This window comes from Carettochelys insculpta, chromosome 1 (assembly GCF_033958435.1).
Source record: "Carettochelys insculpta isolate YL-2023 chromosome 1, ASM3395843v1, whole genome shotgun sequence".
NCBI classification, from domain to species: Eukaryota; Metazoa; Chordata; order Testudines; family Carettochelyidae; genus Carettochelys; species Carettochelys insculpta.
In genome coordinates this window covers 68,688,339-68,759,284 of record NC_134137.1, presented here as the reverse complement: position 1 = coordinate 68,759,284, position 70,946 = coordinate 68,688,339, and the positions used below count along the sequence as shown (strand labels likewise).

General features: G+C 48.3%; 2 protein-coding genes across 3 annotated transcripts; both read left to right on the top strand.

Moving 5' to 3' along the window:
- The first annotated feature begins 4,298 nt into the window (after positions 1 to 4,298).
- Positions 4,299 to 8,716, top strand: PCDH8 (protocadherin 8). 2 transcript variants are annotated; one of them, XR_012643089.1, is made up of 3 exons: positions 4,299 to 6,949; positions 7,122 to 7,303; positions 7,811 to 7,945. XR_012643089.1 is itself a non-coding variant. In XM_074982851.1 (3 exons), exons 1-3 carry the CDS (start codon positions 4,508 to 4,510, stop codon positions 8,182 to 8,184), a joined length of 3,024 nt encoding a protein of 1,007 aa, XP_074838952.1. In that variant the 5' UTR covers positions 4,299 to 4,507; the 3' UTR covers positions 8,185 to 8,716. The 2 variants fall into 2 exon arrangements, 1 of the variants encoding a protein (XP_074838952.1); XM_074982851.1 differs by having other exon boundaries at positions 7,096 to 7,303; positions 7,811 to 8,716.
- Positions 8,717 to 50,460: 41,744 nt separating this feature from the next.
- On the top strand, positions 50,461 to 69,268 carry CNMD (chondromodulin). The gene is made up of 7 exons (XM_074982850.1): positions 50,461 to 50,662; positions 50,860 to 51,000; positions 55,157 to 55,297; positions 58,815 to 58,928; positions 61,920 to 62,073; positions 64,718 to 64,926; positions 68,610 to 69,268. The coding sequence occupies exons 1-7, from the start codon at positions 50,591 to 50,593 to the stop codon at positions 68,823 to 68,825; spliced, it is 1,047 nt and encodes a 348-aa protein (XP_074838951.1). The 5' UTR covers positions 50,461 to 50,590; the 3' UTR covers positions 68,826 to 69,268.
- Positions 69,269 to 70,946: the final 1,678 nt, after the last annotated feature.

The window sequence follows — 70,946 nt, the reverse complement described above, 5'->3', positions numbered from 1 at the left end:
CGCCAGATTTCCACTTACATTGGGTGGAATCCAGGTCTGAAAGTTTTGTGGCATTGAAACCACCACCCCCAGCTGGCTTGATTTCCATATCAAAGCGGAGTGGAGAGGTTTGCAAGCAGAAAATGCAAGCCATCGGACGTGAAAAACCGCCTGCTTCTGGAGTGCACCGCGACTCCGCAGTGATGACTTTATGCGAGAAAGCTTGTAAATTATTAAAATCTCGCGCAGCTATGGAAAACCCTCCAGTCATGTCTGCTTCAGAGAAAGTATTCAGTGCGACACTCTGTTAGTAACAATGCAAACAATGTGCAAGCTCGCACCTCCTCACGCGAAGCAACCAACCGAGCTGGGCTGTTTAGCCATGCTATTTCAGAGATGGGGCTTTTAACAGTTTCCCTGTAGTGAATTCTCTGTACAGCTAAAGAATGATTCTTTAGTCTCTGAGAACCTGGTGAATGCGTTCTCTCCAAACTAGGATACCTTGTGTGGAGTGGCTTCAAAAAAGAAAAGACTTTGAGAGAGAGAGAGAGAGAGAGAGATTTACACAAAACCAAAACTGCTAGGAACCAACAAAAAGAAAGGAGATTCCGCCTCTTTCCACTTCTAAAGATTTAAGTGGAAAAACGATCAAGTCTGTTACACATCCACAGAATGCCTCTCACTGCCTCTTCTCAATTATTCTTGATCAGGCATTTAAAACAGCCTTCTTCCTCTTGTGCAGTGCGTGGGAGGCAAAACATGGCCCTGGTTTATTGACTGATTGCAAATAAATAAATCAAAGAATAAGAACGCCTCTCCTCCCCTCAGATACAGCGCTCCCTTCGCAGCCACGTCTAGTTTCCTTTCTGGGTAGAGCTAATCCTAATTAAAAATAAATTACATGCTGTATAGAACTTGAAATGGAAAAGATAATCCTATTACAGATGAGAATATATCCTGCTTCTCTCTCCCTCTCCACTGTGGGAGATATCAGATCAAGCTGAGCCACCCATTGTAAACTCTTTGAAAAACTTTCCTATGGATCTAATCCATCACGTGACGGCCGTGTCAATCTCGCTGTCTGCACGCGAGTTTCACAATGCCGGCATTAGGCGGAGGCAGAGCAATCCAGCGTGGCGGTGCCCATCCCATTTGCATTCCGGGAAAATGCCAACCATTGTGGCCATGTTTGTTCTCAGGCTCGCGAGACAGTTGGCTGCTAAGTTGCTGAGATAAGGAGACAGGAGCTCCTTTGAGCCAGCCAAAGCCTTTTGGTATGGTAACAAGGCGAGCCGGGGCGCTTTTGTTGCGCCAGATCAGCGCTGGGCGAATCCCAGACCTCCCCCGCCCCCCAGCCCCTTCTCGGTGGGGATTTGAGCGAGGCGCGGATGTGCTGTTTTAAATCCCATTTCCATAAGCTGGCTGGAGAGCGCCGGCCATCCGCAGGCGGGCAGCCCGCTCCGCTCGCGTGCCATCACACCGCTCGGGGTAATCACTCAACACGGCTCCCCGCCTTGCTCGCTCGCTCCGTCTCCCCTCGCGCTGGCGCCGGACTGAGCCGCGCGGCCCAAGCTAGGTCTTGGTAGTGGGCGCCGCTAATACCCCTGTGCGGCCAGATTAGAGGCCACAACAAGCGTCACTTACTGGCCGAGCACGCCCCGATTTCCGGCGCGACGTGCTTGGCACAGGTGCGGCCACATTACCCTCTCCCGGGCCCCGCTGCAGTCCGAGAGGCAAAGCGGGTTCTCGCCGGAGGCTGCCCCCTAATGACTCCGGCCTGGTGGTGTGTGATTGAAATCAGAGCCCGGCCGGGCCTTACACCCGTGTACGCCGAGGGGAGCAAAGGCCATCGGCAAGTCCCCTCCGCTAGGGGGAGCTAACCGGGCCACTGTCTTCAATGGCGAAAAGGCAGCCGGGTCTGTGCCGTTAACTTCTGCGCTCCAGGGAGGCCCTCTGTGTCCCCGGCGGAGTCCCTCCGCCGCGGAGAAGCCGGTAGCTCCTGTAGTCTGACTACCAGCTCTCCACGTGGGCAGAGGGCCTGGTGGCGCTCACTCCCCGGGCCCGATCCAACTGCCCCTGCATGGAGCGGGAGTCCGATCGGGCCCGGGCAGAGGCTCCTGCGCGCAGCCGGAGGAAACGGGCAGATGCTTCTAGTCACCGGAAAGCACTACTGCAAGGCAGCTCGGGCGGCGTTAGGCGCCAGCCCTTCCCAGCTCACAGGCCGTGAAAGTACCCGCCCGGGACAAGCTCGTTGTCCCGCAGGGATCCCATTAAGGCCCGATCAGCCTCGGCGGGACGCCCCGCTGGTAACAGAGGGATTAGGGAGGGCTCCAGCTACTCGAAGGAGGGAATCGATGTGTGGGAAAGGCGGGCGAGGGGGCAGAACTACTGCGATCACAGTGCGGGGGGGGGGCCGATGCCACGAGACCAGTGTGGTGCTGAGGTAGCCGCTTTGTGTTCCCCACACACAATGCCCGCTACAGCTGCTCCGGCAATTGCTCTTTTCGTCCCGGAAAGGGGGGACGAGGCCCAGGAGGCACAGCGCCCGCGTCTGCGGATGGCTATGCATGGGCGGGTATAGTCGACTAGAGCTAGCTTGCACATTGCAGGGAGCTGGGCGCGTGCCTCCCCGCATCCACCCCGCCCCCGCATCCACCCCCACGCACCCCTCTGCCCCGAGCCTTGCAGCCTGATTCTGCTCTTTCCTACCAACGGGTTTCACCGCGCCGAGCGCTCAGCGGAGCGGAGCGGAGCCGCCTCGCGCACACATTTCCACATCAAAGCAGCACCCGGGCCGATCCGCGGCGCACCGAGGCGTCTCCTTTCCCCATCGGGGGTGCGCACAACGACGGGGGACCAATTGCAGCGTGTTCCATAAGCCCTGGGATCCGCTGAAGGGGCGCTCCCTGGGCGGGGGGGCGCCACCGGTTTGTATCACTGGTCTCTCACCCCAGCCCTCCTGGGGAGCAGCCCGCCCGCCCGTGCTGACAGGTTTGTTCAGGAGCCCGAACATGGCACACACACAAAGCACCCCAATGGCTGCACGTGCCCGCGCTGTCCCAGTCTCCCCAGTCTAGGGAAACGTGGCGACTCGCCGCGCTGGGGCTTCAGACTTTTCTAGGCAGATGGTTTAGTTCCCCGAGGTTCGTGCCAGGTTTCAACCTCATGCTGTTATTTTGTTCTTCTGGAACGAGGCTCGGGATGCTTCCCAGAGAGGCCCTATTAGGACAAAAAGAAAATCCTCTAAATAGGCGTAACAGGGCATCAGGAGGGAGAGGTCTTAAATGTATTTTAATATGAGCGGGGTATTGTGTGTAATTCAGCGCCCACCATCGTTTAGTCAAAGAGTTATGGCAGTGATTGGGAATGAATGGAGAGGCAGAATGGATACATGTGGCGTTTGCTCATTATATTCAACTTAGTCCAACTCCTCTGTGGAAACTGTGCAACTTTCTTTCCCTTCAGCTTGTCATAGTGAAATAATACAGACATTGGTGCCTCCAATGGGATAGCCTGCCATGCTATTATATTTCTGCAGCTAAGGAGAGGTTCATAAGCCTTTGATACAGGCTGATCTTTGAAACCTTTCCAAATCTCCTCGAGCTTATGCTAAATCCTATTTGGAACTTTTTTGCCTGCTAGTGCCCAAGGCTTAAGAAAGCCACTTGGGCGGTGACATGCATACTAAAGCATCCCAGGAATAGCTCGTGAAAGGCAAATCGCAGCTCTGATCACAGGCTCTCACGCGAATAAAACACAATTATGTGCACAAATTTGAATAAAATCCATGTTCAGTTAATCCTGCCCTCGCGTTCGGGATCAATACCGAAAGCATCGGAAAGGCAATCAGCCCCGCTATGTATGCATTGCGCAGCGCCTTAGTAATCTATATTCCGGGGCAGAGGCGCATTCACGTACGCACAGCCCAAGCAAACTATTTCTCTGGGTTTTTAAACGTCTAGCTCAGGAGAACAGATAGCTCCACACCAGGCACCTGTTCAGCAGCAGGGCGCTGGAGTGGTACAATTAACAAAACACCCCGCGCCTTTTACTCCCCGCTCCCTGTGCCAACTCATTTGCAGCTCGCCTTCAAAAAAAAGAGAGTTAAAGAAAACAAAGGCGCGATTCCCTAATTTCCCTTTCTTGTTTTCCTCTCTAAGCCTTTTCCACATTAAGGGGATTTTCTGGGGGGCAGGCAGGAGAGCACTGGGAAGAGCGCGCCTGCCATTGGCTGCTCGGCTCGAGGAAATTTGCATATCCGCGTCTATTAAAGGCCCAGGAGCGGCGCACTCCAATTCAGAAGCTGAGCCTGGCGCGCAGGTATCGCGGGCACCTCTCGGCTCGGGGCAACCGCGCGCAAGCGGCGCCGTAGCCTCGCGGAGCAGAGCATGCAGCAGCTGCACCCGGGAGCCAGAGAGCCCCCCTCCCCACTGCTCCTGCGTTAGGGGCTGGCTGGCTCGCTCGCTCCCGAGCCGCTGGGAAGCCGCTCCTCAGCCCCTTCCAAGGTGCGCAGCGCAGCGCAGGTGACATGGGTCCCGCTAGGGCAGAGAGCCGGCTCTGCTCTCCGCCGCGCCTGTTCTACCTCTGCGGGCTGCTCTGGGTCGCCCTCGGCAAGACGGTCAGGTACCGCACGTACGAGGAGGACCCGCCGGGCACGGTCATCGGCACCCTGGCCGAAGAGCTGCACGTGAAAGCGCCCGGCGAGATCAGCTTCCGTCTGATGGAGCAGTTCAGCAACAGCTCGCTGGTGCGGGTGCGGGAGGGCGACGGGCAGCTGAGCATCGGCGAGGGGGGGCTGGACCGGGAGCGGCTGTGCGGCCAGGCCCCGCAGTGCGTGCTGGCTTTCGACGTGGTGAGCCTGCGGCAGGAGCAGTACCGGCTGGTGCACGTGGAGCTGGAGGTGCGGGACATCAACGACAACGCGCCGCGCTTCCCCCAGGCGCACATCCCGCTCGAGGTGTCCGAGAGCGCCGCGCCCGGCACCCGCCTCCCGCTGGAGCTCGCCCTGGACCCGGACGTGGGCTCCAACGGCGTCCAGAGCTTCCAGCTCTCGCGCAACAGCCACTTCGGCGTGGAGGCGCAGGCGCGGGCGGACGGCGGGAAGAGCGCCGCGCTGGTGCTGCTGCAGGAGCTGGACCGCGAGCGCCAGGCCGCCTACACGCTGGAGCTGGTGGCCCAGGACGGTGGCAGCCCGGCCCGCGCGGGCACGGCCACGGTGAGCGTGCGCGTGCTGGACGCCAACGACAACAGCCCGGCCTTCCCGCAGGGCGCGCTCACGGTGGAGCTGGCCGAGGACGCGCCGCGCGGCTCGCTGCTGCTGGACCTGGACGCGGCCGACCCCGACGAGGGGCCCAACGGCGAGATCGTCTACGGCTTCGGCAGCCAGGTGCCGGCCGAGGCGCGGCGGCTCTTCCGGCTGGACCCGCTCTCGGGCCGCCTCACGCTGGAGGGCCCGGTGGACTACGAGCGGCAGCGGACCTACGAGCTGGACGTGCAGGCGCAGGACCGCGGCGCCAGCCCGCTGGCGGCCACGTGCCGAGTCATCGTGCGCCTCGCCGACGTGAATGACAACGCGCCGGGCATCAGCATCCGCCCGCTGAGCGGCGCGCCCGCCGGCGCCGGGGTGGCCTACGTCAGCGAGGCGGCGGCGCGCGACAGCTTCGTGGCGCTGGTCAGCACCTCGGACAGGGACTCGGGCCCCAACGGGCAGGTGCGCTGCGCCCTCTACGGGCACGAGCACTTCGCGCTGCAGCGCGCCTACGCCGACAGCTACGTGCTCGTCACCGCCGCGCCGCTGGACCGCGAGCGCCTGGCCGAGTACAACCTGACGCTGGTGGCCGAGGACCTGGGCTCGCCGCCCTTCCGCACCATCCGGCAGTACACGGTGCGCGTGAGCGACGAGAACGACAACGCGCCGCTCTTCGCCCAGCCCGCCTACGAGGTGGCGCTGCTGGAGAACAACCCGCCGGGCGCCTACGTCGCCACCGTGCTGGCCCGGGACCCCGACCTGGGCCGCAACGGGAAGGTCCTGTACCGCCTGCTGGAGAGCCAGGTCCTGGGCGCCCCCCTTTCCACCTACGTCTCCGTGGACCCGACCACCGGGGCCATCTACGCCCTCAGGACATTCAACTACGAGATCCTCAAGCAGCTGGACTTAAGGATCCAGGCGAGCGACGGGGGCACACCACAGCTGTCCAGCAGCACCCTGGTCAAAGTGAAGGTGGTGGACCAGAATGATAATGCCCCAGTTATCACCCACCCGGTGCTCACCAACGGGTCCACTGACATCGGGGTCTCCAGCAAGGCTCCCCCCGATTCTCTAGTGGCTCAGATCAAAGCCAGAGATGCGGACGATGGGGTCAATGCCGAGCTCACCTTCTCTTTCATGGAGGAGCCACAGCAGCAGCAGCCAGAGCTCTTTGCCATCAATAAGAAGACAGGTGAGATTGTCCTCAGGGGGGACCTGTCCGAAGAGCTGGGGCAGGTGTTCAAAGTCATCCTCACTATTACCGACAATGGCAGACCTCCCCTTGCTACCACAGCCACAATCAACTTCCTGGTGACTGCCACAGCACCCTCCAGCAGCTACGAGATAGCCAAGCCCAGCTCCTGGGAGGGGAAGGTTTTGGAGTGGGACATTCCACTGATTGTGATCATCATCCTAGCTGGGAGCTGCACCTTGCTGCTGGTGGCCATCATCACCATTGCAACCACCTGCAACAAGCACAAGAAGGAGTCCGAGATGAAAAACAGCAGGCCCCTGGCAGAACAGATCGACATCTCCCACTTAGAGAAAGGGAGGCAGGAAGATAGCAGCTCCAGAGGGAATGTGTTTGAAGTGCAATCCTTTCCCAGCAAAGCTGCTTTCACCAGCCCAGCCCCTTCTTCACCTGCAGAAGAGGTCTCTTCTTCTGAGACCAGTACGGTGAATGCCTGTCCCTATGAGGGTCAGAAACGACATAGGGCAGAGGTAAGAGCCCACTGTATTTGCTTAGGCTTTAGCTTGGTGGTCTGTGGGGAGGGATGGGGCAGTTTGCAAGAAGGGGATCTTGATGAGGTTGTGACATTGATATATGCTTCTTTATTTCTCCTACACTCCCTTCTGATTTTCTACAGCCCTATGCTTCTCCTCCAAATTATAGCAAAGAATCTGCTCCCCCTGTGGCCATCTGGAAGGGTCATTCTTTCGGCACCATATCAGCCCGAGAAGCGGAAAAGTTCAGTGGCAAAGACAGTGGCAAAGGCGACAGCGACTTTAATGACAGTGACTCTGACATCAGTGGGGATGCCCTGAAGAAGGATCTCATTACTCACATGCAGAATGGTAAGGGTTCCGTCCATTTCACAGCACAGATGGGCTGCAGTGAAAGTAAAAACTGGACCAGGAATAAAAGCATCTCTCTTCCTAAGGTACACTGAGCTGACTGGGCCAGTTTTATAGCAGTCACACTTCTTATATCTTTCCAAGGCATCTCTCACAGCAGGAATAGCCCTGCTGGCATTTTCACAGCATGCCGCTCAAGTATCTATGTGCATGTCAAGCACATAGTTCAGATTAGAAGCAGCCAACCGATTATAATGTTCATTTTCAAAAAGCTCTTCCTGCTGACATACATTAGGAGTGGGCTTGCTGGCTAAATGAAATAATGATAGCTTGCAGAGTGTACTTTGTAGCAGCGTCCTGAAGTATTACTCCTCCACCTTCCTTCCCCTCCTTCCACCGCAGTAGTTCTAAGCTTTAGATGATCTGGCCAGTTACTCTGTTGAGCTCTGAATTATGTGGCTGTTTTCTGCAGTGAGTACAGGTCTAAGGTTTTGTTTGTATTTTTAGGATTATGGGCTTGTACTGCTGAATGTAAAATCCTGGGCCATTCGGATCGCTGCTGGAGCCCCTCCTGTGGCCGATCCAACCCTCACTCATCTCCTCATCCATCAGCTCAGCTGTCCACCTTCTGCAAAAGCACATCCTTGCCCAGGGATCCCCTTCACAGGGACAACTACTACCAAGCTCAGCTGCCCAAGACAGTGGGACTGCAGAGTGTCTACGAGAAAGTGTTACACAGAGACTTTGACAGGACAATCACACTGCTATCCACTTCTCGCCCTGGGAGGCTTCCAGAGCTTCAGGAGATCAGCATTCCCCTCTATCAAGCCCCCTCAACTAAGTACCTGGCCCCACAAGCTGACACAGCTGAGAAGGTTTAATGCTGCATGCTCCCTATGTAATCACACATGAACACCTACACTACCAGGTCACACTCAAGAACCCTTAAGTTATTGACCAGATTCAGTGTTGTACATATTCAAAATGTGCCTTAAAAAGGAAGTTGTTGGGAAAGATTTCCAATCACATCGGTACTGTTTGGTATTTGCAAACAAAAATCTGTTTGTAGTTATTGTAATTTTTATGAAATGTTCGGTATTTAATTTTCCCCTATCCTGTTCTTTTGCTTTTAGTTCACCTATGGCCTGCTATTTTTGTAGTGTTTTTAACCTGTACATTGTATAATGTAATGTTTGTATATAAGGAAAATCTGTTATATTTTTATATAATAAGAGCTAAAAAGTGAAATTGTTGCCAAAGGAGTTGTCTGAAAGACACAAAAAATAATATCCTGAATACCTTAGAATCAAGTAAGGGAAATTCCTCCTTCACAATGTAATAATAACCTAAGCAACCCAGTGTATGAGAAGTTTGTTTTGCCAAGTGTGACTTGTGTTTCTTGAGACTGTGGTCAATTTCAAGTTAAATGTTAATTCCATTTGGTTTCTGTAATTCATGTCACCATAAACACACTAATAAAGGTTTTGTGATGTGTTTGAGAGGTCCGCTTGTGCATTTCATCTTTCAGAGATTACAGGTAAATAAAACTCATTTGTATAAAAATTATACCTCATGAGAATGATTGTTATATGTCTAGAGTTAACTTTAACTTTTTAACTCTTGTTGAGTGGCACTTCACTCCTCATTTAGCCCCATTGATTTCAGTAGCAGCACTGGTGGAAGAAGATGCTATTCAACAAGACGAAGAACTGTAGAATCTGGTGGTAACTTAATATTTGTGGAATCTGTGCCATTTCAGTGGTTGACAGCTGAGTATTTCCACTGAAACAAATGGAGACATGCTGCTTTACCACAGCTGAAGATCTAGCCCTTAGTCATCCTTGTCTCACAGTGGCTTAGGATTTGATCTTGCAAACACTTATACAAAAAAATAGTTTTACTTCAGTATTTAACTCCATTTACTCTGAGTACAGTGTGGGGTGGGGGCCCAGATCGTTGTTATAGAACATTAATGTGTACACACTAGATTCAGAAAGCAAAACAGCCCAGTATATATGTGATAATATGACACGATACCGATATAATAACACTTTTTTTTCAAGAGGAAGTTTAAAAGAAGTTATATTGCAGTTTGAATGTTCCTTCCCCCCATGATTTGCATTCTCAGATGAAGAAACATTCTTGAACATACATATTAGTCTCTCTGTCTGTGCTCTGTTTGTTCAGTAACTCCTCTTAAACTAGAACAAGAAGTCCTGTGGCACCTTATAGACTAACAGATATTTTGGAGCATAAGCTTTCGTGGGCCAAGACCCGCTTCCTCAGATGCATGACTCATGCATCTGAGGAAGCGGGTCTTGGCCCACGAAAGCTTATGCTCCAAAATATCTGTTAGTCTATAAGGTGCCACAGGACTTCTTGTTGTGTTTGAAGACACAGACCGACACAGCTACCTCTCTGATACTTGTCCTCTTAAACTATAAGAGCTGCAACCACAAAATTTGGTACACAGCTTTCTCTTACCCTAACTTTAACCAAAGTCAGGATTTGGTTGTTCCTAAAAACTGGGAAGTGCCTGAAATCCCATGGTTTTCTAAAACACAGAAAGGAAGGGGCACGAAGAGGAGGGAGGATGTACTTCAAACTCACCACTGGTGGCAGTGAGCGCAGAGAGCAGCGATCCTTCAGAGTGACCACTGGGGGCAGCTGCAGCAGGAAAACAGTGGCCAAGTGGAGACAGGGCTCTCCACCCTGTCAGTCTCCAGACAAGTCAGGATCCCCTCACCTGAAACACCACCACCCCAGTGCTTGGCCACCATGCCACACAGGGACAGCCCTGCTGCCCCTTTCCCCCAAACACCCCCCCTGCAATTAGCAACACCCCAGCGACGCTGGGTCCAGGAAACCCAGCGTTGCCCCCATCCCCAAGCTGGGGCCGGGGAAAGCAACCTCACTCTGCTCCCACACTTGCAAGTCTTGACAAGGCCCAGTAATGAAACCTGAGCCCCAGCCCTGCCCCATCTGCTACTGCCAGGGCTGGGAAAAGCACTGCACCCCATCCCTCCCCCCCGCCCCACATATCTCGCCAGGGCTGGGGAAAGCCACCTTAGCCCCAGCCCTCCTTCCGCCACTCCCCCACGCCTCTTGCTGGGGCAGGGGAAAGGCATCACAGTTCTGGACCCAGCCTCCCCTCGCCCTGAGTTCAGGCTGGGGTGAGGGAAAACACCACCCACCAGCAAGGAGCCAAACCCTACATTGCACCTTATGCTACTTAAAAACCCAAGCAATGCCAGGTAAATTTGCTAGTCTTAAATGCTATGACATTTAACAAATATCAGAGGTGCAGAAAAAACTGCTTTTTTTTTTCTTCCTGCACAGTAGTTCAAAATAACCTAATAGCCTTTAAGACCAATGTTAAAATTTGCAAAGGGCTATTGCATACTCTGAGTTAAGTTCTATATGTGCACACATTTTGCATCAAAACATTAACATTTGATATCAGCACATTTACAAAAGGCAAAACATATTGGTTTTATTTGGAGTTTTCAGTGGGAAAAGCATAATACCAAAAACCATATTCATACTGTGTTACACAGAGCACTTAATGACCTGTCAGATAAAAACTCTGAGACTGTATGGCCCATGAATGCAAGTGATAAGTCATAGCTCATCAAAATTTCAGTCCTCAGTTTCCCTTCTCAGGTGCACCGTTCCCTTCATTCCCACAGTGTATGTCCTTCCACCTGGATGCAGAAAAATGTGTTATAGGCTTGCCATACAAACACTGTGTTTTCAGACGTATTATAGGGTTCGCTAAATTGCACAGTATGTAGGTTTAACAAGGTCTATTGCTTGTGACATTGCAGCATGGTGTGTAGATGAGGTGCAGTATCAGAAGAGGTCTGTTATAAATGCTCATCAAGAGGTTTAGTGGCAAGACGGGGTTTGGGCTTGTATTGAGTGCTGTCATCTCTGGATTTCTACCTATACAAATAAAAACTACTGGTGAGAAGTGTATTTAGCCCAGGGACACGTGGCTCACAGTAAAAGGCGTTCAGCCACTCGACCCCAAATCTCTCTTCTGTGTTTTTCTGAGCCACCCCTCGAGCAGCAGGCATGCCCAGCCCTGCTAGGACCAGGCAGAAGGAAGTGAAGAATTGGGTAGGACACCAAGGAAGTGGGGTAAGGGCCCTCTGTGGGAGAGGATCTATGGGGACAGGGAATCCTGAGGTGATTTAAGGGCAGAAGTGGGGATCCCAGGGGAGGGAAGAACCTGAGGTGATGTGGGGAGAAAAGGGCCCAGGAGAAGGGTGTGTCCTGAGCTGAGATAAAGTGGGGATCCTGAGACAAAGGGGGAATCTTGAGGTAACTGAAGAGAGAGGAGTTCCCAGGGAAGAGGGAATTTGAGGTGAATGGGGATGAAGGAGAGTCTTGTGGGAAGAGGGATCCCAAGGCTTTTGGAGGGGAGAAGGCAGGTCCCAGTGGAGAGAGGATCCCAAGGGAATGGTGGTGTGGGAGAAGCAGGATCTTGCGGGAGTCAGGGAGGCAAGGGAGTCCTGCCATAAGGTAAGGATCCTGAGAATACTGGGGCAGAGAAGAAGTGTCAGGGGAAGGGGAAGCAGAGCCAGAAAGGCAAGTGGGACAGTGCAGGGCCTCCACATTGATCCACACATCAGTTGACACTGCGGCAGACTCTTCCAATCTGTGAGCAAAGACAGTCAATGGGCCAGAGCAGAGAGCTGGGCCTACCCCTGCAGGACAGGAATCCCACTGTGCATTTAGTCTGGGCAGTGGAGGATTAGCCATGGCCCCCTAAGACCTGTGCTAAGGTTTTCTGGCAATACAAGGGAGCCCTGGAAAAAATCTGATGCTGGTGGCAGAAGCCCAGAGCCCCAGCCACTAGGCAGATAAGATAAGATGGGGGATCCCCTATGCCCCAACCCCATCCACAGCAGATGAGCTGGGTGAGTGTAGACTCTCCCTCCGCCTGGATTCCAATCCCATCTCCAGCAGCAGCCATGCAGTGAGGGAAGCCCTTCCCTTCCCCAATGGCCTCTGAGTACACCCCCAACAGCAACCACAGGCAGGGAAAGTCCCAGCCCGCCCCAGTGGTGCCCAGCCCCAGCCCCGGATTGCCAGACATACAGTTTTTAACCAAGGGCCCTTGGTGGCTCCAGCAGGCACTGCTTACCCGGTCATTAATAGTCTGGTCAGCAGCACAGTGATGGCCTGGGGCTAGGGCACACTCCTTGCTTGCCTCGGCTCCACGCGGCTCCTGCAAGTGGCTGCCAGCTCCTGCAGCCCTTAGGGGCAGAGAGGTTCTAACCACTTCCCCTGTCCCTAGCGCCGGCTCAGCAGCTCCCATTGGCCAGGAACCACAAAAATGGGAGCTGCAGGGGCAGCACCCGTAGGTGTACGAGTAGCATATGGAGCCCCCGACCCTTGCATCTAAGAGCCACAGGAAATTGGGATCCTCTTCCTGGGAGCCCCAGTAAGTGCTGCAGAAACTCTGCACCACCCCACCCCCACCCCCAGCTTGGAGTCCTCTCCTGCACCCAAATTGCCTCCCAGAGCCTTCAACCCCCTCACACACACACACCTTGCATCTGCTCCAGCATCCCAAGTCCTTCATCCCCAGCCCCACTCCGGAGCCTGCATCCCCCGGCCCAGAGCCCGTACCTCTGCCCCCACCCCAATCCCTGACCCAGCCCTGAGCCCTTTCTGGGCCCAAAATCCTCCTCCTTGATGCCATCCCAGCACCTGCAGAGCCCGCCCACATGCCCAGCCCAGAGTTCATACGCCCTCCCACACTCCAGTTCCTGCCTCAGACTGGAGCCCCCACTGACACTCCAAACGCATCAGCCGCAGCCCAGACCTCCTTCCTGCACTCCAAACCATTCATCACCAGGCCCCCGCCACCCCACAGTCCAAGTCCCCAGCTGGAGTCCCCCCGCACTGCACTCCACTGCCCTGCCCAACCTGGTGAAAGTGAGGAGGGAACAACCAGCAAGGGATGGGGGGGATGGAGACAGCAAGGGGTGAGGCCTGACAGAAAGGACAGCATAGGGCCTCAGGGAAGGGGCTGGGCAGGGCAGGGCAGGGGTGTGTGGTCTGGGGCGATTAGAATGATGGCAACCCCTTGCAGGATGGAGGAAGCCCCCACCCTCTGTTGGGCCAGTTTGTCACTTTTGTTTTCGTGGTTGCTCTTTGCCCTCCATTTTGGTCCCCTGTTCTTGGTCTCGAGTTGGTGGCGAGGGAGGGGGTTGAGCCAAGGTGAGAAGAATAGTGGTGGGACAGAGGCACATGATAGGTGCAATCTATATTCAGCAACGGGGGGCTACAAAGGAACTTTGCGTCCCGCACCAGTGGCCGTCCACCCCACTGGCAGCCGTGTGTGTGGTATCACCGAGAGAGGAGAGGAAAAGACTTCACTTACCTGCCCCACTACCACCCTGGTCCTGCCTCTGTTCATGGTTCTATGTTGTATTCCATGGGGCCCTGGGTGCAGTTGTTTCCAAGCAGTTGTGTGTGTCCCGGATGCAGTCTGTGCTCTGTGGTGTTGCCCGTCCCAGTGTGTCTCTGCACAGATGGGGGTGTTCTTGGTTACTTGATTTTCTCTGTACCCACTTATTTCTTCTGGGGTTCTGGCATCATGCCAGTGTGAGGTGCCAACCACCAAGTGGTTTTCTATGTTTGGGGCTGGCTTAATAAAATACTCATTTGTTTATATTATACCTGCCTTTCCATTGCACTGCTGGGATAAAGGAATCATCCCTGGTGATAGACACGCTCAGGGAAAGACCTGTGGGAGGGAGGAGTCCTTTATGAGCATTGCCTCTGGGGATTTAGCTACAGCTCTTGCAGTTTTTTCCAGTTAATGGCTCCCCTGCCAGCAGTCCCCAACCCTGTCCTCAGTAGAAGCCCTCGACTTACAACCCCCTGCTGCCCCAGCAGCTCCCAACCTTGTCCCTGGCAGAAGCCTCTGGGCAGCATGGCAAGCCTCCAAGCCTGACCCACTCTCTGGCAGAAGTGCTGGGCAAGCAGGATGGGGAAAGTCCCAGTGCCCTAACCAAAGTCCCCTGCAGAAGCACAGGAGCACCCAGATCCCCGCTGCATCCCTGGGACTGGAGGAGCTCTCACGCTGCACTGAAGCCCCAGGGCCATGGCATGGGGGCAGAGCTGCTCCTGCCTTGGGGTTGCAGTGAGGGAGGGGGCAGAAAGGAGCAAAGGAGTTGCAGGATTTCAGAGGGCAGATGCAGGTGGCCTGGGGGGGAAACAGGCAGGCCCTGCAGAAGGGGCAGAAAGGGGTAAAGCTGTGGGCAGAGCTGCAGGGAGAATGAACAGAACAGGGGTGGGGCCACAAGCAGATGGCCTGGGGAGGGCCCCCCTCCTGTTCTGGTCTTGGGCCCCAGGAAACCTTAGTCCACTTCTGAGTGTGGGGTGGGCTCAGCATTCCCCAGAATATCTCCCCAGCCATCTATGGTTAAGGTGCTACAGGACTACTTGGTTTTTGTTTTTTGTGAAGCTAGAGACTAGCACGGCTACCCTCTGAGACTATTCCCTGGGAAAATGTGTGTGTGTAACATGGCATCTTTGTGAAGCAGATTCAAAACAGACCATTAATTCATAGCACGATGAGGGGAGCTTGTGGGTGGGGTCCCCATGCATGCTCTGAGTAATAACTCCCATTAGGAACACTCTGTAAGAAACCCATCTCTTTTAAGTGGGGCTCTCTGCATGGCATTTATGTAGGAAGAATATTGTCTATACATGTTGATTAGCAAAAGAGAGGGAGCCGTGCTAGTCTATATACTAGCAAAACATAAAAGCAGTCAAGTAGCACTTTAAAAGACTAACAAAATAATTTGTTAGGTGATGAGCTTTCATGGGACAGACCCACTTCTTCAGATCACAAAAGCCCACCTAATAAATTATTTTGTTAGTCTTTAAAGTGCCACTTGACAGCTTTTTTGTTTCTATAGTCTATACAGTATTTTAGAATAGAGGCCTGCAGTGCCTTTTAAGGAAAGGGTCGATGCTTTTAAACAAACTGTGGACTTTAATTCCACTGGCTTCAATGATGTACAATGGGTGGGATTTTCAAAAGAGCTCCTCATAGAACCAGTTCTGCTCCCTTGAAATCAGTGGTGAAGCTTCCCTTTACTTCGGGGGAGCAGAGCTAGGCTGCCACTGAGCACATCTGAGAATCATGCTGAGGTGATTGTTAGTAACTTCACTGAGGACCCTGAACTGAGTAAAACCGACAGTACAAGGCGTGCAAAAGTTTCTTGCCAAAAGCTAGTGCCCCACTAATCAAGAAAATATTCAACAGCACCCAGACAGGCCACTAGAAAGCAGGCAAACTCTCAAACTGATATGCATGCCAATAGATTGCAGAAGTAGGAAAAAAATACACTGAGGAATAAGGAAATCACAGTATGATGGAGGCATACACCAAGTAGTAGTTTATGTCTGGCTCTCTCATAGACTCTTCCACATGACTTTGAACAGGACACAGAGGGTGTATCCACCCTGCCATAAGGAACATGTGGCACTGAATCTCAGATCCTGGGTCACTTGACTCAGGCACATGGGGCTTGAGCTGCAAGATTAAAAATAGCAATGTGGATGTTCAGAGTCAGGCTGGGCCCTGAGCTCTGAGATCCTTGCAGGGTTTCAGATTGGCAAAATCAGTGAACTTTGGGGGGATATCTAGAAGGCAAAGAAGGCCTGCCTTCATCCTGCACAGATGAAGTTACCAGCTCATATGCATGCATGAAAATAGGATCTCAGTCAACCTTATCTGGAAACACTGAAGAGACAATGGCCACGTCTGCCCTACGAAGAAATTTTAAAAGGGGGAACATCAAAAATCAAAATTGAAATAAGGGATTTCGAAATAGCGCAGCTGCACACGCAAAGGGGATGGCCATACTGCTCTGCTATTTCAAAAGACACCCCTCCCGTGCTTCGAAAGGGAGCGTCCACGCAGGAACACAAGCCCTTTCAAAATAACCAGCCAGGAAACACCACGCTTGGCGTCACATGGCCAACAAGCCCTTCCAGGCTCCACAGCCGGTGTCTCCCTTAAAGGGCCCCTCCCAAACACACCCACCCTGAACACACACAGAGCACTGCAGAGCAGCACACAGCACTGTGTGGACCGTGCCCTGAGAACAGTAGGCGAGAATGGAGCAACATCAGCTGCCCGAGGCCGATGCCTCCAGCCACACTGAGACCCAGGTGGTGATTGCCATCTTGGGTGTGGTGGATGCCCTGGGGCCCACTTACCCCACCCACTGGGGTCCTGCAGGTCCTGGCAACAGGGCAACTGCCGCTCCCCATTTCCCATCCCCCGTGGGGCCTCTGGAGCCACCCCAGCAGCAGGGACTGGTGAGAGTGGCTGGTACTGGGCCAGTAGGACCATCCAGAACTTTAGGATGACAAAGCAGACATTCATGGAGCTGTGCCAGTGGCTCACACCCGCTCTGCAGCACATGGACACTCGCATGTGGCCCACACTACTGGTTGAGAAGTGCGTGGGGATCGCCCTCTGGAAGCTGGCCACCTCGGACAGCCACCGTTCAGTGGGGCACCAATTTGGGGCAGGCAAGGCCACCGTGGGAGCCGTCCTCCTGGAGGTAAAGTCAGACTAGGGTCCCACACCCACCCCAGGAAGGGGGGAGCAGGCCCCTGGGTAGGAGGCCCTGCAGAGGAAGGGGGCAGTGGGGGCCCTGGGTTGGAGGGTCCTGCAGGGGGACAGGGGCAGGAGGAACCCCTGGAAGGAGCCCTGTAGGGGAAGAGGGCTCCCCAGTGTGCAGGCACACATCAGTGCCCCCCTTCCAGAGGTGGTCCAGGCCATCAATCGCACCATCCTGCAGAGGGCTGTCCACCTCAGCGACTTGAATGACGCCATCGTGGGATTGGCAGCCATCGATTTCCCAAACTGCTTTAGCGCACTCGATGGCACCCAGATAGCTATCCACGCCCTGGACTACAGCACAGGATGCTACATAAACCCCAAGGGCTACCACTCGGTGGTGCTCCAAGCCCTCGTTGATTACCAGGGCCGGTTCAGTGACATTTGTGTGGGCTGGTCTGGGAGAGCCCACAACGCCCTGCTACTCCATAACTGCTGGCTGGGGTGGCATATGGAGGAGGGCACCTATGTCCCTGCCTGGGAGCTCCCGATGGTGGACATAATGATGCCACCATGTATTAGTGGCCAACGGGGCGTACCCTTTGCAGTCATGGCTGATGCGCCCCTACACAGGGCACACCACCGCCAGCCAGGATGCTTTTAACAACCACCTGAACCACGCCCGCAACACTGTAGAGTGGGCCTTCGGATGCCTCAAGGGGCATTTCCGATGCCTGCACTCACAGCTGGACGTCAGCCTGCCCAACGTCTCTGGGGTGGTCGCGGCCTGTTGTGCTCTGCGTAACATAGTGGAGGGCAAGCACAAGCGCTTCATGCCGGGGTGGGTTGCGGACCATGGCCCTGACTATGAGCAGCTGCCCATGTCTCCGTGCCACCAAGCACATCATGACACGGTTAGGGTCCCGGAGACCCTCTGGGAGGCCTTCAAATAGGAGCCACACTGACCTCTCCTGGCACCCTCCGGCCCACACTCACCCCGCATCATGGCCCCCCCAGCACAGGGGACACTGGGGTGCACAACAAAAGGGTTTAATAGACAGGATCTAATGATAAACATGTAAATAAACTGCAAAGGAAAACATAATGATGTGGTGTCTTCTTAACTGGGAGGTAAATATGGGGGAGAACGGGGGAGAACTATATACAAAGGGGCAGGAGCACGTCCCTGTAGAAGGGGCCACAGGCATGGGTGGGCCTAGTCCTCCACGGGGGGGGAGGGGGGGACTCATGGTGGGTAGGGGACCCCTGCTGCCCCTGGTGCGGGGGCCCCATCGGGACTGGGAAGGGGCTGGCAGAATGGGGAGGTAGGCCCAGGCAGGAGCTAGGGGACTAGGTGGGCTGGGTGAGGCGGGGGGAATGGGGTGCTGGGGGGGCCATGGGTGATGGGTTCCTGGCAGGGGGGCAGGAAAGAAGTCTCCCTCTGCCCTCACTGGTGATCAGCCAGTAGCCCAGGGCGAGCTGGGCGGTCGGGGAGAGGGTGGGTGGGATAAGGGCAGTGAGTTTGGGGGTGGCAGGAGCGGGGATGGGGTCGGCGGGGGGCTAGCAGAAGGAGCAGCAGCGGGCACTGGAAGGGGGACCAGCCATCTGGGGGCTGTGGCTGCCTCACCCCAGACCTCCATCCACCAGGCCTTGTCCTCCCACTCCATTTACAGCCCCTCCTGGAGCACAGCCGTCTGCTGCCGAATGGCTGCAGTGTGGGCCTATGCCGTTGGGCCCTCTGGGGTTGGGTGGGCAGCAGCCTGGGTGGCGGGGATGAGGGTTCCCCGGCTCCATCGGATGGCAGAGCGGGTGTGCTGGTGGCTGGCACTGGACTGGTCTGGCCCTCAGAGGATGATGCTGTGGAGACACAAAGGGGAGGGGGACACCCGTCAGTTCTGCCACCTGGGCCTGGGGGTTCCACCTGCACCCCCCCACCACCATCCCCCAAGATGGTGTCTCCTCTGCCAACCCCCCTTGGGGTTCCCGTGTGCCCACTGGGACCATATCCATGGGGTGACTGCTAGCTGTGGTCCGGCCCCCACATCCCTTCCTAGTCATAAGGGTCAGGGTGCTGTCCACGGATGCAGGTGCTGGATGGCACCAAGCCTGGGTCTGGGACACAGTGGGGGAATGCAGGATGGGGTGCCCCCACCCCGGGCTGCCCAAGCCACCCATTACCTACCTGGGGCTCCAGCAAACAGGTCCAATTTTGTCAGGTATGTGTCCATTGTTTCCAGCGTTCTTCATCACTATCTTCTGAATCGCCAGACTCTGATAATTAATTTATTCTCATGTTCGCTAAAAATACACCCCAGTTCTGTGACATTAAGCAAAGTGCTGGTCCTGAGCTGGATCTTACAAGTGTAGTACCCACAGGCACTGAGACCTCATCTGGGGTGAGTGAAGTCTCTGCTCTACAGCCTTAGCTGAGAGCCAGTTAACCTTTACCTCATGTGGTAGAGTGCAGGGCTTTAAACCCTACACTTGCAGGTCCTATCCCTGGGGCCAGCAACCCCGGTCTGTTGGCGTTACACAAGCTTGCATGTATGCTGCCCTTCTGGGAACAGCAAGCCTGGTATTTCTGTCAGTGTCCAGTGAATAAGGGGGCTGGACACTACAGGAAACATTCAGAGAGGACTGGGGCGTGGGGAGGTATCACTGAACAGCCTTACAGGGAGCAAGACCTGTAGAGACCTGGGCACAGTATATGTGCTGCAGAGGCTGGAGGTTTCAGGAGCTGAGTCAGACCAGGTGCAGACAAGACTTCTTCATGCAAAGGAGGTGGCAGGAGGGGGCGAGGTGCCTGAAAACCTGGGCAACATCACAGGAGATGTCAACAACAACAACAAAAAGACCAGGAATCACTAGTTGGCCTGTGGAACTCCTTTCCAGAGGAGGTTGTGAAGACCAGGACTTTAACAGGGTTCAGAAAAGACCTAGATAAATTCATGGAGGTTAGGTCCATCAATGGCCATTGGCCAGATGGGTAGGAATGGTGTCCCTAGCCTCAGTTGGTCAGAGGCTGGAAATGGATGACAAGAGAGGGATCACTTTGATGATTACCTGTTTGCTCCCTCTGGGACATCTGTCGTTGGCCTCTGTTGGAAGACAAAATACTGGGCTTGGTGGATATTTGATGTGACCCAGTATAACCGTTCTTATGTACTGGACTTAGAAAATGGAAGAAGAACCCACACGCAACATATAGCTCACCGGACAGACTTGAATTTATTTGTACAGATATATATTACCTGTCCCTGGCAAGCCTCCTTTAAGGTGCAATAAGAGGGATTGGTGATAATTCTGGCAACTTATTGCTGCTTACTCTAGACTCTATAGTTAAAAATTTAGACACAAAACCCCAAGAAAACGGCCTGACTTCACTAGAATATAGATAGTTCCCCTCCAGAAGCTGGTGGTGTAAAGACCCCCCAGACACCAATATTATTTTGCAGAACTGTTCTCTAAAATAACCCCTAAATGTTGTAAACTTCACATGAATACCAGCAAAGGCCAGATAGGCTCCCATTTCTGCTTAAACAAAGAGCCTTCTTCCTTTTTATTCAAACTGAGTCAGTTTTACCTGGAGTCCAGAGAATCCTCAACCTGACCCTTCCAAAAACCCTCTGGCAAACCATATCAGCAGCTTTGTTTGGCAACTAACTAAAAGACGGCATCAAAAGGCAGTAACAAACACCAGTGATCGTCAAGAAGCCTGGTCCCAAAATCTTTTTGTGAGTGAATCTCCCATCGCAGTTTCTATTCTGGAACAACTGCACAGTCAGCATTTGCTTCCAATCCAATTTCATTCACACCTAACATTTTTGATAGGCATAACTGTCCTGCAGCGAGATTGCCCAGGGACTCCAAAGATCCCTCCAAGCTGAGGCACATGAGCACAGGCCCATTTGAGCGAGGGATTTAAGTCTTGATTGTGCAGGGACAGCCAGCCTCAACAGAACCCACAGATCTATCAGGGAGGTCCCATCACTGGGAAAACTCTGGGGCCAGGTGACATGTGGGAAGCAGGATCCTGCTGGGCTTGATGCCAGCTACCTTCTGTTGACTTCTGTGTATGAATTCAATATGCCACCAAGTTATGTCTGATGAAATTGTATCTGTTACCTCCCCCACGTAGCACAGCATGGCAGCATGCTAAACTGAAACCAGTTAATAATGCATAGGTCTTACATAGATCTCAGACCATTACACAAAGGTAGCCTCACTTTACATGGGGTAATGCGAAGGCACAGGAAGATGAAGTGATTTGCCCAAGGCTCTGTGTTAGGCTCCTGACTAGAACCAAGGTCCCATCACTTATAGAGCAACGCAAAGTCCACAATGCAGCCACAACCAAGGACAGAGGCAGATGTGTCTGCAACAGAATTACAACAGGAAACAGTAGCAAAGGGGTTTCCATCCTCTTAATCTGAAGAAAGAAAAGACCATCTCCACAGCACGGTCCACCCCAACCCAAGATCACACTCAAAGGCCCTTCATCTCTGTTGATCCTCCTAGCCCTGGGCTTACCCATCTGACGCTAACAAACATCTTTAGCCTAGAGTAGGGGTCAGCAACCCCCAACACAGTGCCAAGAGCAGCATGCGAGCTGATTTTCATTTGCACAAGGCAGGAGCTCAGCCCTGCCCCTCCTCTCCCATGCATCTGGGAGCTTGCTCAAAGCCATGCCGCTTTCGGATTAACAAGAGACCAGCTAATGCTACCAACCAGCATCTAAACAGTAAAGCTCTGCTTCTTAATTTAGGTACTACTGAAGCTGCTGTAAGTAGAACTATTAGGGTGAATCTACACTTGGAACTAACTAGGAAGTGAATGTCTAAGTTAGGCATTACATGGAAGTAGGCAGCAGAGAGTCTACATACATTTTCCCTAACTTCAAAGTTAACTTGGAACTAGGGAGCCCAACTTTGAAGTCATCAGAGAGGTAGCCGTGTTAGTCTGTAGCTTCAAGAACAAAAAGTCTTGTGGCACCTTATAAACTAACACATATTTTGGAGCGTAAGCTTTCGTGGGCAAAGACCTGCTTCATCAGATGCTGGGAGTGGAGTAGTGTCCTACTTTGAAGTTAAACTTCAAAGTAGGGTGTGTGTAGACTCTCTACTTCAAAGCTGTTCTACTTCGAAGAAAGCATCTTCAAAGTTATTTTTGTGTGTAGACACAACCTCAGTAACTTTAAAAAGTATCACCGGCACTCAGACCATACATAGAGGTCAGAAGGCCAAATTTCAGCGTTCCACTTCAGCAAGGTTGCTGACTCTAGGCTAGACATTAAAACAGGCTTATAAATTCTGCTCTGGACTTCACTGCGGTTAAGGCTTTGTTAGATTTTATCACCTCCACATAACTTGATTTTTACTGGAAGTTGTTTATTCTTTTATTTATTTAACTGCAAATCTGATTATCCCTGTAACAACTTTAATCAATTATCTGTAGCAAAGAACTTCAATGCAACTTAATTAGCAACATTCTTCCCTGACCTAGCAAATTCTGATTGCATCATAGAAGAGCTTAACTTTGAAACAGCAACACACTTCATTAAAAATAACTAATAGCTTCAGGGTTTAAATATGTAAATGTTCATCTTCTTAATGAGACAAAAAGAAGTGGGGGGCGTGCAGACTCTACCTGTCTACATTCATTACACATGGGATGACTCACATTTGCAAAACTCAAGTTTAATTAACAGGCTTATTTTACAATGATATTTCCCATTACACTAAATTAAATGTTTAAACAGCCAGTGCAAACATTTTGATCCAAGACAAAAATGCTTGCATGGTGCTAGTTTAAGCATTTCATTTCTTATAATCCTTTTCATAGTAAATGCCTTAGAAGTTGGTTTTTGCACCATGAAAGGCCATTAGTATTATGTCCGCTGGTCATGTTTAATCTAAGACAATCAAAAATGCTAGGCGTGAATGAAATTGGACTGGAAGCAATGATGATAAATGTGATAGTAAAGGAAATTGCCTCTTTCACTGACTGCTCTGGAGCCGCAGCAGGTGCCAGTTCCGCAGCTAAGCTAAGCTCTGGCAAGCTGCACTGTCATGAAGAGCTCATGCAGACATGAATCAAAGAATGTGGGTGAGTCCAAAGCACGTTTTCATTCTGTGATCTCTTCCCTTCACCCCGTCCACCCTACTTCAGCTCCCACTGGGGACAATCTCTGCAGGAGAACTTGCACAATATGTTTGCTTTATTTTATATCTCTAGTACCAGCAAAATGCCTCCAGGGATAATTTGACAGATGTAATTCATAATGTGACAAAGAAGCACGAGATAGCTACATCCCGGTAGTGGGTGCCTAATGTGGCTTTTGGAAAGATGGCACCTGCCCGTATTAACTGCCCCACTCACTCTATCAAGAACAGGGAATCCACTAGGTGGCACTATAGTTCTTGCAATTTTTTACCTGTTTGATGTGGACAGCCCAGGACAAAATGGAAGCGAGTGGATTTTTAACTTGTAAAATTATAACTTATAATAACAACAGAAATTTAAAAATTAATAGAGGAGGCATCGTGACACTTCTGCAAATCCTGCTACCTGACAGCTGAAAGGCAAACCATCAGCTGTGCTGTCAGAAAGAAGCAAATTCATTTTACTTCTATTACATGTCGGCCCTTAACTGAATTTGTGTGAAATGATAAACTGACGGTAATGAAATCAGAACCCCACTTCAGGCCCAGAGAACAGATGTGGGTTTCTGTCAGTGCCCCACTCGGGCACCTTGAATCCTGGAGATATCAGCACGAGGTCAGTCCCTGTCAAGTCCTTGGTCTTTCCTTTGTGACTACAAATAGTAACAGAGAAATAGCCATGTTAGCCTGTATTCTACCAAAACAAAAAAGCAGTCATGTAGCACTTTAAAGACTAACAAAATAATGTATTAGGTGATGAGCTTTCATGGGACAGACCCACTTCTTCGGATCTATAGCCTTACCATAACAGATTCAATATATAATGCACAGAGGTCCAAAAATTGTTACCAAGGTTGACAAATCAGAAAAATTGTTATTAAGGTTGGCAAATCAGATAGAAGAGCAGAAAGAGAGGGGTGAAGGATGGGGGAAGTTAAGCGTTTGGTCAAACGTCAAAGTATGTGAAAGAGTCCTTATAATGGGTCAGGTAACCGCTGTCCCTGTTCAAACCAAGTATTAATGTGTCAAATTTGAATTATGAATGTTAGTTCCAAACATTCTCTCTGTAGACGGTTGTTAAAGTACCTTTTCTCCAGAACACAGACTCTCAGGTCTTAAGCAGAATGGCCCACTCCATTAAAGTGCTGGCTGACAGGTTTGTATATTTACAGATTTTTTTATGTCTGCTCTGTGTCCATTCATTCTTCGGCAAAGAGCGCTTGCAGGTTGCCCAATATACATAGTGTGTGGGCATTGCTGGCACATGATGGTATATATGATGTTAGTTGAGGAACAGGAGAATGTGCCCCTGATTCTGTAATTAACGTGGTTAAGTCCAGTGATGGTATCTCCAGAATAAATATGTGGACAAAGCTGGCAAAAGGGCTGGTGGCAAGGAAAAGTTCCAGGATTGGTATTATTGTGGTATAGCCTGTGGTTGTTAGTGAGAATCCTCATAAGGTTAGGAGGTTGTCTGTAAGAGAGAACAGGCCTGTCACCTAGGGCCTTCTCTGTGTGTGTGATTTGAACATCAGAGACCCCAGGCTGCTATTGAGTCCATTGACTGTTTTCACACTGACCACCAACCATCAGAGGGAAACAACCAGAGAGTGGCCAAGTCAGACCTTTGGTTAGATAAAACACAACCATATCTACACTGAAGCATGGCACCCTTAGCACAGCTATAATAGAAACTTCAAATTACTACCAACCCTGACCTGAAGTTGCCTCTTAGCCAGCCAATCCCCTATCAGCATTGTGATAGGTCACCCAGGCTACGTCTACACGTGCACCCAACTTCGAAATAGCTTATTTCGATGTTGCGACATCGAAATAGACTATTTCGATGAATAACATCTACACGTCCTCCAGGGCTGGCAACGTCGATGTTCAACTTCGACGTTGCTCAGCCCAACATCGAAATAGGCACAGCGAGGGAACGTCTACACGCCAAAGTAGCACACATTGAAATAAGGGAGCCAGGCACAGCTGCAGACAGGGTCACGGGGCGGACTCAACAGCAAGTCGCTCCCTTAAAGGGCCCCTCCCAGACACACTTTCATTAAACAATGCAAGATACACAGAGCCAACAACTAGTTGCAGACCCTGTATATGCAGCATGGACCCCCAGCTGCAGCAGCAGCAGCCAGAAGCCCTGGGCTAAGGGCTGCTGCCCACGGTGACCACAGAGCCCCGCAAGGGCTGGAGAGAGAGTATCTCTCAACCCCCCAGCTGATGGCCGCCATGGAGGACCCCGCTATTTCGATGTTGCGGGACGCGGATCGTCTACACGTCCCTACTTCGATGTTGAACGTCGAAGTAGGGCGCTATTCCCATCCCCTCATGGGGTTAGCGACTTCGACGTCTCGCCGCCTAATGTCGATTTCAACTTCGAAATAGCGCCCAACACGTGTAGACGTGACGGGCGCTATTTCGAAGTTACTGCCGCTACTTCGAAGTAGCGTGCACGTGTAGACGCAGCTCCAGAGTGTAAAATCCCTGGGCTACATACCTAGAGCCTAATTATAATTCATCCCTGGTGTCAAGCAACGATAATTCAACTGAAGCACAAAGAGTTGCCCTGGGGTAAAATCAGTGTAAGTGGGATGAATAGCAAGGGTCGAATACTCCAAAGGAGTTAGAGGCTCAACTAGGACTGAGGCATCTAACAACAATGGAGGTTTGGATCTCACACCTTTTGACCATTCCATCCCCAAACCCAATCCTTTGAAAGTCCTATACACCTCTGCAGCACCGTCCCTCTCCTCTGGGCTGACAAGTCCAGAGTACATGCTCAGGAAGAGACAGACATTGGACAGGAGCCAGTGGGCTGGCAAGGCACACACTGCCTTCCCCACAGAGATTCCCAAGGAAAGATCACATGGGCTGAGATTCTGCTGAGCCTCCCCATTCAGTCACAAAGGTGACCTGCAGAAGAAGGAGAGCAAGGAACCAGAGGTGATGTGTCTGGGTGCACAGGGGGTCACGTGCATCCCCAGCATTCACCCCCGCACTCACTGTCAGCCCCCTCTTGCTCCCAGTGAGTGTGGAGGCATTTCTGCCTCTCCCCCAAAGCTGCTCCAGGGGAGGGAGACCACGCCTGCATTCACTGAAAATGGTGCAGTGCTTCTTCAGGAAGAGGCAGGTGTGGGCAGAGCAGGGAGTGGAGGTGGAGGAGGGGCAGGCAGAGTGTGGGACATAGGTGGGAAGCAGTAGGGCAGAGTCTGGGCACAGGCAGGGAGGAGTGGGATATGGGCAGTGAGGGGGAGGGCACGTGGCTGCTGGCCCCCCTGGAATCCTGCACCAGTTGCCTCAGCAAGGAACCAGAGCTGAGCTGGGGGCTATGACCTCAAATGCACTATTAAGTGTGTGAGCAGGCTAGGCTCTATGTTTCATTTCATTGGAGCGGGAATCTCCTCTACCCACTAGCCTATCGAAGGAAGGCAAGCGCCCCTTCCTTGTGAAATTTCTGCAGGAAAGGGGGATCTGGACCTTACACTGCAGTGTCCTATTGGACCAACTTCAAGCCTTAGCAATGGCAAATAGAAAACAATAGCATCATGTCTCAAATATTTCCCACACAGGGAGGAGCAGACGTACAGACATGAGGAATCTAGTTAAAGCTTAATAGGGGTCTTACATGAGATTTATCAGACATCAGAGGAGTGTGAACATGCAACAGGATTACAGTGGCAGAAAGAGAGAGAGACATAGGAAAGAGAATTTGGGGTGCATGTTTGCTGCTGATCCAGTTTTCTGGTTTCCAATCCCATTTACTTTGTGCACACATAGACTATGCAGTCATGTTGGCAGAATGACAAAAAATGATCAAATCACCAACTATGAGATGCTATTGTTGCCAATAAATATTTAACTGAGCTAGTCAGACAAGTGGAAGCAAACAAACAATCTAAGAAGTTTTCTTGTATAGGAACAATAATAGTTTTAGCAGCTTCGTTTTCTTTCATAAGCCTGCTTCCTCCTCCAACATAAAGCCACAAATAAACTGGCACAGATGTAAATAGTCATAGTGTTTTGTGGCTGCATAAAACCTGCCAAATTTACCTGCATAGTCACTCCAGTTTAGTATATACTTAAATGCAGAATAATCAAAATTAGTAAGTAATGCCCTTTAGGGAATCGAATTACATTGCAAAGAGCACTATCAAAATTCAAGCTGTTGACCTATTTAGTCAGGTGACAATGAACTAGAAACTAGTCAGCAAAGTGACTAGTTCATACTAAATAGTCCTCAGGGAAGGAGAACTAAATAAATCTTACCTGGCTTTACCTTGGTTGGCTGATCACACACACCAGAGCTGCCAGGTTTATGTGTCTGTTTTAAACAGGCATCTTAAATATTCGTATACAAAACTACTGAAACTACCCAAACTGAAGACTTAAACTCAGGGTCTGTTTATGATCTGAGAAATATTCTGCCAGCAGGTCTCTATTTTTGGTTCCTTTCTGCTTCACAAAGCACTGCTTTTACAAAAACTAAGCAGATTAACAAGCTGATTCCTCTGCTTAACTAATTAGAAATTGGAAACAGCAGAAATTAATTCAAGTTGGTAAGACAGGCATTATAAAAATATCATTTGAGATTGTTGGAAATTGAGGATACAGATTTTTTTTTCTTAAGATACTCAAAGGGCAGCTTTATCTAGGCCACACAATGCCTTGGGTATTTCTTAGTGCATTCAGGTTTATTCGTCTATTGTTGCCTTAATGCAGCTATTCAGTATGTCTTTCCAGCAGGCAAAAACTAGGATTTCAGTGTACATGTTCCATCTGCTTAGATGGTGGGGGGAAGCCCTTTAGTTAATTCTGGTACAGTAGAAGCAAAGTGTGAAACACTTCAAATATGTAGATTTAAAAATAAAACACATAACTCTTTCTTCCTTGTAAGGGACCTGGGGAGATGAGTAGGCTGCAGAAGGTTTAGACTTTGATTGTTCAGATGTCTTTAAAGAAATGATGGCCTGGGGTCATATTAATCAGGTTGCATGTCAACTTGCAAAATCTCTAAATGAGCTACTGCTCCAGGAGACAAAGTTGTTCTGATTTCTTGAAGAATGCAAACAGATTGCTGTGACGTGTTCTCAGTCATTATGACAGATTAGATCCACTCTTTGTGCTGTGAGCCTGGAAAAAAATCAGCCACTCTGGTGATTCCTACTAAGATTTGGGTATCTTCTAATTTGTAAGGGACATTGATGGAGTTTATAAAAATCTTTCTGAAAGCGAAATTTATATCCAAAGACTCTGATAAAAGATTGACCTTAATTGGTAGCAAGCTTCTTTCACGTTTTTAATAACCTCCAGGCCTTTATAGCAGTCTGATGAAAGGGAAGTTGTGAAAAGAAACTATCTGTATTTATGCAAAAAAAAAAAAACTATTATATCTTGAGTTGTGCAGAAAATGACAAGAAACCAAGTTAGCCTTTAAAAAGAAGGATTAATTTACCATTTTCTTACTGACTGCAAAAACTAAATCTTGTGAGTGGATTTCAAGTAAGCCAGGACATTTTAGTTGGTAGATTAGCAACAGTCACAGAAATCATTAAGACCTGCATTTTTTTGTGGACCCTGCCTGGTGCCGTGTGTAGCCCTGATTTTATGTGCCCAATTTTCAGGCCTGACTGAAGAATCCTAGGCCTATACTTTCAAAAATGAACTTTGACTGGGGGTACCCAATTTGATATCTCAAGCTGAGCACCTAAAAACTGAGGCATCCATCTTTTTTAAACCGGCAGCCTGTGTCTCAGATTTTCCATGTAAAATGTGGATGATAATATTGACTTAACCAAACAAAGAGCTTCGAGATCTATGAATGAAAAGTCAACGAGAACACGCCAATCATTATCGTTTTATTACTGTGTATCTGATTTTATTTCTGTCACATGTTGTGCTCTTGTCCTCCACATATAGCTTCCCTACTATTAGGAGGTAAATACTCGGTTGTAGGGGAAAAAAAGCAAAATAACAGGTGTTTTAATTGCAAAGGGTAAGGCAAGAAGGAGAGTCAGGAATCGTAGAAGTGGCTATTTTCATATGTACCGCTAACAGACCACCAATCAAGAGTGTGAGTTCAGGAAAACAGATTACAACAGACTACCAAAAGGAAAAACACCATCTTCTTAAGGAACTCGCTGCCTCTCCGTGGAACCAAATTCACCCAGAGATGCCTTCAGAGCCCTGACCAGGATTGTTCCATTTGCTTCCCAAAATCCATAAATGTGGAAACCCTGGATGCCCTATCATTTCAGGAATTGGCACCCTTTCTACAGGACTATCTAGCTATGTAGACTCCCTCCTCAATTGCTACATTACTAGCATTCCTAGCTATCTCCAAGACACCACTGACTTCCTGAGGAAATTACAGAAAATCCAAAATCTTCCTGTAAATACCATCCTTGCCACCATGGACGTTGAAGCTCTTTACACTAATATTACACACGAAGATGGACTACAAGTGATTAGGAACACTATCCCAGATGTTCCCATAGCAAATCTGGTGACTGAGCTATGTAACTTTGTCCTCACTCACAGCTGTTTCTGATCTGGGGACAAGTTATACCTCTAGATCAGCGGCACTGCTATGGGCACTCACATGGCCCCACAATATGCTAACATTTTTGTGGCTGACTTAGAACAATGTTTCCTCAGCTCCTGTCCCCTATTGCACCCCCCCTTTACTTATGCTACATGGATAATATCTTTATCATTTGGGCCCATGGCAACAAGACTCTTGAAGAATCACACAGGGATTTCAATAATCTACACCATACCATCAGTCTCAGCCATGATTATTCTGCATGAGAGATCCATTTCCTAGACATCACAGTACTAATCACTGGTGGCCAAATCATTACCACTCTCTACCAGAAGCCCACTGAATGTTACTCTTACCTACATGCCTCCAGCTTCCATCCAGTACACATCACACAATCCATCGTTTATATTCTAGCCCTTAGATAAAACCACATCTGTTCCAATCCTACTAAAAGAGACCCAAAACCTCAAGATCTCTACCAGGCAGTCGTAAAACTAAATTACCAACTGGAAGAAGTAAAGAAACAGATTGACAAGGCCAGATGAATACCCAGAAACTAGCTACTTCTAGACAGGCCCAAAAAGGTCAATAACAGAACACCATTTGTCCTCGCCTATAGCCCCCAACTCAAACTGCTTCCATGCATTTTCAACAATCTACAACCTATACTGGAACACTCTCACAGGCCCTGGGTGGCAGACCTGTCCTTTCCTACGGACAGCCACCCAACCTCAGGAAAATTCTCACTAGCAACCACAGGCCATACCACAGAAATACTAATCCTGGAATTTTTTCCCTGAAACAAACCCCGTTGCCAATTCTGTCCACATAGGGTAAGGTCTCAGAGTACCAAGGGTTCTACACACCCTCGCAGAAACCCAGATTTCGCGTAAGTGGGGGTCCGGCTTTTTCCCCAGCAGAACATGTGTTCTGCAGCCGGGGAAGCAGCAGAAAGGTAAGTCCTGGTGTGAGGGGGGCAGCTGGGGAGGGTTATGCCTAGCGGTGGGTTGGGGCCATGGGAGGCAGGTAGGAGGGACTAAGCCTGGGGTGGGTTAGGGCTGCAGGGGGCTGTGCAGGTTGTGATCTGGAGCCCTGCTCAGGTGAGCCGTGTCTACACGTGCACGCTACTTCGAAGTAGCGGCACTAACTTCGAAATAGCGCCCATCACAGCTACATGCGCCGGGCGCTATTTCTAAGTTAACTTCGACGTTAGGCGGCGAGACGTCGAAGTCGCTAACCCCATGAGGGGATCGGAATAGCGCCCTACTTTGACGTTCATCATCGAAGTAGGGACCGTGTAGTTGTTGCGTGTCCCGCAACTTCGAAATAGCGGGGTCCGCCATGGCGACCATCAGCTGAGGGGTTGAGAGACACTCTCTCTCGAGCCCCTGCGGGGCTCTATGGTCACCGTGGGCAGCAGCCCTTAGCCCAGGGCTTCTGGCTGCTGCTGCGGCAGCTGGGGATCCATGCTGCAGGCACAGGGTCTGCAACCAGTTGTCAGCTCTGTGTATCTTGTGTTGTTTAGTGCAACTGTGTCTGGGAGGGGCCCTTTAAGGGAGCGGCTTGCTGTTGAGTCCACCCTGTGACCCTGTCTGCAGCTGTTCCTGGCACCCTTATTTCGATGCGTGCTACTTTGGCGTGTAGACGTTCCCTCGCAGCGCCTATTTCGATGTGGTGCCGCGCAACGTCGAAGTTGAACATCGACGTTGCCAGCCCTGGAGGACGTGTAGATGTTGCTACATCGAAATAAGCTATTTCAATGTAGGCTTCACGTGTAGACGTAGCCGTGGTGAGCCAGGCCACGGGGGCAGGGGGTTGAGCTGGAACCAGAGCTTGCACAGGTGGTGAGCTGCCAGGGGGGTTGAACCGGAGCCACGTGGGGCGGGGGAAGTGGGCAAGCGGCTTGAACCAGAGCCACGTGCAGATTGTGAGCCAACAGGGGGGTGGGGTGTTGAAATGGAGCTGCGCAGGTCGGATGGCTTAAACCGGGGCAGGGGGTGAGCCAGAGCCAGGCATGGGCATGCAGGGTGAGCTGGAGAGGTGCACAGGTGGTGAGCCGGCAGAGGGGTTGAACCAGAGCTGGGGAGGCTGAGCCGGAATCGTGCCTCAGGGGTGGTGAGCTAGAGCCAAAGGCGAGCTGGGGGTGAACCGGAGCTGTGCGCGGGCAGTGAGCGGAGCTGCGGGGGCTGAGCTGGGGCTATGCAGAACTAAGGGGGTTGAGCCAGGGCAGTGGGAGCAAGTTAAGCACACCTGGAAATCATGGTACAGGGTTTACTACAGGAATCAGGGTCAGTCGCGTAAGAGCAGGGCCACGTACTCTGAGTTCGCGTACTCCGGGACCTAACTGTGTTTACACTGGAGACACCATTGCTGGACCTAACCATGTCAGTTTCATGATCAGGGCTCATATTCCTGTATTTCCACCAATGTGATATATGCCATCAACTGGACAGTTACTTAGCCAAAGAATGAACGGACAGAAATCAGACTTTAGAAATCTGAATTCACCTAAACCTGTCAGTAAGCATTTCAAAGGAGTAGGCCATAGTACTCAAAAATTAAAGGTCTGCATTCTTAAACATAGAAACGTAAACACCTGAGTACAAAGGGAGACATCTGAATTGGAGTTCATTCTCAATTACAATACTTTACACCTCAGACTCAACAAAGATATCAATTACCTTACCCATTACAAGGACAGTTTCCCCATCTTTGATATTCATAGTGATCCCAGGCAGCCCGTTTAACTCACTAGACACTTACAGTATGTATTTTCTTCCCTTTCTTTCCCACCTTCTGTCCTACCTCGCTGATCAGGTTTTTTTTTCGATCTTTCTGTTAAATCTTCTTTGTCTCAGTCATCATTTATCAGAATTTCCAGACCTGAAGAAGTGGGTCTGTCCCACGAAAGCTCATCACCTAATAAATTATTTTGTTAGTCTTCAAAGTACTCCAGGACTGCTTGTTTGTTTTGTGAAGACTACAACTAGTTAATCAAGGGCTCTGTTCTGACTCCAACTATGTACCTGTGAAAATGAAGAACCTCTCTCTTTGGCTGTGTCTACACTTGCGAAAAACTTCAAAATGGCCATGCTCAGGGCCAAATCGAAGAATACTAATGAGGCTCTGAAATGAATATTCAGTGCCTCATTAGCATGCCACCAGCTGCGGCGCTTTGAAAGTGCCATGTTTCACTCGCATGCGGCTCATCTACACAGGGGTCGTTTTCTAAAGGAGCCTGCAAACGTCAAAATCCCCTTATCCCTATCAGCTGATGTAGCCTTTATGTCTCTATACAGGTGCTGGGGGTATTGCCATACTCTTTGTCTGGACGTGGTTTTCATTATATACAGGGTTTAAGACTTGGTTCAATCGCCACTATAAAAACTGTTCCTGCACTTATTGAATCTACCCAGAATCTGGGTTTAAGCATCATCAGCCCAGGCCTTTCCAGAGCACCTAGGTGGGGAGAGTCAGAAACAACTGGTGAATGGGCAAAGTTTTGGCTCCATCCTCTATCTTAGTGATGGGGAACCTATAGCCTTTGGGCTGGATCTGGCTTGTGGCTTGGCTTGATCCAGCCTGCAAGGCTTGGTGCCCCACATGTGGCTAGAGAACCAGCAATGGTGCCCCACTGCTGAGGGGAGAGCTCCAAGTCTTCTAGGCCAGATCAAAACAAGCCACAGGCCAGACAAGGCCTGCAGGCTCTGCCTGGGAGGCAGGAGGAGAAGGCTCTTCACGTTGCCATTCCTGCTCCCCGGCTGGGAGAACGGAAGTGCAGGGAGGCTAGGTCCCTTCATGGGCTTGCAGGCTCCAACCTGTTAGTTCCCATTGGCCATGATTCATGGCCAATGGGAGCAGTGGGAGGCCATATCTGCACGTGGAGGGGGATGCAGAGACACTTGTGCCCCCTGGGAGCTGTGCTAGTTAGGTGCCCCAATCCTCTGTCCCCTCCCACACTCCACTCCCATCCCCCCTTGCCCCTCAACTCCCACCCAGACCCCACACTCCTACCTCCAGCCCCTTCCTCACCCCCATCCACCCAGACCCCATACTGCCACTCCACTCAGCACCTACCTCTCCCTCCCAGCCGCCCCCCACCCTCAGCCCAGCCTGATCCTGCACCCAGCCATCCTCCTAGACCCTGAACCTCCATCCCCAGCCCACTCCCAGCAGGCCCCTCCCACACACTGAACTCATTTTTGGCCTCCCCCAGAGCCTGGGGACACAAATCTACTAGACCCTGGCCACCAGAAGATTTAATCCAGCCTTAGGAGGAAGCCCTGTGCCTGCAGTGGATGGGGAGCTGTGGCAGCCCCCAGTGGTTAACCATAATCAGTAAGTCTCATCAGTTTTGGGTTAGGCTTACCTGTTTACCAGTTAACCATTAACCTCCATAGTCCCAACCCACAGCTGGAGAGCTACTGATCTGGGAATCTACGGCCTGAGTATTCTTCCTGGGAGAAAGCAAGAAGGAGAGGGTTTGTGATGCAAAGTGTGTTTGAAGCACAGTGCATTCAGGGAGTAGTGAGCTTCTACACCATTCTTTGCACAGGGCTATGTGAGGCCACGCTCCAGTGCCAAGGAGACTGAGGAATTATTTAGAGTGCTGCCTGGAGGTACAGTTAGAAGTAACAAGATTAAATTAAGAAAAGAAAAACAGGATGCCGTGAAAAATCACATGACACTGAAATGTTTGTATTCAGTTACAAAGAAGTGGAGTAAGCATCATCTTCTTGGACTTTTAAAACTAGACTGGAGGAGGTGCCAGAAAATGTACTGCGGGGACAAAAGCCCATTGGCAGAAGGATGGGCTATCAGGTTGTTTGCAAGTTTTTTCCATTTTTCATTTCTATGATTCCACAAGTCAAAAAATCCGAGATTGTTTCCGCCAGCTGCAAACCACCACTTGCTGTCTCCCAAAGGCCCTGACAAAGACAGCAGAAAATCCTCATCTTCCACATTACAAGAGCTTTAGGATTTTTCTTTGGCTTTCTGCCATTGTCTCTTGTGGGAACCCAGAGCAATGAGGCAGTGCCACAACCCAGATGTCATTAATTCATTAATTCCAAGAGACAGTCCCCTGGGGTCAGACTCCTGCTGAAAGTTCTCCAATTAGGAAGCTTACCTTATACTTTTGCCTCTGCAAATCCATTTGGGAAGGTGAACCTAAAACATTTTAGTCATTGTGCCTTCTAGTTAAATTGCTGGAAAGCCTGGGATGTGGGGAGTGATTCCTAGTTATATAACAGAGTCCAGCACTTGGACTGATCAAGTTTTACTGATCAAGTTTCCAGATAAATTTTCTGGCTCTTTGCATTCTTCTTTCCGCAGCATTAGCCCCAGGAAGCGCTCTGCTATCAAAGTCCGGTTATTAATCAGCAACAATTTTAAGCTAAGTCTGTAGTGACCCTGAGACAACATCATTCAAATGCCTGTTTCTGCCATTTCAGTGACAGTCTGGGATGGTGTCCTGTTTCAATATCAAATGAAATTAAGTGATATCAGCGAAAGCTGGAGAAGAGAAAATATCATCATAAAACTGCACAGACAAAGCCCCGCTGGATCCTGCGCTTGAGCCCTCTGGTTCCTGAGCATTTCAGCACAAGCAAAGCTCAGGTCCACTGTAGCCAGACAGAACCCCCTGCCTTTTTCTCTACTCCATCTTGTCTCTCCTGGGTGCTTCAGAGCACCAAAGGGTTAAAAGAAACAGCTCAGCCCTCGAATACCCAAGAGCGCAGAGGTGCTTATCTCAGCCATAGTCTTTTGAATGCTCCAGCTCAAGAGACAATGGGCTAATAAACAGCCAAGCCTCGGACTGCCCTTGGTTAATTACCATCAGTTGATTCACCTACACAAATGTCCCAGACAGAGGAAAAGTCTCCAGCCCGTAAAGAAAGAATGCCCTAAAATTATCTCCACCCCACAGGTGTGAACCAGCCCTGTGAGAACTAGTGTCTCAGATGAGTTAATTCAATTGACACTGTTTTGGATAAGGAAGAAGCATACGTGACCCAATGGGTATAAAGAAGTGCCTGGCAGACCCCCTAATTGAGCTCCAATTACCCCTACTTGCCGGTCAGGAGGGTCGTTGCCTCCCGAGGTCCTAGTTATTTATTGCTTCTTCCCGAGGGATTGAGTGAAACTCTGGCCACGCCACGTTGGTAATGCAGGGGTGAGAATAAGACCTGTGAAGTGTATTGCTTTCCTTTTGTTTTCTTTGTGCACATTCAATAATAGATCTATGAATTGTTACATGCTAGCTATAGACAACTAAAGAACAAAGTGTAAACCTTGTAATCTTTGTAACAAAGTATAAAATCTTGTAAGCTTGCAACAAAGTATCTATCTATCTATCTATCTATCTATCTATCTATCGATCTATCTTGTAATCTTGTAACCATAAGAGCTTAACTCTTTTAGTTAAATAAACAAGTAATTGGTTAAGTGGTAACTAACTCTTCCTGTTACTGTGCAAACTGAACACAAAACAAAGAACCCAGCTGCTTTTCAGCTGTAATAGCCTGGTCACTGGTGGGGCGTATTGAGAGCTGAGCGCTGAGTCGTGGTGCCTTCACGGAGCACACTCTTGGGGCACTTGTCAGCGTCCCTGGCTGCCCGCTGCGAAGGGACCTCGTCCTAGCAGTTGAAGACATGGGTGTAGGGGCTCTCAGTACAACCTGTGGGGCACCCGTCAGCCTTCTTGGCTGCCTGCTGAGAAGGGACTCCATCCTAGCAGTTGACGACTCGGGTGTTAGGACCCTGGGGCACTCATCAGCCTGCCTGGGCTACCCGCTGCAAAGGGGCTGTCTGTCCTAGCAGTTAAAGACTCGGATGAAAATAAGGGCATAGGTGGTATCTCACCTGACCATCGGCTAACATCCACCCTTACCAATGCAGACACAAGGAGCAAAGATGGTACAAATTCTGACAGAGAGAGTCTGGGATACAAGCTCAGGAGCCCACTTTGCTGCCCTGCTTCTGTATTCTTGCCAGCCTCCTCTGATCTACATTCAACCCTTGTTCCCAGTTACCACTCTGCTGCTGATCCTTGCCTCATCTCCAGCTCCCGCGCCATGCTCCTCTCTGACCATTGGCTACCAGGCCTGGCTCTGATCCTGGCACATCTTCTGGTTACCAGAACCAACTTAGACTCCCAACCATTTAGCCCAGCCCTTCCTATAGGGACAGATTGCCTGTGCCCAGTTCCTAGCAGTAACCTGCTGCCATGAGAGGATCTGACTTTATCACTTGCAGATGAATTTCCCTGCAATGCTATACAACAGCCTTTGCTGAGGGAAAGACTCCTTCAGGATTCAAGGGGAGGTCCCGGGGGCCACACTTATGAGTTAGGGGAGCCCAAGCAAGTATGAGAACCTACCCTCCCAAAGATTTGAACCAAGCCATGTGTTGACTCCAGATCTGCTTCAGCTGCCAGAGCTGGGTCAGACAATTCTCATGCCTTCTCCCACCCCTCCAGAGATAATGATTGGGTATCAGATGTGGGTCCTGCTAGTGCCCAGCTACTCTGCTTATGCTTAAGTTATCCCTAAGTTAGGTACCTGGAAGATGGAGAAAGTCTCTGACTTTGAGTAGTCATAGCTCCTTTCTGATCAGCATCTGCAGCATCAGTGGTGGTGAATAGCCAGATTCTGACTTCTCCTGGAGGTGGGTAGCAGCCTCAGCAGCAGTGGAAGCAGGAGAGAGGCGTTCCCTCCACCGCAGCCCATCCTTTCAGCCCTGTATCAAACCAAAGCAGTGAAGAAGTGGACCCCATGTTGATTGCACAACATCTCAATGCAGAACTGATTAATACTATAATTGTTAAACCTCTCTAGGGTCCCCTTTGCAGTCTGCTTAGACCACTGCCATATAATGGGCAACCTGTTAGACAGCCGTCCGGGCTACGTGTGCTTAAAGAACACATCTGTTTCGAGAACAGTAATCATTCTCTTTCAGGACCTAGGGCATATTTATTAAACACAGTCAGCAGTCTGTGCCCCTGGTTAGCATGTGTTACTCGGGAACAGGTATGAACAGGCAGCTGGTCCTCTGGCACAGCTTGCTCCCTATTTAACACCTTCTAGGTTTACTGGCTGAAAAAGTGAAGTAGCCATTAGGTGAGACACATCCAGCATCTGCCCATTCCAGACTCCAGATCAGGAAAAGCACAGGTATTCTTCCCCATAGTAAAAACATTTGCTAAACATCCTGAGCCAGATCCTGAACTGGTGTACCTTCTGGCTGGCAATGTATCACTAAATCACCCAGTTTCACATTCTGTGTATCATAGGCCACTAAATATCACCCCCCCACCCCCACCCCCACCAAAAAAAAAAGCCAGTTGACAGCAGTTGAGGATTTGTCTCCTTTACTGTTCAAGAAAGCAGAGACCGTTCAGCACGCATCCACTTCCACACCTGTGGAATTTGGGGGGTTGCTGGTTTCATTGTTTGTAGGATCATAGACTCATAGAATCCTAGGGCTGGAAGGGACCTCAGGAGGTCATTGAGTCCAGCCCCCTGCCCAAAGCAGGACCAACCCTAACTAAATCATCCCAGCCAGCATCATTAAGACTGATAATGGGGAGGGGATAAAGGAGGCATTTGCCGCCAGGCCTCTTTGAACAGTACAGCAGTGCAGCTCTGGCTGTCTGGGGTTGTCAGGGAGTTGGGAGACAGGCCAGCACTGTGATGCTGAAAGCTGACAGTCCTTGGCCCCGCCCCTTCCACTCGTGGTTCTGCCTCTTCCAGGCACAGAGCTGAGTCCCCACTTCCAGCTTGCCCTGAGGCCTACGGTGCCTGTCAGCTCTGCTGAGGATCACATCCTATTTCAAGCAGATAAAATTTGTCCTGTTTGTCTTTACATTTTTGCTCTGGAAGTTGTAGAATTTAAGGCCGGAAGATATCACCAAATCATCCGGTTCACATTCTGTGTGTCATAGGCCATTAAACCTCACCCAACCCCCAGCAAAGCCAAGCAGCTAGAATTAGATCCAAGTAATAGTGCCTTCAGGAGACTAAACTATTGTTTGTCACAGGCAGTAAACAGGAGGCCCTGCAGGGGCAGGGAACTGATCAGAGGAGAGATGCCCAGCTGGTGCAAGTAACCTCATACCACCAGCTGCACAGGAAGGTGAAAACAACCAAAGTTTATTCCTAATCTGATGTGAGGAAAACTCGTCGCTGACCCCACATATAGCGACCAGTTAGACCCCCAAGCATGTGAATAAGACACACCAGTGAGTGACAATTTGCAAAACAGCATTGACAGAACAATCAGTCGGATGACACAGACATAACAGCAGTGGTGCTAGAACATTTTTAATAGTGGGAAGGGCTGTGAGCCAGCCCTCTTACCCCTCTCCCCCTCCTCAAGCTGGGGCCAGGAGCAAAGCTGGGGCTGGCCACCAGGACCTCAGGAGCAGGGCTGGCAGGGGAGACGCTCAGGTGTGGGGCCAGCAGCAGAGACCCTGGGTGCAGGGCTGGCAGCCAGGACCCTCAGGAATGGGGTTGACAGCAGAGCCCCAGGAGCTGGAGCATAAGCCAACATCCCACATGGGGGTCTAGAAACAGAGCCCTGGGCATGGAGCCAGGATCCCGCATATGAGGAGAGCAAAGTCCTCGGTAAAATTCTGCAGCCTTAGGTCCTGCAACTATTTATATTAGCTCATCTGGTTCATCCATCTGCCATTGCTGAACCGTTCCCCACAATCCATTCTCTAGAGCTTTGTCCTGGTTTAACACTGGTCGGGTGGGGTTTTGAGGTTGGGCGAGTAAGGTCTCTGTTTTAATAACTCTCATTTATATCAAGAGTGTACCAGTTACACCAAACTTATTAGCTGGAACATTTAAGCATAGCAGAAGAAATGGGTCCTGAGGAGGGATTAGAAGGAAAACAGGCAGGATGATGTCCTATATGCATGCTTTGGGGTTGGAAAGCTCCGAGTTTGCCCTCATCTTTCAGCCTGGAATGAAAAAGGGTCAGTGTTCAGCACGTGTGCAAGCCCGAGTCCCTTGCCACACAAACAGAGCTCTGTTTCAGCTGTAAGGATCCTTCCACGGTGGCTTTACCTGTCCTCAAGGAAAATGTTTTATCAAAGTTTAAATAATTAAACAAACCACATAACATGAAAATCTCAAACTGATCTTTAAAATGCATTATCCAAAGGAGCCGAGAAAATTCTTCCTACTGCTCAGTGCTTTCCACTCTGTGTACCCCTTGCTGGCATTAGCTGATTAATTACATGCAGGAAAGAGACCACCCTGTTGCATCCCAGAGCCATCAGAGTAAAGAAGAAACCAGTTACATCAGTTTCTCAAACCAGTATTACCACAGCTGGGGGCCAGGTTCCTGCAGTGTAAACAAGGGAACGCAGAGAAGGAAACAAAGCCCTTTTCATTACACGGGAGCTGGTTTTCTAAAGGGCAATTCATTCACACAGGGGCTCATTCTGCTGCTAGGCAAAGGCTAGATTTCATTTAGTCCATTTGAGGACCAAGTGAAGCCCTGATGTAATCAAGTGTAGTTCCCGCAAAAAAAGGAGTGTTGTGCTCACTCACACCAGCCCTGAATTTACCTCTCTGAGAGTCTTGTAAATGGGGAACTCTGCCACCTGAGACTATGACTTTCTCTGCTGAAGAGAGTGTGAAACTACAAGGAAGACCTTAAAGCAGCGATGGAACAGTTCTATGAGGTCTGATCTACCCAGCTACAGAACTTCACTATCTGGTCAGTCAGAACTTTCTACTGTTCAGACCGCATGAGCCACTCAAGACAGCATCACTAACTACAGTACTGTCCAGAACAGCTGCAGGAAAATTGTCTTACCTGAGAGTTTACTAGAAGGGGCTGTCATGCTTTCTGGCCAAATCCTGAATTAATCTGCCCTCTGGCTGGCCGGCCACCGCACCCCTATAATCTCACCAGGTCCCAACCTCCTGGGCTGCATCTACACTGGGAAGTTCTTTCAAAAGAAGGTTTCTTTGTTTGTTTGTTTTTAAACATCCCACAGAGCGTCTACACACACGAAGCGTTCCTTCGAAAGGAAATCAAAAAAATGTGACACTCCTTTCGATATCGCTCTTCCTTTCCCATTTCAGGGAAAGCGCCTTCTTTCAAAAGAAAACACGAGTGGATGCCCTGGGAGCCCTTCTTTCAAAAGAGCAGTCCTCAAGACACCTGATTTTTAGATCCCTGGCCTGTTCTTTCGAAAGAGCAGGGGCTGTGTGGACACTCTTTCAAAAGAGCAGCTCACTCTTTTGATCCACTTTCTTTGTGTGTGGACGCATTCTTTCGAAAGAAGTTCTTTCGGAAGAGATCTCCTGGAAGGGCTTCTTTTCAAAGTTCTTTGTAGCATAGACATAGCCCTTGTGTTCAGTCTTTTAAGCTTCCAAAGTCTCTTGCAAAGGAGAATCCATGCTGGATAGCCACCCTTCCCCAGCTACCATTAGTTTGGATCTTTACAGATAAAAAGTGTAAGTTGATAAAGCTAGAGCTATAGAGCCAGGCTTTGCAGTAGGAAGCCTCTATAGATTGGGCATAGAAGGTACACAGAGGTTCCATCAGCATTGCGCTAAAGTTTTTTCTTGACATATGGCCTCTAATTTTGCATGACTTAATATTGTTGCCTGGGGCCTGATTTCAAAAAGTTCTCTTTGACTTTAACTGGTGTTTTCACTGATGCTTAACATCATCTGAAAAACAGGCCTTAGCTGTCTCAGAATGTAACAACACAAACTAACAGCTACCTTTGAAACCAAGGACCCACACAAATACAAGAGAAGGGATGGCAAGTGATGAAAACTGGGGACTGAGTTGTAAAGTTTGGCACTCAGATTTTTTATTGGTTTCTTTGCTTTTTCAGTTGTGTCGTTTCTTAATTCCTTTTTGAAAGAAGTTCTTCTGGAAAACTGCATTTTAAGGAAGGACCTGGAGGAAGGCATGGAGGAACAGCAGATAGAGCCTGGTTTAAGAGCTGTGTGAGGCTATGTCTACACTACAAAATAAATTCAAATTTATTAAAATCCATTTTATAATGCTGGTTTTTCTAAATTCGATTTTGAGCATCCTCACTTCCCACAGGCTCCCAACAAATTCGACACATTGCTTCCACGCTGAAATCACCAAACATTGACTGTTGCAGCAGTGCATTGTGGGAACCTATCCCACAGTTCCCTCAGCCCTGCATTCTGAGCAAGGACCAGTGCTGTCACTTTCCCAGGTCCGGCAGCTTGGGGAACCCAGAAAACTGACAGCGCAGCAGCCCTCGTCAATTTCCCAGCTCCCACTAGTACAGTAAACCCTCCATTTACTGGACTAATAGGGCCTTCCATTCTTCCCCCTATTCCCTTAAATGTGAGGGTTTACTTCCCCTCCCCACAGGCTCCCCCAGCCCCAGCCCCAGCCAACTTCCCCTCCCAAAAAACCCTCATAAGAACATAAGAATGGCCATACTGGGTCAGACCAAAGGTCCATCAAGCCCAGCATCCCATCTGCCGACGGGTCCATCAAGCCCAGCATCCCATCCCCTCCTGACCCCCCCCCCGAAAAAAGCACCCAAAACACTCCTGTCTCCCACCAAAAAACCCTCTGTAAAAAATGCAAACCCCTGCCACTCACCAGCTCCAGTGGAAAAGCTGCTGGAGCCCATTGGCTGAGGGTGCCTGCTTGCAGATGGCTATGGGTGCCTGTGGGGTGGGTGCCTGTCCCTGGGTGTCTGGCCCTACATGTGGCTCAAGCTGCCTGGCTGCAGGGTGTCTGGCCCCGAGTGCAGCTCGAGCTACCCAGCCGCCAGGTGCCCGGCCCCAACCATAGGAGTGCAGCAGCCTGGTCAGTGTCCCAGCTTCCATGAGTAGCCAGGAGCTGGGAGCCAGGTGCAGCACGCACAGCTTTGTCGGATAGATAGGGAACACGTGTGGAGGCTAATAAATTCGATTTTAGGATGTGGTGCTTCCACTCCGGCCTTTAATCAAACTTCTCAAATCGAGCTTGATGCTATACCCGTCAGGTAACCACGATTTTGTAATCTCAAATTTTGTGCACCCTAAATTGAGCTAATGGTATTTTCAGTGAAGACAGTCACCTGGTAACATCGAGCTAACAGCCTTAAAATTCAAATTTATCTCGGAGTGTAGATGCAGCCTAAAAGAAGTGAGAGGAGTAGAAAAGAAAGAACAATACACTAAAATCAATGGCACAGGGTGTCACACAGGCAAAAAATACTCCAGGGATATTCAGAAGTGCAAGTACAGGGTACATTTCAGGAGACTGCATCTGGGAGATATTCTGGCATTGCAAATGCTTCGTTTGGAATATTGCTTTGAGTCTTGTCATTACATCATTAGAAGAATAGTGCAGAGATCTGAAAGGGGAACAGGACTAATACATAGGTGCTGTCTAATGAGAAAAACAGACAGCATTGGCATGTCCTACAGAGGAAAAAAAATTTAAAACATTCTTCTCAAAGCATAAGAAGCCTCTGGGAAAGGGAGAGATTGATACCTCTAAGCTGTTTTAGATGAGACTAGCCTACAAGCAATTTACACAGAATGGCTAGCAAACAGAACACATTGCATTGTCAAAGGCAGGAATAGAGGCATGTGATGTCAATCAGTTATTTGATTTTTGATCTTTGGGTCAAGGAAAACAGAAGGCACAGCTACAAGCTAAATTTGGGGACATAAGATGACATATGGGTTGCTTTGATTCAACCTTGGGGGAAAGCAAATCAATCCTTAGTGTCCCAGAGTTAAAAAGAGCATACTTTGATGCTCAGTGCCCCTTATGTCCTTATCTTGTTCCAAGAGATGAGAAGGCGGCTTCAGGTTTTTAAGGCTACACGAGAGCCCTATTTCAAAATAAGATATTACAAAATGGCCACTATACAATGTCTTATTTCAAAATAAAACAGCCGCACAAAATGCATTTCCAAATAGCACCCAGATATCTCAAAATAGCACTTTCAGGTCCAGAGCACCATTTTGAAATAGTGCCATTGGAGCCCATTATGGCCTGTTTCTAAATAGGCACTATTCCTCATGAAATGAGGTTTACTGGAAAATAGTGCACATGTTATTACAGGCTGCCAAAGTTATTTCGAAATAACTGCTCTTATTTCAAGACAACGTGGCCATGTAGAAATAGCCTAACTGTCCTGAACCTATCTAACCACTTCTTACTGGGCTAATACTGTAGAATGTTATTACTACAATATATTGTAGTTTTGGCTGTACAATATTTGGGATCTATTATAGCTCCAGAAACTAAACCTTAGAGAGCAGTTCTGTTCAGAAGGGCAACAGTGACAATGTTGCATAATCTCAGTACCTTCTAGATCAAATTTTCTTAATTTGTAAGTAACAATTTTTTTTCTAATTGCCAACCCTGTCACTCATCTTGATATATGACAACTGGGGTAGGTTTGTCCAGGTGTCACAACCATAATACTGACCCAAGCAACACGCATTACAGTCCTACACTCCAGTTGCACCTTCATACTAATAGTACATGAAGATTATAGAAAGGGAGTCAAAGGAAGACAATCAGAGCAAAAGGCAGCAGGAGGTCTCTGAGAACAATGGTAGAATAAAGCAAAGGGGAAGCGACAACATAATATGGGAATTAGGAAAGTGGGTGGACAGAAGAAACTGGGGTTAACAGAGAAGAGGAGGAAGTGAGATGCTGCCCTTCAAAGACAGAAAGTGAGGCTAGACCAAAGGAAAAAAGGAAAGTGGATGATCATAAAAGAGAGTTATTTTCAGCATCTCTAGCTAAATATTGCAATTCGTGTAGTCCTTTCTGCATGCAGCAATGGTAAGCTTCCCTTAAAACCCTTTGCACTGCACTATGTAGGCCAGGGCAAACCTTTTACGTCGGGCCCCACTTTTCATCCCTGCAATTAGCAGGGGCCCCCAACCTGTCTAATTGAATCCAAACTGACAGGAATTCAGTGATGTTCATATGAAAGAAAAACAAAAAAACAAAAACTTTATTAATCAGTATGTAAATGTGAATGCACATACACAAAAACTAACATATTTCAACATTTTAAATTAGATGGATGAGCCTGAAACCCCCCACTGATCTAAGCACAGGAAGGATAAAACATGGACACATGCTCATGCCAGAACTTTCTTATAACTAATTGTATTTTCCCTAATAAACAATTTATTTTTGAAGAAATTTTTGTAGATGACATGAGTTCCCTGGTAAATGTGATCTGTTTTCCCCACCAAATGGATTATTTTCACACACATGGCTTTTGCATGCAAACTACTGCAAAGCTTTCTCAAGCATCTTTTGTGTCCCTCAAATACCCAAGGAAAATATAATAATGCCATAGCTTTTTGCATCTTTACAATCATTCCAAGGTTACCTCTTGAATTACACAATTTGCCCAGAATGGAGAGTAGATAAGGTACTCTGGCCTTTTGCAGTAAAACTGTCTCTGAGAATCACAACAGTCCTAAGAAGACCAAATTTGTCGGTCTTCTTTGGTAAGATATAGGGCCTGCCTCAACATCAAGTTTCTTTCTTTATGCTGGTACAAGCCACTGGGTAACAGAGTAATGAATCACACATACAGTGTCTCCTGGAAATTTTTGTTATCAATCGAATGTAGATTTCAAACACACATTTCTGGCACTTGGAGACTTTGCAGTAACATACACAAAGCTACAATAAAAATATTGAAAGATTTAACTCATCCAGCTCACAAGAACTTATGGCCATATATTTCTCATGTGTTACCCTTCTTCTTTAACTGAACTTTTTATAGGTCTGAAGAAAATAGAAAAACATTTCCTTGAAACAAGCTGGTACTTTCAAATGAGCAACAACACATTCGTTGTTACAGTCTAAATGCTCTGGAATGCTTTTCAGTCCAGGGGACAATGGTATTAGACTATCAAATGACTCATACAAGACTATTATTATGACTGTTAGTCTGAGAAAGTTGGTTCAATCCAGCTGAGCATACACACATTGTTTAGAGAGAAGACTGCTTTCAAACATTAGTGTCATTACCTTCTTTATTACGAGCGAAGGATTCACCAGTAAAGGCAAGTCACGTTTTTATCCTAAGTCCTGCAAACACTGTCTGTTATGCTGGTCTTTACATTCCACAGTAGGCTATGGAGTTGCTGAATGGTAAACCATCTGTAGTGCTTTTACATCTGTGCAAAATCTTCTTTTATCTGTTGTCACTTAATCAGTCATGTGGCAAAAATGTTCCTTTACCCTTTTGTGCACGGGCAAGCACACACACAAGACAGCATTTCAGAGTGAAAGTTGTAAGCAGGGCCCTTCCAAATTCTCAGTCTATTTGGGGCAATCTCACAGTCAAAGATTTTAAAAATCATAAATTTTGTGATTTCAACTATTTAAATCTGAATTTCATGGTGCTATATGTGTAAGGGTCCTGATCCAAAGTGGAGTTGGAAGGGATCACTGATACTCTTACTTATACGTAAAAAAAGGTAATTGGAGATACACATCTACTAGAACTGGAAGGGATCTTAGGCAATCATCTAGCCCAGGCCCCTGCTCCCTAGGCAGGGCCAAGCACCAACCCTGGCATTTTACCCCAATCCCTAAATGGCCTTTTTCAAGGATTGAGCTCACAACCCTGAGTTTAGCAAGCCAAGGCTCAAACCACTGAGCTATGCCTCCCCTACTGTTGTGTTGTTTTGGGCAGCATACTGCCTTCACAGCTGGGCAGGTGGAGAGCTGCAGCTACTAGTTGGGAGCCCAGCTCTGATGGCAGAGCCAATCCCAGCACCAGTGCCAAGCTAAGAATGACATTTTATAGCACTGCCACCCTTCTGCGCTACTGCCTGCAAAGGGGAGCCCTCAGTTAGTAGCTGCCACTCTTCAGCAGCCCTGCTCTGAAGGCAGCAGTCCTTCCACAATGCTGCTGGTTCCATGCTACCACAGGGAATCAGGACCAAAGGAATTCACTCAGAAGGAGCCATTGACCTTTCCAGTGAAGTTCTCGTCTCCCAGACATTTTTACACAGAAGATGAACCTGCATCTAAAATGGAAGTTCAAGATCAAAGGCTGGAATTCTCGCATTTTGCCAAGGTAGACATATCAATGCACAAGATTTTGGGGTGACAAAATGCTTGCTAATGATGCTTATTATCAGAACTGAACTATAAACAGGATGTCATCCAACAAAAAGCAAACTATGCCTCCTTTTAAAATCACACATAACACTTTTGATCTAATGAGCTGCGATGATGTTTATTTTCAGCACCATCTAGGCTTGTTAATATTCTTATAAAATCTGATTGATAATGACAGAAATTGACAGCGAGAATCAGCCTGTGTTCAAGGAGAGGGAAAATTCTGATTTAGTCTCTCAGATTCATTTCTTAACAATGTGGTGGCATAATGCCCAATAGTTCTTGATTTTACTCTAACTTTGGACAACTTGATATTTATTGAGCTACTAGTTATGGCAGTGATGGGTTCTGAAGAAATGAGAAAAGACAAAGATTTGTGCATTTATGGAACAAGAGTCAGAGAAGAGAGGTTAATTGTGGTGGCCAGATTCTGCTGTCCTTTGGCTATACTGCATGTTGTCTTTTGCCTACAAAACTCCTGCAGGCTACAATGGGACTTACGGACAAAGAGCTTTATGATCTAGGCTCAGGTGTTCTGATTGGCTAAGAACTTGGAAGGATTAGATGCTGCAGTGTTGTTTCACAAGAAATTGATTATGCCTGTGATGGCGAGTCTAGAGGAGCTGGAGAGACGAGGACACTCATCTTCAACTACAACAAGAAGTCCTGTGGCACCTTATAGACTAACAGATTGTGCTCCAAAATATCTGTTCGTTGAAGATGAGTATCAGAGGGGTAGCGGAGTTAGTCTGTATCTTCAAAAACAAGAAGAAGTTCTGTGGCACCTCATAGACTGACAGATATTTTGGAGCATAAGCTTTGTCTGATGAAGCAGGTCTTTGCCCACAAAAGCTTATGCTCCAAAGTATCTGTTAGTTTATAAGGTGCCACGGGACTTCATCTTCAGCCGTGGAACTAAACACCACCACAGTCCTCGCAACCTTTCATTCCTACTGCAACGGGAATTTTTTTACCCTTGCCTTTTCTCATATAAACACGCAAAACAGTGTTCCTACACAGGGGTGCCATTCATGGGGGACTAGAGGGTCTCTTGTCCTCCCTCCGCCCCGAAGCTTGAATTCCCCTGAAGTTCTAACTTGAGGGTCTGCCTAACGCACATACCTTAGCTCTGGGCTTCACTCAGCTTTGTGCTGGGTCAGGGAGTTTTCTTATAAACAGAGGGTGTCAGAAGGCTTATCATTCAAGTCATTGAAGGGTTGTTAGGTGATCACGAAAACACGACCAGGTACTCCACTTAAAAGACAGGGAAAAAGAATAGGCATAAATCAGGTATGGGGAACCTTTTTCGGCTTGGAAGCCACTGACCCACAGGAAAATCAGTCAGGGACCATGCAAGCAAGAAGGAAAGCAAACAACCAACAACCCAAAAGCTCCACCTCAGCTGGTCCCCAACTGAAGAACAGAAAACAAGACACTCCCCTCACTCACTAGCCCCACAGCCTAAGGGAGCCAGGGCTAGCAGATTTGTGCCCTGCTCCCCAAGCTCTGGGATGGGACCAAAAACAAGGGGTTCAGTGTGGGAGGGAGCTGCCAGGAAGCGGGTTTGGTGTACGTGGCCTGGGAGGGTGATAGGGTGCAGAAGCAGGCTGGAAGTGGGCAATTTGGAGGGAGTGGTGTGGAGGAGTGGGCTGAGCTGGGGGTTTGAGTAAGAGGGCATGTAGAAGTGGACTGCGGGCGGGGGCAGGGCAGGAAGGGTGCAGGTCTAGGGTACAGGAGCAGTTTGGGGTGCAGGGTCTGGGCCATAGGGACATGCTTATCTGGAGCAGCTCCTCAGGGGCTCTATGTCCCCCCCATCCCTCCCAGTTGCCTCTCCTCCACCCCACCCCGATTGGCTATAAGAGGGAAGAGGAATGGAGAGCAGCAGTACACAGAACCACTTCCCCTCCACCACCAGGTAGAATCTATGGGCCAGATCTGGCCTCAGCTTGCCTGACTCAGACCTGCAAGACGCAGGTCTCTGCACCCCCCACTCACTCCACAGCAGGCCAGATGCTGAGGAGCGGGGACAAACCTCTGGAGCCAGACCCAGGCAATCTGCTCGGGCCCACAGCCTCCATCTGGCCTGTTTTGTCAGCTATGTTAGTAAACGGGTCACCAGCTTCCGTCAAGTTTTGTTTATTGACCCCGACCTGTCCCTAACTCCGCCATGAAGCCTCTAGGGGTTCCATGCCATTCCCAAGCCTGGACAGAGGAGGGTTGGTCAGATGAGTGGCAATACGCTGACCGTGAAAAAACAATACTAATTAAATCTGATGCCAATACAGCTAAATGATAAAACAAGCCAGCTCAGACATCGCCCAGTTAAACAAGGCCCACGACACCAATGGAACGATCAGGGCTGGGTTGATAAGTTGGCTACCAAAAGAGAAGTACAACTAATACATATACTATTAATTGGAACATGGAACATCAGAACACTGTGGGCGACTGGACAGTATAGATCAGAAGGTGATTTGGGCAGTGTTAAAGTCATACGGAGCAGGTAACAGACGGATACAATTTTTGAAGGATATCAATGACAATGCAGAAGAAGTGGTGAGAACGCATGGAGAGTTGGGAAGTTGGTTTAAACAAGTAGAGGTACGAGACAAGGGGATCCAATATCGCCGAGTATCTAGAGAGAGTGATGGACAAGGTCAAAGAAGAGGTAGAAGAGACATCTGTCCATGGGATAAGAATTAACAACTAGAGATTTGCAAATAATATAGTTATAATTGAGGAAGATAAGGAGAAGCTAAGGAAAACGGTGCAGGGCTAAACAAGGAAGGGAAGCTGTAGGGGCTGATTATGAACATTGATAAAACAAACAGTGGTATTTGGAGATAAGGAAATCGGAAGGAAGATCAGTGTAGATGGGATTGAACTAGAGAATACAGAGAAGTTCGCGTATCCGGGGACCAACATAATGTATAATCTAGACTGTAAGAAGGAAACAGCAACTAGAACAGTGAAAGCAAGAGTGAGTTTGAAGGTCATGGATAACATCTGAAAAAGCAGAACGATTAGCTTAGGAATGAAGCTGAGTGTCCTGAAAACGCGTGTATTCAGCAGCACGTTGTACGGCTGTGAGACATGGGTGGTAACAAAAGATTCGAAAACCCTGGTACTCGGCATAGTGGACCATTCGAATAGGACAGGCAGACCCCACAGAGAATGAGCAGATTGGCGCAGAGCTAGTCTACAGGAACTAAGCCACTCGGTACCGGCCAGGGAAAGACGGAAGGAAATAATGAGAGAGGCATCAGACACCAGCAGGCGAGGAGCCCAGCATTGTTGTTCATGATGGTGACCTGTCCCTGACTTCTACTCATAACTGACAACACAATCTTCCCCTTCCCCACACCCGACCTCCGAGGCAGGAGGGGGCTCAGCTCCCCTCTCTCTTGGACCTTGTGCTCTCACCCCCCACCCCCTGTCACCTACTGCAGTGTCCTGCTATCTCAGGCCCATGGCAGCTGCTCAAGGACCCCCGCGCCCCGCCAGGCGGCCCCAGTGACAGCCAGCACCGGAGAGGAGCAGGCTCCGCACTTGCTTAGCCCCACACCCGCCACACCCCAGCATGGCACTGCCCGGGGACGCCGCCGCTGACACCCACTGGCCCCAGCGCTGCAGGGCCGGGCCGGGCTGGGCTGGCGGCAGCCGCCTGGGGCCGGGGTGGGGGAGCCCGGCCGCAGGGCAGCAGCGCTGAACGGGCCCATTGTGCGCCGCACCAGGCGCCCGGCGGGGCTGGGCGGGGAGGGGCCGCGGGCTGCCCGACCGCCTCCGGCCCTGCCTCTGCCGCCGGGGGCACAGCGGCGCCGGGCTCAGAGCCGCGCGGAGCCATGGCCGAGAGCTCGGAGAAAGCGCCCCTCGCCCTGGCGGGGCCGGAGGACGCGGAGCTGAGTCTGCCGCCTGTAAGTACCGCGGGCAGGGGGGTGGGGGTGTTGCTGCTGTGCTCGCCCAGGCTTGCCAACTCCCCGGACCGGACCGGACCGGACCGGACGGCATGGGCTGCAACGGCGTCCGGTCCGGGGGAGTTGGCACCCCGCGGGGCCCCGCTAGCGCGGGGCAGGGAGAGCAGCGGGCTGCCTGTCCCCCTGCTTTGCTGCAGGCCTACACGGCGGTGCCGCTGAGACCCGCCAGCCCCGGGCGGCTGCTGAAGATCGGAGCCGTGGTGCTGATCGCCGGAGCCCTGCTGCTGCTCTGCGGGGCCATCGGCGCCTTCTACTTCTGGAAGGGCAGCGACCGGCACGTGAGTGGGCGCGGGCGGCGGGCGGCTGCGCTGGGGCTCAGGGGGACCCCTGGCGGCAGGGCTGGGAAAAGCTGCCCCAGCCCATCAGTGCCTGGCTGGGGAGTCTCAAGGTGCTGTGCTGAAAGTGCTGCTAAAGGACCAGCCTGTGGCCCCGAGGGCTCCCTGACCTAACTAGTACATGTGTTAGTCTGTAACTAGTTTCCGAGGGGCAGCCCTGTCACGCTGTAGCTGCACAAAACCAAAGCAAACCAAGCCGTCCTGTAGGCCCTTCAAGGCACTTGTTAGTCTTGAAGGTGCTGCAGGACTGCTTGTTATGTACATCGGTTAGGAAGGCAGCAAGCTGGTCTCTGGTCTCAAAAAGGAAGAGAAGCGGAGGTCCGCCGCTAGTCTCAGAGGTGTTCTAGCGGCTGGGGTAGCCACTTGCTCCTTTGATTAGTGCCGGAGTTAAGATCCAGAAAGTTTAGCTACAAAAAGTGATCAGAATTCTAAGCAAGCCATTCTTCCACCCTCCTCTGCCCCTCCCCAAATGCTTGATAAATATTCAGGGGATAGAAGGTATAGGGGAACAATAGTCAGGTGAAGGATCGATCTTGGAATAGTGAAAACTGGGTCACCTATGGTATTGCTACCTGGGACAAGTAATAATTAAACAAAACTAGTCGGGATGTCAATTTCAACAGTAAACTCATCTATTTACCGAGCAGGGTGGTTGTGGTCTTGTAAGAACCTATTGCTGCATTGAAATTTTAAAATCTGTTTAAATTCAAGTCTGGGGTGAACTAGGGGGAACAAAGACAAATTCTGAACTCATTTTGGAAACAGACTTTTTTTTAGTAAGCCAGGTTTTTAATTAACTGTTTGAATTTAATGGGAATCACAGTCACACTGGAACTCTTTCTTGCTTGATGCTTGCCAGGCTCTATGAGTAGCATACTGCTTCTACAGACCCCCAGTATAAAAACTCTTTTCTTTCCTGTCCATTTGGTGTAGCATGATGGAACCTGATTTTAGGAAAAAATGTAAAGTGTACCCTTGGGATCACAGACAAAAGCTTCGTTTACTTTTGCTCATAAATCATAAAAACATTCACTATGTCCCTCCATCCTTTCCCAAGGGATTCACATAATGGGCAAATTTCGAGCATCAGAACAAAATGAGGGTGAAATACATTATTTTACATGCCACATCATCCAAATGCTGACAGCAGCTCATACTTTGACACTTAAATATGTGGTGCACTGTTCTATATTTAATCTATTTGATTAAGGGCCAAATTTATTTAACTTTGTACCTGGTGGTTTAAGTGTGTGCTGAACGTGGACGCAAGAGCTCATGGCATAGTAGTTGCAAAATGATTTTTAAAATCTAGGTAGCTTATGTTTGGGTGGAGAGAACTTTTCTGAACTTGGATTATATGACAGAATCCTGTGTCAAGTGGAGTAGGATTGGAAACTGGGCAGTGGGGTGGTACTTTCAAAGAGCCAACTTTCAAGGTGTAGTGATTATCAGACTAATTCTAAATATTATATTATGATTTCAAAGATTTTTGAATATGAATGGCAAGATTGCAGGAATTTTAACTTCCATCTGCTCATCAGTGACAAGGACAGCGAGTTTCCTTGAACTTACGAAGGAGCCTATTCTATTTACCTGACTCAGGCAAGACTCCCATTTACTTCTGCTGGAGCCCTGTCTGAGTAAGGAGTGTAGAACAGATCCTTTAATTTGTAGGTGAAGTGTTTCAGTATGATGTATATTTTACTCTGAAAGGTACAACTGCTTGACATTTAATCATTTTCAAAAGACAATTTATAGAAAATCCAAAACCTAGAGGGAGAAGGAAGAAGTTGCATAGTAACAAAACGAGCTGCTTCAGGACACTGTGTAAGAGCCATTGTTTTTCTAGGCTTTTGAAAGGGGTTAAGGGGCATGAATGGGAAGTTTGGCCAAAAGAATGTGTATGGTATTAATAGTCCAGTTTGTGCTGGTGGTTTTAGTAGACAACAAATCGATTATAAGACAGTCTCATTTTTGGTCCTATTAGTTTTGCCACACTTGCATTATTTTACTATATATGTGCTTTTAGTTCAAATGGATGCATTAAAAGTATCTTATTAGTAAGTAGGTTTCTTTTCCCTCTCCTAAACTTCCTTTCCCATATCAGAAAGCTGGTAGTAATGACATCATTGAAGAACTGAATCTTTTGTTGCTGATTGATAGAAGAATAGATAAAACGTCAACCTTAAGCTGCTGAGTCTAGCCCCAGTTGAGAAGAACAGAGACACTAAGAGTTATTGTTTCAGACTCCTTTCAGACTCAGTAAGCCAATGCTTTGTTGATTCCCATTTGGAAGGTTTTCTTGTAATCATAAGACATGATTTTTTAAAATAAAGATAACTAGTGTTGTACTGCAATGAATGGGTCTCACAAAAAAGTGTCATCACCATCTTCTACTAGCTCAGTCTATATTCTTTGTATGTGGAATTAAATAACATCTCTATAGGCCCAGTCCAGGGGTTGGAAACCAAAATGGTGAGAAGAGCCATTTTTTCAAATTTGGTTAAAAATCAATAATTCAACAGCCACAATGTATGTGACTGTGAGACGGTTCTTAACAAATAACGTTAGTCCGTGCTTTTTGTAATTCCTGTTTTGAGAACAGTGCACAACAGGCACAGCCCTCACCTGCCTGAAGAAGAAACTTCCTCTAACCTTTTCTGCTGTTGCCCACCCTGGCTCAGAACCTTTGCTCCCTTTCCGCTCCTCCCTCCCTTCCCCAGCCCCAGCAGGGCACCCCTGGTCCCTAGTGCTGTAATGACCATCGCACAGCCCTGCTCTAAACAGGGGTAGCCAGCCACCCTCTCGCTGCCCTGGCCTTCGCCTGTCCCACCCCATCGGCTCTGCTACACGTCGCAGCCCAGCAGCCGCAGCCCCTCCGCGTGTTTTCACTCCTCCTTCCCCGGACTCACCCTGCACAGACTCCATGGAAAGTTCTCCACCTCAAGAGTGGCAGCGCCCCTGCCAGGTTGGCATCTCCCAAGGTACGGGGAGGCCGAGGGTTCACACAGTGCCGTGTGACAGGGGCTAGGTGGGGGAGCCAATCACAAGGCAGGAGCTAGGCAGGAGGAGACCAATTGCACTGTGCCCCCTGCCAAAATTTCATGCCTTCCCCCTCACTTTGCACAGCCTTGAGATATTGTTGAAACAACAGTAGGGTGGGGTCATTCCAGCACAGGGAGCCACAGAGGAGTTAGTGTCTGGAGCTGCAAATAACTCTTTAAAGAACCACATGCAGCTCCGGAGCCACAGGTTGCCAACCCCAGCCCAGTCTTACCTTCCTCATACAAGAATTCAGTAGGCGTCTTGGATGTATGAATAATACAGGATTGAGTTTCTATTTATAAAAGACAATATTGCCATTAGCACCTTAATATTTTTCCACCAACAAAGAGTTGCAAGCAGAAAAAAATTGATTTCTAGGCTCTGTTGTGGACTTTACTGAAGCTTTATTCACATACAGACTTATAAAGAATAAAAGTAAACTCCTTGTGGTGGTACTTATGACGGTATTGCATAATGGAAAGAAATAAACAAAGGCTGGCAACTGCAAGATAGGTTGTAGCTTTCATCACTGCAATAGGTAGGAACGAGTATTTTCTTTGGTACAATATGAAAAATCTGTATGATATTCAAACAAAGCACACCTCACTACGAGACAACCGCATGCAGCCTGCTACCTTCAAGGGATACTAAATACCGACACAGTATCAGACAGCTTCTCCAAGCAAGAGTGAGTCCTCCCAAATCAAACTTAGGTGAACAGTGGGGATGACCTCTGGGGGAAATCAGCTTTTTTCTGATTCTCCCACACAGTATGATTTAGACCGGATCCTAAATTCCATGTAATCTCAAAACCAAATTATTCCACATTCAATGTGTATGGATGTGAAGCTGCCAGTTCTGATCTTGCTTGAAGCCTTCAGAGTCTGTTTTATTAGTATGTTCTTGACTGCTGAGGATTCTGTAATATTAGTGTCAGTATGGATAAAAGCAAGGAACTGAAGAGAGACATGACAATCAGACTGGCACCAGACTTGTTGATTAAAAGCTAGGAAGATGCAAAAATGTGTGCTGATTGTTCTGTATTCAATTACAGATTTACAATGTCCATTATACTATGAGTATTAATGGAAAAGTACAAGAGGGATCAATGGAAATAGATTCTGGGAACAACCTAGAGACCTTCAAAACTGGAAGTGGAAATGAAGAAGCTATCGAAGTTCATGATTTCCAGATAGTAAGTACATTTGACATATCTTTCCAATAGGACATTTCCCTGTGTTGGAATCTGAGGTTATACCTACACTGCAGCTAAAACCCCACGGCTGGCCCACACCAGATGACTTGAGCTCACAAGACTGTGGCTGAGGGGATGTTTAATTGCAATGTAGACCTTTAGGCGGTGGCTTAAGCCCAGGCTGTAGGAACCTGCAAGGTGTGAGGGTCCAAGAAGTCAGGCTGCAGCCCATGCCCAAACATCTACACCATAATTAAATAGCTCCTTAGCCTGAGCCCTGCAACATGAGTCAGCTGTCATGGGCCAGCCATGGACTTTTAATGGCAGTGTAGACATATCCTAAGATGCCCAGTCCTACATCCATTAAAGTCAATGGATAAACTCCCATTAACTTCAAAGGGAGCGAGGTTGAGCCCTACATGAGGTAGAGGCAGCATCTCTAAAACAAAAATACACTACGTGCAGGCAGGGCTGGTGAGGAAAGCTAAGTGGGTCTTTCTGGCCTTGCCCCTCCACTCGCCTACCCATTGGACCCCTGAACAAGGAGGTAACTGAGCCTCCCTGCTTCTGTGCAGGCTCTGGGAGATCTGCGCACACACGTGGAATGCATAACCCCCAAATCAACTGAAAGCTGCTCTTCAGCGCCTTGTGAAACTTGTGGTAACATCAACCGAACCACATTATTGGCATCTGAATTGCAATGCTGGTGATAAGCCTCGTCACTTGCCTTCACTGTTCCACGTGTACACAGAAGTCCTAGCTCAGTGGAGAATCAATGAATTCTTCCATTGGTGGAGCCTCACAACTATGAGCTCCTGGGTAAGTGCAGCCAGAAAACTCCACAACAGACCTCCAAGCAATTGTGACAATGTGTTCTGTGCTAGGCTGGTGAGTGTAGCAGAAGAAGCAAGCAGAAAATATGACAACTGCCTTGAGTTACTGACTGCCGTGAAAGCAAACAGACCAAGACAGTTAGGTTTTGAGCCAGTAGCCTCAAGTATACGCTGGAAAGAATTTCAGGGAGATAGAAAAGTACCCGTTGCAAATGCCATATGTATTAGTAACCTGTTTACACATTTCCAGCAACAGAGTTCTAAGCTAGGCAGAGCTGTGACATGGAGCCACCGAGGTTGTGTGTATCACTAAGGTCAAGAAAGTCAGGGTGGGAAACCTCTGGCCTCCCACTTAATTTTATCCAGCCTGCGACAAATCTCCATGCTGCGGGTCAGAAGCCCTGGCATGTCTCTGTGGACCCTAGGTGCAGGGGAGACCAGGGAAGGTCCACATGTTGCCCCAGCCCCAAGTGCCAGTTTCATCATTCCCATTGGCCACAGTTCCAGGCCACTCAGAGCTGCAGGGGCAACACCTGCTGGTGTGAGTGACATGCACTTTGCAGAGCCACCTGGCCCCTCTCTCTAGGGGATGGACGTGACAGCCACTACTGAGAGCAGTGTGGAGCCAAGGCAGGCAAAGAGCCTGCATTAGTCCAGCTGTGCTGCCAGCAAGGAGCTGCTTCATGTAAGTGCTGCCTAGCTGGAGCCTGCACCCCAAACCCCCTGCCTCATGAACCCCTCCCACACCCAAACTCACTCCCAGACCCACACCCCTACTCCAAATCCCCTGCCCCAGGTTGGCACCCTCTCCCACACCCTCATCCCAAGTTGGAACACCCTTCTGCACCCCAGCTCCTGCCCATACGTCACACTGGCACCCCAACCCCCTCCCTAAGGTCAATCCCATATTCCAAAGCCCTCAGCCCCATCCCTGAACCCACACCCTCTCCCATACCCCAATCCTTTGTCCCAGCCTGGATCGCACTCCTGCACCCTGAACCCCTTATTTCTGGCCCCATCCTGAGCTTCCACTTCCCCCACCTGCGCCAGCTCACCTTGCTGTAGGGGGGGAAGTCCAAGCTTCTGCAGGACAATGCATGGCCCGCAATTGATTATTTCCTGTGGGTCAGTGCCTCCTGTTAGAAAATATATGCTCTACTCCTGTTTTAAGTGATGCTTTGATCACTGGAGCGTGACCACTGAATAAGACCATTGACCTACACCCTGGGTGTTAGGGAAGTATCACAGAAACATGTTTTGACTATCCTAAAAATGGCAGAGCTATGCCTGGGGAGTGGGGCTGCTTTTTTTCTCAGTATTTGAACAAAAGGATGACCCCAATGATACTGTATATATCCATCAAGAGTCAGCAGAAGGTCTCTTGTCATACTGTAGCTCCTGCATAAAGATCTGTTCACCCATTTCCCTTGAAGTCAAGCAAAACAAAATAGTATAAGAAAAGACAATTGCTGAGGTTACAAGGTTAGGCTATTTTCATCCTGTAGCAAGAACCAACCGCACGTGGCAATACAGGAAATGCTACATTTGAATTCGAGGGAGAACACTGAGAAAAAAAAAAAGCAGTCCTGTAATTACCCTCGCTCAATGAAGGGCCTCCAATCTCAATGGCCATGTCTACACTAGCCAAAAACTTCGAAATGGCCATGCAAATGGCCATTTCGAAGTTTACTAATGAAGCGCTGAAATACATATTCAGCGCCTTATTAGCATGCGGGCAGCTGCGGCACTTCGAAATTCACGCGGCTCGCAGCCGTGCGGCTCGTCCAGATGGGGCTACTTTTTGAAAGGACCCTGCCTATTTCGAAGTCCCCTTATTCCCATCTGCTCATAGGAATAAGGCGACTTCAAACTAGCCGGGGTCCTTTCGAAAAGGAGCCCCGTCTGGACGAGCTGCATCAATTTCGAAGTGCCGTGGCCGCCTGCATGCTAATGAGGCATTGAATATGTATTTCAGCGCTTCATTAGTAAACTTCAAAATGGCCATTTGCGTGGCCATTTCAAAGTTTTTGGCTAGTGTAGACATAGCCAATATGTTTGAAATAAAGGGACTTTACAACACCGAAATTCTGTTTTGCTTCTTGTTTCATTATGAAGTTGCACACATCAAAAGTATTAGTGTATAGAAAAAAAAGCAAAAGTTGTATGTCTAAAGTTAGGCACCTACATACATATCTGTAGTACCTACTAGTAAATACGTGAGCTGATTTTCATAGGTTAAGTCGCGAGGTTTGTCTAGATGAGGAAGAAGTTACTAGGTTACAACCCAAATGCCTAATGAGGTTTTTTAAGAATGTTAAACTACATCAATATTAGGTGCTAAATGATGTTTCAAATTATGTTAGCTAAGTCCTTTTTTCCTAGTCTAGACAGGCCTTCTCCAATGGTAGCTGGAGATGCTTCGCACACTTGAAACTTGAGCCATTTCTTTGGGTGCTTAAACATTTAGGAACTCAAGATTAAAATTTTGCCTTGTTTGTTTAAATACTTTACAGCTAAAATAGTGATACAACAGAATTTGGGTCAGTTTCAGTTTTGACCTATTTAAAAATAATCAAAAAACATATAGTTAGTTCTGGCTGTTATTTTTTAAGCATGAACTCTAAAATCCCCAAGTTCAGTGATTAACAATCAGTTTCTATTGTTTTGCTTGGTCTGTTTTGTAGGGCATAACTGGGATCCGTTTTGCTGGAGGAGAGAAGTGCTACATTAAAGCACAAGCTAAAGCACACATCCCTGATGTCAGCACCATGACTAAAGAAAGCCTCTCGTTTGATCTGGTAGGGACCACTTTTTAAAAACTACTTATCAACCTCATCAAATAAGGATTCCAAAGGTCAGTTAAATGCCAATATCAAGATGTAGTTGTTCTTTTGGCTCTCTGGAAGGGAGGAGAGAGTGCTTCTGGAGGGCACTGTTGGACACTGCTGTTAATGTTGCTAGAAAGGGGTTGCATGAAAAGGGCTGTGAATGCCTAACAGGTGCACAGTAAAGTCACCCCCTCTCCCCCACCAAAACTCCTTGCCTTGTCATCAGGACCCACAAAAAATCATGCTGTACAAAAACTGTAGAACCTCTAAAATGAGGATGCCCCAGGTCTGCTTATTTTGTTATTCTGTAGAATAGGCTATAATTCATACTCAGTTACTTCAAGAGGGAGAGAAAATTCCCTAGCACTAACAAGGAAAGTGCCAACAGTCAGATCCAAAGTCAATGGGAATATTTTCAATGACCCCTAGAGCAGGGGTGGGCAGAAATTTTTGATGGAAGGAGAGGAACCATTCCAAGGTTTTGGTACATGGTCAAGGACTGCACTTTTCTATGGAGAGGGCCTGGCACAGAGGTTGGGAGCAGAAGTGGGCGTGGGGTAGGGGACTAGAGTGTCTGGGGGAAGGAGGCGGTTGTGATCTGGAGCAGGGTATTGGGATACAGGGTGAAAGAGAGGATGTGGCTGCAGGAGAGGATTCTGGCCTGGGGGAAGGGTGTGGGAGTGGGTGCAGGACCTGGGAGGGAGTATGGGTGCAGTACCAGAAGTAGGCTTCAGCTGGGATGTGCTTACCTAAGCAGCTCTCAGCCAGCAGCACTCTGAGGCAGGCTTCTGTGTCTGCCAGCAGTGTCAGCCCATTGGCTGTTCCGTGTGACTCTCTACACTGGGAAGGGGAGGGCTTTGCACACTACCCCCAGCAAAATCTCTCAGCTCCCATTGGCCAGTGTCCAACCAATAGGAACTGGAGATTTTGCTGGGGGTGGGGGCAGTGCATGAAATCAGGCAATGGGAGATGAGAGGTTTTGCTGAGGGTGGGAACAGCACCTGTAGTCCTCCACCCTGCACAGCCATGGGGGCCAGGTGTGGGCTAGATTAAAAAGCTTTGTGGGCCAGATTCAGCTCATGGGCTATATTTTACCCACCCCTGCCCTAGAGGTAGACGCTGAGCCTGCCTCTAACCTCCCTTGTTATTTTAAGGGTGTGGACTTCATGGCCTTAGTGGAATAATTTAACATAGGCAATTTCTTTTTATTAGAAAATAAAAGGGCCTTACATGCATCCCGTGTTAAATTCCTACAGTTGAAAAATATTTGTGTCGTTCAGGTTCCAGTGCAGTATTAACTTGGTCACATTACAGATGCGTAGTAAGTTCTGATCCTGCTTTCTGTGTAGTTTTTTAGAGATGTATTAGTTTTGCTGTTTCTGTCATAAAGCATGTGTCAGGTAGCTCTGAGGTGCAACCTAATTCATCTGAATGCTGCTGCTACAGCAGAAAATTAAACTTCCTTTGCTGCCTAATTTTTCTGATTAGTGTTAATGTTGCATTAGTCTTCTTTAATCTATTTAAAATAAAAACAGATTGAATTAAGATCTCTGGTCTAGTACATATTTGATCATGACCAGCACTGAATACAAAATGGTCAAGTAAAATAAATTCATAACTTTCTATAGTACATTTGCCTACAAATTCAGGATAATTTCATTTAAACAAACAACTGGATTCTTTTTAGCTACAAAATTTAGCTCCAGTTAAGTTATTTCAGATCCTAGCAAAAACCCAAGAGGGAAAATATAAATGATGTGCGACGCTCATTGGATAGTGCATTTAGATGACTCAAGACAGTCTACAAAAATCAATAAATACACTAAAGGAACAACTTGGCAAAGTAAATTGATCTAGTGGGTTATCAATCCAAATATCCAATACTTATATGGAGGCAATTCAGAAGTTTTACTTCAAAATCATATTGACTTTCCTGATTAACTGAACTTTTTAAAGATACTTCGTTGCTGCTAAGAAATAGCTAACATGTTTTATGTAAAATAATATTTTTAAATAAAAAGTTTAAAGCAACAATCACTGGAATTTTTCTACATCACTTCAATGATGTGAATCAAAAACCTGCAGCGTACATTTCAAAATGAAGGCTCCTTAATTCTATCCTTTGGTCAGTTGAATTGCTGTTACTGAACAAGACCTTTAAATCAGACTCATCATATTAACTTAAAATTGTAGGTGCATTTCAGACTAAATCTTTTACTAACTCTCAGGTCTATGACTATCATAGAAGTACCCTAGCAAGTATATGAAATCAGAACAATGTGAACAGAGATACCTAAAATTATGAGCCAGATTCTTAACTGGTATAAATCAGTACAGTTCTAGTGAAGTCAATGGATCTACACCACTATAAACTAGCTTAGAATCCAGTCCTATGAGCCGAGCATTAGCCCCATTAATGACAATTGGATGAAATCCTGGTAGTTTTGTCACTGATTGCAGGGGTGCAGATTTCACTCTAGGGCTGTGTCTGTATGGCCAAGAGCTGTTGGCAAAAGATACACAAATTCTGCGCTGCATTTGCGTATCTCCTGCAGACTGTTCTGTCTGGAGAGGCTTTTCCAACATTTGGCTCATTGACACAGAGCCAAATGTTGGGAAACTCCCTCTGCCGAAATATCCCTTCTTCGTCTGGAATAAAGAAAACAGGGATGTTGGCAGAACATTCCTGACGTGGCAGACTTCTGCCAAGAGACATCCACTCTCCTGACAGAAGTCTGCAGTTTAGTCATAGCCTAGGAGCTTTTCTATTGATTTCAGTTGGACCAAGATGTGGCAGTGTGCAAGCAAAAACAGAAGAGCTCTGTTCAGAACAATATTTCATGAAAGTTCTGAGAACTTCGATGTTTGGGATTTAGCTATTAACAGAGAGCTGTAGCTACAGAACACACAAAACTCCTGTTCATTGAACTAACAATGGATTTTTATGCTGCATACTTACAGGAAGATAAAATTATGCCCGTTAGATTTGAAGAAAATTCCCTTATCTGGGTGGCTGCAGATCAGCCTGTAAAGGATAACAGCTTCCTAAGTCCCAACATTTTAGAGCTTTGTGGAAATCTTCCTATTTTCTGGCTTCGACCAACATACCCAAAAGGTAATTTTTCTTTCACTTCGATAAGCAGTGCTATTTCCTCCCTCGCTCACCCCCCCGCTGCCTACAAATATACACTGGCAGGGTGCCTGGGCACTAGACCCACACAGTGGTGGACCCTCTTGTTTTCCCAAAGTCCACATAGACAGGTGCTGAAAATCTGCATCCACTCTATAGGGAATGCTAAAGTCCCTCGGTCCGGGTTCCCTTTCAAACAGTCGCAGCACACCGTTTCAGAGGAGTGGAAGTGTTTAACGCCGCAGGAATAACAAGGGCTGGAGAAGAGCCATTGGAAAGAGAGGGACAGAATGTAGCTCTGCGGGCTCTCTTGGTCCCTTGGCCGACTGGCTCTTGCTCACATCCTTGAGGCCTTACCATATGTGGGCTTGGGAAGGAGTTTTCACCCAGGTCAAATTGGCAGGGATCTTGGGGCGGTTTCATCTTCCTCTGCAGTATGTGGGGGTGGGTCACTTGCCAGGATTGTCTCTGGATGTAGCTCACTTAATCATTTCCCATCATGTGAATCTTGGGCACTGGCTCTTTCAGTGCATAATACAGTCAGATCCTGTTTATCTGGGCCTCTATTAGCTGTCTTTCAGTGTTAACCAAGCCCCCAGCCACCCAGGAGTGACAGCCTGCACCATGCCATGTACAGGACTGGCAGCCAGATCCCCACCTCCCATTCTCTGGTTTATCTGGATTTTTGGTTACCCAATCTGGCCCCCATCCCAATTAAACTGGATAATCAGATTAGTCAAATCTCCTGTGGGGTTTAATACTTTGGTCTCACTTTTGTTGGTGGTGTAGTGAGAGAGAGCTGGGAGGTGCTGGTAGCTTGTGATATACGGGAGGTCGGGCTAGATGAATTAATTGTCCTGTCTGGGCTTATATGCTATGACTCCTAACTTGCTAGGATCTGCAGATGGCCTGAGGGCAACTGCAGGCACGTACCTTGCTAAGGAGACCACTGGCAGCAAAAGAGGAGGTGATGCTTTGCGGGAGGCACGAGTTATGTTCAGGCACTTGCCAGGGAGATTAGGGAGAGGATCCTCATCAGTCCAGGGGTGGGAGCAGGAGCTGTGAAGGAGGAAGGGATTTCTCCTGAGAGATTGGAGGAAGAGGGCCAAAGGGACCAAAGAAAGGTGGTGCTCAGAATTGTCCCATCCGTAGGACGGTTTGGGATGGCTGTCCTGGGCCTAATGCTTTGGGGAGGCCCCACAGTGGCTGCGCCTCAAGCATCTGACGGACAGGACAGATGCATTGATGTGAGCCCCTGGGACCCGGGATGGCCTGTGCGTTAGGTGTGAGGGCCTAGCACAGGGCAGTAGCAGATGTCCTCTCCCTACCCCCACACTCATCGTGGCTGGAGCTGTGGGAAGCGGAGCCATGTAGCAGCCTGCTCTGCTCTGCCACCAACTCTCAGCCAGGTCTCCCCACTTCAGTGCAGCAGCAGGAAGCTCAATACCCAGGGATTTAATACTGATTTACAAAGCACCGATTAGAAATGCAAAAACAAATTGCTGATTAAAAGCATGAAATAAGTGGCAATATTGAGTATGTCGTGGATAAGGTTTGCTTATATTTTCCACAACCAATGGGAGCCAAATTTGCTTGGTCAAAATGTTCTACTGTTTTCCTGTGGCATTACAGAGGCCAGTAAACATCAAAAGAGTACTGGCAGAGTTTAAACCGTTTTTACAAGAAGGCCCTTTGGGACTGGACACAAATCTGTACCCTTCTGAATATTCATTTTTCTATCAAAAATGCACACTAATGACAAGAAGGTGGTTGTGGTTGAGCTCTGACTGCAGCTGTTAAGTTTCTTTTAGCATCACTGGCCACACACTTAGGTCTTGCCTACACTGTTTTTTCTGGAAAAAACCTTTTTTCTGGGGGCAAAAAAACCAAAACCTTCCATCCACACTGCAAAGCTTGTTATTTTGGAATAACAGGGTATTTATCATAGAATCATAGTGCTGGAAGGGACCTCAGGAGGTCATTGAGTCCAGCACCCTGCTTCAAGCAGGATCAACCCCAACTGAGTCATCCGAGCCAGGACCTTGTCAAGCCATGACTTAAGAACCTCTAGGGGTGGAGAATCCACCACCTCTCTAGGCAACGCATTAACTTGAGACAGTAACTCCACCAAAACAAATGACATTCACCAACCCCACCCACCCTTTCAATTTCAAAATTGACTCAGTGTGTACCAAGCAGAGGTAATTGTGACTTACTTGGTCTCCAGCCAGGCATCCAACATTGCCCTTATTTTGAAATTAGGCTCTCAAGTATGAACGCTCAATTTCAAAATGCTCTTGCAATATGGATGCTCTTTTCAGAAATATCTTAGACATTAGAACAGAAAAAATGAGGTATTTCTGAAAACCCCTGCAATTTAGACATAGCCTGAGTCAAACCTGTTCTTTGGGTCAGACACCCATTTGTTTGGGGCAAAAAAGAAAAATCTCAAACACACGCTATATATGAAAGCAGTAAAAAGACAAGTAGCTCCAATTTGAAGCTTATTAATCTTTTCAAATAGTGCTGTGCAATCCCACTTTCATTAATATGTAATAAAATGTAGTCCTTGAACTAGTGGAAGAGCATGTTTTAGAACACCCATGTAATCCTATGACTGTTTTTGCAGATAGCCAGAGAAAGAAGCGAGCAATCAAAAGAAAAATACGTCAAGCTCAGTCAAACTTTGATCTGGACCAAGTTGAAGCTACTTCTGAAGTAGCAACTACTAGGTTATCTACTACAAAGCCTGCTCGAAAACCCACACACCAATCTAATGCCACTGATCCCAATGAGCAAGATGCCAGTAGAACCTTTAATCCAGAAAATCCGTATCATGTGAGTATATTTTTGATATATATTTGCTCTAGAATTCATTTTGCAGGTAGGCATGTAACATTTATTAAGTACTCAGGTCTAGATACCCATTCATTTCACATGGACTTCAAAAATAATTATACCAATTTGTTGATTTATACTTTCCTGCAACGGTTCAACTGTTTAAAAATTCCACTTACCAGAAGCAACTGAAATATAGTTCGGGTTTTCTTGTTCACCCCCAAAGTGTGGTGAATAAGAAGATACTATTCTTAGGCTGGTGCATTCAAGATAATTTTGTAAGATTGCTGTACTGAGTACAATTTAATACAGAAAACTAGATGCATCTGATACAGTTAATGTATTACCATAATTATCGCAAATGTAATCTGCCCAAGGCAGACAACTGAGGCTGATCATTAAATGATTAGAATATCCCAAAATGCTGAGTCAGCTAGTCAGAAACTTGCTTACTCAAAGTACGTGAGTGAGAGCGAGACTGAGCGCGAGCACCTTTTTGATGATGGGATTGTGACGAGCCATACCTGCAGTGGAACAAGTAGTGTTGCTGCAGAAGTCGATGGAAATTTTGTCACTGACTTTTCAGAGCTCAGAATCAGTGCAAACAGGTGTGTCCCGGAAGCTGTGGTTTCGCTACAATGCTTTCTGGCACTCTGCAGAATTGAACCCTTTTAAAACAATGCAATGAAACAATTTGGGGAAGAGGGGTCCATAACAGTCTTATTTTCTCTCTCTCTCTCGCTCTCTCTGTCTCATATGAAGAGATCAACAGAATGAAAATGTGGAGTACCACTGCCGGAAGTCTGTCACACTACCCCACAATTATTAACTGTGCAGTGAGCCACTTCCACTCTGCTGCACCATCAGACCATGTGCATCACTGTGTGGTCAAGCAGGGATAAAGTTATTTTAAGAGAATGTTGTCACGAGATCAATGACTCCTGTTTTGAAAATAAGTCCCAGCTTCGTCCTGGCATTTATGGAACAGCAGGAGATCATTATCCTGCGACAACGTTCTGCTCAGTTGACATCTCTTAATTAGGCTTAAGCTAATCACTCGAAATAAAGCTGAGCTAAAATGACTTTATTTCATATGAATGCAGTCGAGCAGAAGCAGTGCTAGCTCCCACAACAGCAATGAAGTGAAACCTCACTACTCAAATGGAGGAGTTGGCTGGGAAACTACACTATAGGACAGCGGGGGGCAACCTGCAGTCCATGGGCCCCAGGTGGCTGGTCAGGGTAAGCAGCTGGTGAGCTACCAAATAGGTTATCCACCTCGCATCCACAGGTATGGCTGCTTGCGGCTCCCGTTGGCTCTGGCTTGCTGTTCCTGGCCAATGGAAGCTACAGGAAGCAGTGTGGGACACAGGGACAAAGGCAGGTAAAATCCTGGCAGACATCTCCTTGCTCGGGGTAAGCAAGGAAACAGCTTTTCCAGGCTTGTGGGGGCTTTTGCTCTGCTTCCTTTGCATTCCACCTGTGCTCTGCTTTGCTTCCCGCACGAGTGATTGGTGAATGGTACGGGCGAGTCTCCGGCAAGGGGGGAGGGGACAGACCAGCACTACCATGGAATCTTAAGCAGGAAATGTACAAATACCTCTTCAAAACTTTTGATAGCCGCACTCTGCAGGACTCCACTGAGAACACAGTGAGTATCCACTTGCTTCTTGGCAATATGGATTAGCTACACAGGGCTACATGCCGCACCTAGAAACACAGCCAGCCTCCCGTTTTTCCATGCCCTCAGCCTTGCACCCTGCACCTCATCCCCTGCTTCCTGGGACCCAGAAAGTGGCTGCTCAAACTGGCTGTCTCCATCAGCAGAGGAGAACCGTTCCTGGCTACCAGACGCACTCGGCAACCCTAGCCTCCTCAGCAACAATTTCATCCTCCACGTTAGGTCCTCCCTGCCCTTTGGAATTTCCACAGGGCTCTCGGAGGTAGAGGTGGGGTTTCCCCCGAGGGTTGTGTCCAGCTCCTTATAGAAACGTCAGGTCTTTGCATCTGCGGGTCTTTGCCCATGAAAACTTATGCTCCAAAAAAATCGGTTAGTCTATAAGATGCCACAGGACTTCTCGTTTTTGCAGCTACAGACTAACACAACTACTTCTCTGAGGCAAGTGAAGCATCAGAGCATTGGTTAGCCTCACGAGCCTTAGGATAGGTGTGTCTCAGTTCTTTAATCTTCACTCTGCACTGCAGCGTGTCCCGCTGATACCCCTTTTCAGCACAAGCCTTGAGAAATGTGCCTCTAGGAGTCACTCAGAGATAAGCCTTTAAGTCTTCTCACTCCTCATATTTTCTTCTGTCTGAATCTCAGACACTGTGCGCACTCTGTGGACAGGCTTGATTAACAGTTGCTTTGCTTACTTTTGCTAATATTTTCCTGTCAGAGTTCTGCAGAAGATGTACCACATAGTAATGTTTTTAATGTACCCATAACTCATTAACAACTGCCTCACCACCACTTTCACTGCAAATTTCTTAGTATCAGGTGCTGCCCTGTTCTCAGCTAATGGAAGTGAAGTGGTCCCTTGGAGATCTACTTGCCTAATCCAAGGCAAGCAGACCAAAGGGAGTCACTCAAGATCTCCTGTATCACCTTCTCATTTGGCATAGGATCCACTAGAAGATATTTTCCAACATTTCCTTTAGGAATGGAGAATTTATACTGTCAGTTTACAAGGCAAATGCGTAGTGTTGGCCTTAGCTTAGCCCCTCTCTCTCCTCCTCATGCCGCCTTCCTTCCACTGATGGGGAAGTTTGGCATCACGTATAGGGAGCAACACTGAACAAGTTACTCCACCTTCCTATACCACTAGTTTTTCAGTCTCTAAAATGGGGAAAACACTTACTTCCTTTGCGAAGCACTTTGAGAACGATGGATGAAAAGTGTTTTGCAAGAGCAAAGCATTCTTGTTTGATTTGCCCTCGTTCTTCTCCTCTAATCCCACTGAGGTGGCGGAGGGAAAGAAAGGGTGGGGCATCCAAGAGCTGAGAATAAGCTCCATGTTTTCAAGAGGAGGAGGAAAAGACTTGCGAGAAGCTAGTCTGCCTTTCACTATTCTCTGCCATTCACTGTGTGCTAAGTCCTTGCCTCCTAGTAAGATAGTGCTCTAATGCCAGTTATCTAGAATTCATTACACAATGGGGAAGGAACTGGTTAAAAGTGAGGTAATGTGAAATCTGAGCTTTGGGAAAGCCTGTAGTAAGAGCCTGTGGAACAGTGCCCTTGGGAAAGGGCTGGACATTCCAGAACTTGGGAATTACTTAAAATTAGACTGGCTCGAGCATTAGGCAATGTAAAGTAGGGTACAACCTGGCACATACAGGCAGCTGGACAGGATAATCCAAATCTTTTCCATTTCTTACTACTGTAACTCAAATTGTAGTTACTAAACTCATCATAGTAAGAGCTTTCATAAAAAGCAGGAAACTAAAATGATGAGACTCAGACAGTCTGAGGCCCCATTGTGTTCCTCGACTTTTATAATGGAGAGTCCAGTGTAAACATGGTGTAATGCAAAGGCAAACCAAGCCACTGGAAGCTCAGCCTTCTTGAGGTCAATGGGAGATTTGCCATTAACCTCAATGGGACCAGTATTTCACCCATTGTCTTTTATGTGGGTAATGTGAATGTGGAAAACTCAATCTTCTCTATTTTGCATTTCCCATTTCAGCAACTCGAAGGCGAAGGGATGACGTTTGACCCAATGCTGGACCACGAAGGCGTGTGCTGTATTGAATGTCGGCGAAGTTACACACAGTGCCAGAGAATTTGTGAACCTCTCCTGGGCTATTACCCTTGGCCCTACAACTACCAAGGGTGTCGTTCTGCCTGCCGAATTATTATGCCGTGCAGCTGGTGGGTTGCCCGTATCTTGGGTGTCGTGTGAGGTGAAGCATTCAGATCCTGGATGCAATAAGCGGGAGCCCGACAAACTGAAAAGACTACAGCCAAAGCCACAGTACCAATCTCAGCTTTTAAAACAGAAAGTGTATGTTAATGCAGCAAAACGAGGTCAGTCATTCTAGGTGTAAATAAATAAAACTTTTAATTAATATTTCATTAGCTTTACAAAGGCAGAGCATAACTTGCTAGCGGTACACTCAAACCTATCAAATGTGGAATTTGAGACTCTCAAAACTAGATTATATTAACTGTGCTTATGACTTTGTTGAGCAGTGTAGACACTTACTTATAAATTCAAATTCAGCATCTCATGATACAGCTGCCTGTTTTGAACGAAATGTGAAAATTTAGAGCCAATTAGGTGAGCGGCTAAACTTGTTCTCTTGGGAGTACCTTTCAATGCTGTAGCTCTCGTAAATAAATCACAAGTTAAGGTTCTCCCTGTTGTCATTCGTGCAGAGTTCCCAGATCGTTATGGACAGTTATAGGCCAATTACAGCATACCTTTTCCACAAAGCTTCCCCAGGGGACGGAGGAACATGCACATTATGTCAGAACCAAAAACAAATATGAAGAAAATGGGCTGCTCAACAGAACGTGCATGGTGAAGAAATCCAAGTGCGTTGTGCATCAGCACTTCAGAGCTGCCCTAGCGTCACAGAGCTTGTATCACTGAACTGTCTAATAAGCGTCAGCACTACAAGACAGTTAGAAGGTAATTACACATAGCCACAGCCCAAACAGCCACAGGGCACTGTATGGGCAGACCCCTCAGCAGTCACTGGACATGTACATCCTCTGACTATAGGCACTCAGGCCTGGCTGGGAGCCCTTTATTCCCTCTGGCCCTGGAAGCAGTTTCTCACCTGGGTAGTTCCACTGGTTTCACAGGGGCTACTTGCGCAAGTAACAGCACACCAGTGGAAACAGAGGATTCACTGTCTAGCTCTCTGTCTGCAGGCACTAGGCAGCGAGGGCTTGCTCCTTCCTGGTACTAAGCATCTCCCCATTGATGTTACTGGGAGCTGAAACACTTGCCAGACAGACGGGCAGTGAGTTATGTTTTTAGACTTTAAATCCCAGATGGTCCAGTTATGCGTTCCTTACTCACCACAGGTGGGACTCAACCGTCCTATCAAAACTGATGAGCCCATTTGCAAAGTAAACTCCTGAACTTTTAGTCTAAGCAAGAGGTAAATTTGGACAGCTGTTCTCACCTCACAGTACAAACAGGATACAGTTCCTTAGTACACTGCATTTATTTCCAGTCTTCCCCAGTTCAGTGTTTTTCCTCCAAACATTCCTTTGGGTGTGGAGATATGGGGGAAGAACGCAAGGCCACATGATGATGTTACTTCCTCTCTTTATACCTTCTTCCAGCTGCTGTAAAGCTCCTTGCTGTGATATGGGGTGGTTGGGTCAGGGAGTCTCCACTGTGTACCACTTTTCCCTGAGAGGCCTTCATCCTAGTGGATGGTGTGTTGATGAGCCTTTAATGCCCATCAGGCTACTGGTGGCCACTCCTTTGCTGTAACTGAAAGGATGGTTGTGGCTGTTCCCAACCTCATGACATATTACAGTAACACACAGAAATACTGCATAACTTCACATACAATGGCTAGTACATGCAATCCAGTGGGGTATTTTTGTTAAACAGGTCAAGACTTACAAAATGATATCTCACATTGGTGAATAGGCCTCCAGGCTGCAGCTTTGAAGGAAGGCGTGTTCATGTAAAAAGCGATCATTTGAGACGTCAAAGAGATACCAAATTTATCCTGCACTCATTCTATCTTCCTCACTTTATTTTTTAGCTAGACTGCTGATTTTTCATTCCTTTTTTGAACCACAGTGCGTCAAACTCTTCCTGCTGTTTTGTTCCTGGCAAGCAGGATTAGAACTGGGTTGGCTACACACCGAACGAGGTGCATCTGCAACCACAACTACATCATCTTCCAAAATCAGGGCACGCTTGTGCCCCCTTCTTCTTGACAGGCATGTTTACTTTTCATTTTTCCTGTTTGGCAGACCATTCTGTTTATCCAGTTGGCCTTGTCCCTACCTGCGGGATGTCTGTGTAAGTGCAGTGCCTATCAGAGGGCTG

What these genes read in the sequence shown, in the direction of transcription:
- PCDH8 (XM_074982851.1), top strand. Translation starts at nt 4,508, where the DNA reads ATGGGTCCCGCTAGGGCAGAGAGCCGGCTCTGCTCTCCGCCGCGCCTG. An exon ending in AGAAACGACATAGGGCAGAG is followed by an intron (nt 6,950 to 7,095) that starts GTAAGAGCCCAC and finishes GATTTTCTACAG; the next exon opens with CCCTATGCTTCTCCTCCAAA. An exon ending in CATTACTCACATGCAGAATG is followed by an intron (nt 7,304 to 7,810) that starts GTAAGGGTTCCG and finishes TTGTATTTTTAG; the next exon opens with GATTATGGGCTTGTACTGCT.
- CNMD (XM_074982850.1), top strand. Translation starts at nt 50,591, where the DNA reads ATGGCCGAGAGCTCGGAGAAAGCGCCCCTCGCCCTGGCGGGGCCGGAG. An exon ending in AAAGCCTCTCGTTTGATCTG is followed by an intron (nt 58,929 to 61,919) that starts GTAGGGACCACT and finishes GCATACTTACAG; the next exon opens with GAAGATAAAATTATGCCCGT. An exon ending in ATCCAGAAAATCCGTATCAT is followed by an intron (nt 64,927 to 68,609) that starts GTGAGTATATTT and finishes TTCCCATTTCAG; the next exon opens with CAACTCGAAGGCGAAGGGAT.